The 72,089-nt window shown below is 39.3% G+C and overlaps 2 protein-coding genes and 1 pseudogene across 2 annotated transcripts; all 3 read left to right on the top strand.

The window, feature by feature from the left end:
- Window positions 1-17,413: 17,413 nt before the first annotated feature.
- LOC149006072 (high mobility group B protein 7-like) lies at window positions 17,414-19,060 on the top strand (annotated as a pseudogene).
- Window positions 19,061-38,771: 19,711 nt separating this feature from the next.
- Window positions 38,772-39,406, top strand: LOC149006071 (protein FAR1-RELATED SEQUENCE 5-like). The gene is made up of 2 exons (XM_089136036.1): window positions 38,772-38,842; window positions 38,950-39,406. The coding sequence occupies exons 1-2, from the start codon at window positions 38,772-38,774 to the stop codon at window positions 39,404-39,406; spliced, it is 528 nt and encodes a 175-aa protein (XP_088992162.1).
- A 6,762-nt stretch (window positions 39,407-46,168) lies between these two features.
- Window positions 46,169-47,948, top strand: LOC149006070 (7-deoxyloganetin glucosyltransferase-like). The gene is made up of 2 exons (XM_089168781.1): window positions 46,169-46,725; window positions 47,014-47,948. The coding sequence occupies exons 1-2, from the start codon at window positions 46,203-46,205 to the stop codon at window positions 47,946-47,948; spliced, it is 1,458 nt and encodes a 485-aa protein (XP_089024907.1). The 5' UTR covers window positions 46,169-46,202.
- Window positions 47,949-72,089: the final 24,141 nt, after the last annotated feature.

The following is a 72,089-nucleotide window of genomic DNA, read 5'->3' as shown; positions in this document are numbered from 1 at the left end:
TTTTTCATGTTGCTTTTGGATTTTATTCTGTCTATTGAATTTCTTCTCTGAAAATTTTATTTTCCTCATTTTAGGTACGTTATCAAGATTATATTTCTTTGTTTACTTTAGCTTGAATTTCATCTATTCTTTTTTTCTTGCCGTTGATTTCACATATTTCACTCTTTGTGTTATTCTTTTCATGTTTTTCAGTTTAATTCGCATCATTTAATACAAATGTTTACTCCTATATCTCTGGTTACAGTTTCTTCTTCTTCTTCTTCTTCTTCTTCTTCTTTTTTTTTTTTTAATTTAATTTTCTGTTTGTAATAATACATCTGCCTCAAAAGCTACCTCAAAATCAGCATGCGCAACCGGAGTGAGTATTAGAAACACCATAAAAAACTGGCAAACAAATCCAACTAGACACACAAATTTACACAGTTCATTTTAACAGTTTGGTGAGACAGTTTAATATAAGAAATGTATATATACACATTTTGTTATTTTTACCTGGATACCAGCATGGCTGCACATATAGAAGTCGAACTCAGTCGGGTGGCAGATCTTGGAGTCAACAACAGTTCCTTAAAACAATTGAAGGAGATATCAGATCATGAAGAAACTAATGTCCAAGTTGCCAAGACTAGACTTGATTATTGCCTAGACCCCGCAACCATTCCCTTCTTGACTAGACTTGATTATTGCGAAACTTTCTTACCAATGTTTGAGTAAATTTGAGACATTCCAATTTGTTTAAATTGAGCCGCCAAATACGTAGGTAATATTCTTCTACCAACATGGAAGAGGACTCAAGGACACAATTTTAGAGTTAGGCAGTAATTCATAACTAATGCACAGAAAAGCAAAATATCAATATACTGATATATCATGTTTCTTTTATTAAAATACATTGCATCCTTACCATGAAATCATATATGCACATATCATCTGTTCATTTCTTTACCCATATATATAGATGTAGTTATTTAGAATTTCTATCTGCATGTATGCTAAGTAAGATACATGAGTTTGATACCATTCCTGTTCTTCTTACCTTTTAGTTGGGAGCACAGAAGTTAAGTTGCAGTGACGATAATCGATGTTCCAGGTATGCAATACTTGAGATCATTAACACATCTGAGTTCAAAACAGGCACCACAGATCTGACCCGCTCAAAGTGGAAGGTGTAATGAAGGTCATCCATCAGCTAGCTTCATTTATCTTAACCTCCTTGTTGAGATTCCAGATTTTAACAAGTCCTTCTTCCGTGATAGCTTGATGACGGTACGGTCTGCCTTTTAGAACACTCCTGGCTGGCTAACACTAGACCTTGTGCTTGTGCTTCTTCATCCAGAGATTCTTCGGTGGTAGCTTCGTCTCGTCTAAAATAAACAACGGAACGGGTCATTAATTAATTCGGAGGTGTTTCTGGTTGTCCAGCCAGAGCTTGACGATTCTCCTTGCATATATGATCGATCTTTGAAATGGTGAGGGACCTAGTTGAGTTTAGTTGAGTAGTAGCATGATTGCATGAATAATAACACAACTACAGACAACACGCTAATAACGGACTAAACCAAGCCTCCCAGGAATTACTCAAACCGTATCATGCTTAATTATTTCATACTTTTTGTTTTTGATTTTGGGTAAAGGTCATTGTTATATGTTATGTATTGTATGATGGTCAATACTCTTTCGTACACTCCTGAAAAAAAGGCAAAGATTATATATATTAATTTTTTTTGGTTAAGGAAGTCTCCTTTATTAAGCAACAGGTAGAGCCGAGGAGGAAGAGCAAAGCGCTCTCAACCAAAGAGTGGAAATGGGCCAAACAATCACGTCCAAAAGTGACTGGGCCCTCCGGACTAGGAAGTCCGCAATTAAGTTGATCTTCCTAGAAATAAGAGAAAACGTACAACGAGAGAAAATGTTCTTCAAGTGCTGAATATCAGAAAAAGGCAAAATTTATTTAGAACCGCATTAAATTGAATTATTGACCTTGCTGGTTAATATCATTCATCCAATGAAGTTGGAACATATGTTTTATTGTATTCTCTTCTTTTATTATGTCGTGAGGATTTTTTAAATAAAACATGTCATTTTGACGTAACTTCTTGGATCTTCATCTATGATCAAACACCTAGGTTTGGTGTGGACTATTTTTCCTGATGACATTATAACCACAAATTATGTAGGGTTTATTTGTAAAAAATTAAAAAAATTAAAAAAATATTAAAAAATAAACTCCATCAACTTAATCCTGTGGGCCCCCTATAATTAGTGGTCAACAGCCATCGGAGAAGACGATCCCAACACGTCTGCCATGCAACTGAGAAAAAGAAAAAAAAGAATATATAAAAGACTGTAATTAGTGAACAATTGTGGTTTAATTTATTGTAATAAATAAAAAATAATAAAGAATTTAAAAAAAAATCCCATCACCCAAACCCGTGGGCCCGTAATTAGTGGTCAACAGCTATCGGAGAAGATTGTAATTTGTGGTCAACAAAGATCAGAGAAGATGATCCGGACAGGGTTTGCCATGCAATTGAGAAATAAAAGAAAAAAAAAGAATATATAAAAGCAAAGGAAAACTCCTAAATAAATTTATAGAAAAACAAGTTGTGGTTTAATTTATTATAATAAATAAAAAATTAAAAAAATAAATCCCATCACCCAAACCCTATGGGACCGTAACTTGTGGTCAACAGCCATCAAATAAGACTGTAATTAGTGAACAGTCATCGGAGAAGATTGCAATTAGTGGTCAATAGCCATCAGAGAAGATGATCATTTATTATAATAAATTCATTAATTTTCTTTTAAAAAATATTGTGACTATGATAATATTTTAATTTTGATTTTAATCATGGTTTTCGTTTATCTAATCAACCATCCACTCAATAAAGAGCAAGAGTGAAACAAAATATCGGGTTTTACCAAAAAAAAAAAAAAAAAGAAACAAAATATCGGGGAAAAAGACCCAAGAAAACTCAAATAATTTTGAAACTTGAATTCATCGATTGAAACATAAATTATATATAATAGCAATTTTGCTGAGGTCCTGCGTAATTAATGCGCAGGACCGTCAAGCGAGCCGTCCGATTAGATCGGACGGCCCGCATTGTTCTTCCATTAAAATAATCTAAACAACCTGGAAAAGCAGCTTTTTGGGAACGGGTCGGTCCAATGACGCTAAACCGGTTCGAGTTGGGCGGTTTGAGTGGTTTATGTAACTGAAGTATTGGTATTTCATACAAGTTTGGTTAATTCGTTTTAAAAACACAAAATACCCCAAGTTCGTATATACGAATTCAAAAACCAAAAGGAGCGCGGTTCAATTTTGCTTTTCAAAATGTTTTGAAAATACCCAAAACCCATGGCAATCACCTCGCCCAACTCATTTTACGATTTGGAGCTCTGAAAATCTGGAGAAGAACAGAAGGCCCTCTCGCTCTTGAGAACGAACTCGCTTTCGTTGATCGAAAACAGTTGCTCATCTTGAGAATGAACTCGCTTCGTTGATCGCATCTTGGAGAAGCATCTGTTTCATTTCAAAATCAAAAGTGTCACATCCTCCCAGCCGGTACCCTATCTGGCATACCCGAGAGTGTGATCCACAGCCCGAAGATCAGGTATCGAGTAATCAACCTCCCACATAAACAATAACATAATCATGAACAATAATAATAAAAGTGCGGAAGATAAACCATAGTTCCAATAAGGAAAGAATGAATCATATATAAATCAGAGTACTAGATATAATCAGAGTGTCAAAAACAAATAAGTAAAGTGAGGCAAAATCCCACTCTACAACCAGCGGAAAAGTAGTTCTAAAAGAGAATAAGCAAGACAAAATCTAATCCCAGTAGCAAGTACAATGGGTAACTAAATTGTTCTCCACTTTATAGACAACATCCCTATAAGTATAAATCTCATAAACGGCACAAGGGCGCTTCCACTCAATGGTCGGACTAAGCATCGTACGGAGCATAACCACTCGCGGGATCTTCAGTGTAATTGTTGTAACCGCAATCACCTTCCTAGAGATATGCCTCTTTGCCTTGCGCTTCTTCATAGGGGCCGTCATAATATTTAGTACTTGCAGAATAGTCTAACAAACATTGTACAATAAAGGAATGAGTTTCAAAGAAACTCAGTAAGGCAGTTAAATCCATAATAACATAAATGGCAGGATTTTAGAACAAACGTAAATGCAATATGGTATGAGACAAGTAATGAATGAATGAATCTAACTCTATATATGCTGGTCTCTATTGGCAGACATGCTTTAAGTCATAGCACCGTACTTCTTTAGGAAGGTCTCAATCACTCATCATCAGTTGGTAATGGGTCCGGCATCCCTCGGGACATTCCATGGCTGGGGGTATAGGTCACCACTCTCTCACATCACCATTGGTCTAAGTACCGGCGCATGTCAGGGTAAAGCCTAGCCAAATGCAAGTCTTCTACTTAGTTACATCAAGTTAGATCCAGATACGTCCATTCCTCGTCCCTGACGATCCTTTCCGGTATCCTTCACACTAGAGTCCTCATAGTCGCTGACTATGGACTCATCAACCCTATTGATCATCCACATATGGTAAACGGGAAGCTCTCACGTCCTCTCACGGGTTGGTTACCGGTCTTGAGCGCCCGTGAGCCCAAGTCTAACCATATGCAACCCTACCAATAAATGGCCCCCACAATGTGATTCCTGTCCTCTCACGGGTTGGTTACCGGTCTTGAGCGCCCATGAATCCCCATTGCTACCACGGGTCGTTCGGTCTCAATACCCCTCCGATTAGGGTCTGACATAACAGGACATCCTAGCCAAACACTACTAGACAATCCTAGATATGTCATCCAACAGTTTAGGAAGGTGTCCATAGGGCATCTCCGGAAACATCCCATAATATTCCCGTAGTAGTCCAAGGACAGAAGTGTCAAAAGGACACCTCTCCTTTCCTAACCATACTTAAGCATACACATGCATCAATTCATATCATCACATATATGGTAACTTCATATATGGAAAGAAATCAATAATTACAATCACTTTGTATATAATTGGTAAGTAAATCATACATGAGTCAATTCAATATGATTAAGTAATGCTACTGATATCAAGATAGTACCACAGTAGTATAACATTATAAGAATCTAATTAAAGAAATAAATTAACAAGATTCAAATATAGAAACTAAGATATGCAATTTATGTTGTTAAAGAAGTAACCGTCCTTACCTTTTATAACTCGCAAAGGAATCCTAAGAAATCAAGTAAGATCTTGGCAAACTTGAGAAGAAGGTCCTAAACAAGTGTATACAACATATTAGGAAAGATCCCTAATAGAAAAGATACCAAAACATCCAACACAGACCAATTCTGGAGTTGCTGTACTCATTGGTCGAGTGGATTGGTCGACTGGTCCAGTCGACCAATCAGTCGACCAATGCAGACAGTAGCCTAAAAAAAACAGAGTTTTAAGATATAAAATCCGAATTTGGTGGTTCAAAAGGGTACTAATCAAGGGGTAAACCACATCAGTAGTATCCTAACATAAAGGGGACCTCAAAACACTAATCCAATCAAGCCATCAAGATCCAAATTAGGAAACAAAAAGTTACCATAATTAGATCAACCATGGATCTTGAAGAATTCAAGATAGAAATCAAAGACAAGAACAATAGGAGAATGGATCATTGCTTCAGGTAAAGGTATCATGAAAAACATACTTAGATCTTCAAGAAAATAGACCTAAGAGCATAAATCTAAATAAGGAAACAAAACCTACCATATATGTAACTATCATGCTTCATGAAGAAAACATGGTATGGTAGAAGAGAAACAACTAGAGATTGATAGATCATGGATCATGAAAAGAAAACACAGCAATTGACTACTAACATGATCAATATAGTAGATCCAAGGAGATCAGAATTCAAATCAAAAGATAAACAAAGACTAGATCATGGTTTGATCATGATTCCTTCAAAAGCTTGCAATGATCATGGTTAAGATCATTGTTTTAGCCATTAATCCTTAGGATGATCATGAGAGACAAGTCCAGAGATGTTTGCAACAGAGAATGCAGCATCTCCTCTACTGTCTCAACTCAAAAAGGAAAGAAAAACAGAGATGGAGGAGAAGAAGAGAGTGTAGACATACCTTTGATGCAAAAGGAAGAGTTTTGACGAAGATCCGTCAAGAAAATCACCAAGGATGCAAGGGAGATGACTTGCAGAGGTCTTTGGTTCGTTCCAAAGAGTTTGGAGGCAGCAAATACGATGTAGACTCGAGATTGGACTTAAATAGAGCAAGCAAAACCTAATTGCCAAAGACAGCACTCATTGGTAGAGTGGATTGGTCGACTGGTCCAGTCGACCAATGCAGACAGCAATTCCAAAACAGGGAATTGAAGACCCAGATCAAATCCAATCCTAAAGGGGTTTTGCACACATAACAAGTGACTTACCTAATAGGTAGAAATGCCTTCAAACCATGATAGAGAGCACTCCAAGTCCATCAACTAATCCGATCTTCATCAAGATTCAGTTTCCATAAATAGAACTTCATCATCAACTCTCATGGATTCAAAGCCAGACACCAAGTCCTCCACTGGGATGGCCCAAAGCTGACTTCTTACTTTACTCCAGGTCACTGGACCTACAAATAACAAGGTTTCCGGGTCAAGGTTAGGGCTGGGTTTTACATTTTCCCCCCTTTAAAGAAATTTCGTTCTCGAAATTGAAAGCGTACCTGTGCTTCCAAAGAGGTAAGGAAACTTCTCCTTCATGTCTTCTTCCTTTTCCCAAGAAGCTTCTTCAGGGGTATGGTTCTTCCACCGAATCTTCACCAAAGGGATGGTGTGATTCCGTAGCTGCTTGTCCTTCCTATCCAAGATTTCGGCCGGTTCTTCATCGTAGGTCAAATCAGCACTAAGTCCTTCAGGTGCTTGCTGCAAAATGTGTTCCGGATTCTCTATGTATTTTCGGAGCATCGAAATATGAAACACATTGTGAACACCAGCAAGAGGCGGAGGTAATGCTAATCGATACGCAACAGGTCCAACCTTTTCCAAAATCTCGAAAGGTCCAATGAAACGAGGGCTAAGCTTTCCCTTAACATTGAATCTCATCACACCCTTCACTGGTGAAACCTTCAGAAAGACTTTCTCTCCAACTTGAAATTCCAAATCGGTCCTTCTCTTATCAAGCATAAGATTTTCTGTCTTGGTAGGCAGACTTAATCCTTTCTCTTATCATATCTACCATAGCACTTGTAGCTTCAATCATTTCAGGACCTAAGACTTTTCTTTCACCTGTCTCAGTCTAGTACAAAGGTGTCCTACAAGTACTGCCATACAAAGCCTTGAATGGAGCCATGCCTATTGTTGCTTGATAAGCTGTTGTTATAGGCAAACTCAACCAAAGCTAGGTGTTCATCCCAATTACCACCCATATCCACCACACAAGATCGAGCATGTCTTCCAATGTCTGAATTGTCCGCTCGGATTGTCCATCGGACTGTGGATGATAAGCTGTACTCAAGTTCAATTGGGTTCCCAAGGCCTTCGCAAACTATTCCAAAACCTTGAGGTGAACCTAGGATCACGATCCGAAACAATACTCAATGGCACACCATGCGGACGAACCACATTATCCACGTAAAGCCTCGCTAGCTTATCCGGAGTATGAGTGATCTTCATAGGAATGAAGTGGGCTGATTTGGTCAACCTATCAACAATCACCCACACGGTGTCATTGCCTTTACTTGTCCGAGGCAAGCTAGTCACAAAGTCCATAGAGATATCCTCCCACTTTCAACTAGGAATAGGAAGAGGTTGAAGTAATCCAGATGGGGGTTGTCGAACGGCTTTCACACGTTGGCAAGTCTCACACTTGGCAACAAAATCATCAACATCAGCCTTGAGACCAATCCACCAAAAATGTTCCTTCAAGTCCTTGTACATCTTGGTGCTTCCGGGTGTATAGTAAAAGACTGACTGGTGTGCTTCCTTTAATATTTCTTTCTTAACTTCTTCGTTTGCGAGCACGCACAGTCTTCCTCTAAACAATAAAGCACCATCCATGGATATACCAAAGTCGGGGTCCGACTCGGGATTCGAAGAAATCTTCTCAACTTTGATCAAAAGCTCTTGATCGGAACTCTGCTGAGCAACAATCTTATCTCTAAGACCAGATCTTGCCGTCATGGCGAAAGAATAAAATCAGAATTCTCGGGGACAATTTCCAAATCAAAACTCTCAATAGAAGACCACAATGGTAAACTCAAAGCATTCAAATCCAAAGTCTTCTCTCGGTTCTTCCTACTAAGAGCATCAGCAACAACGTTTGTTTTCCCAGGGGTGATCTTGAATATCACAATCATAATCGGAGACTAGTTCCAACCATCTCCTTTGTCTCATGTTCAACTCCTTTTGGGTGAAGAAGTATTTCAAACTCTTATGATCCGTGAAAATGGCAATCTTCTCACCGTAGAGGTAATGTCTCCAAATCTTCAAAGCAAAGACAACAGCGGCAAGTTCTAGATCGTGAGTGGGGTAATTTCGCTCATAATCTTTCAATTGCCGAGAAGCATAGGCTACGACCTTGCCATGTTGCATCAGTACGCAACCCAATCCAATCATTGACGCATCGGTATAAACTGTCATACCACCGGAACTATCAGGTATAGTCAACACCGGGGCACTTGTCAATCTATCTTTCAACTCTTGGAAATTCTTCTCACAGGCGTCAGACCAAACAAACTTTTCTTCTTTCCTGGTCAACTTAGTCATAGGAGCAGCCAACCGAGAAAAATTCTCAATAAACCTTCTGTAGTAACCCGCCAATCCAAGAAAACTTCTTATTTCCGTTACCGACTTCGGTCTTTCCCAATCAGCCCACAGCTTGAACCTTTTCGGGATCGACACGAATACCTTCGGCTGAAACCACATGACCAAGGAATACTACTCTCTTAAGCCAGAAATCACACTTGCTTAACTTAGCGAACAACTTCTTTTCTCGCAACCTTTGCAAAGTGAAACTTAGATGACTCGCATGCTCTTCTTCGCTCTTCGAATAGATCAAGATGTCATCGATGAAAACAATCACAAACTTATCAAGCACATCGTGAAATACTCGGTTCATGAGGTCCATGAACACCGCAGGAGCATTGGTCAATCCGAAGGGCATGACTCTAAACTCGTAGTGACCATACCGCGTTCGGAAAGCTGTCTTGAAGATATCACTAGACTTCACTTTCAATTGGTGATATCCGGATCTTAAGTCAATCTTTGAGAACACAACTGCACCCTTCAAGCGATCGAAGAGATCATCAATTCTGGGCAGCGGGTATCTATTCTTGATAGTCAGCTTATTCAACTCACGGTAGTCAATGCACAAGCGCATACTACCGTCTTTCTTCTTGACAAACAAGACCGGAGCTCCCCAAGGTGACACACTAGGCTGTACGAAACCTCTATCAATGAGCTCATTCAACTGATTTTGCAACTCTTTCAACTCAGTAGGAGCCATCCTATACGGAGCTTTAGATACCGGAGCGGCACCAGGGACGAGATCAATTGAAAACTCGACATCCCTGTCTTGAGGCACTCCCGATAGATCATCAGGGAAGACATCAACAAAGTCACAGACAACCCTGACTTCATCGACTCTTTTCTCCACTTTACCCTTGCCTTCAAATGAAGCATCATCCACTAGGGCATAGACTTGCATCAGTGCGGACAACACCTTCTTACAAACCCTTCTCTTTTCCCCCTGAAATTCTAAGACCAGACTTCCACAAATATGGAACTGAATTTTCTTTGAGGAACAAAGGAACACAGCTTTGTGGGCTGTTAACCAATCAATTCCCAAAATAATATCGAAGTCCTTCATATCAAGAATTACAAAATTGGCTTCCAAATTCTTCTCACCAATCAACACAGGACATTTAGATAACCCCTTATCTAGTTTCACAACAGGACCAGTAGGTGTACTAATCAATAAACAACTAGACAACTTCTCAGGGATTAGGTTAGTCTTCTTGATGAATGCAGATGACATGAACGAATGAGATGCACCCGTATCAAATAAGACAAATGCAGAAATAGAAGCAACTAACAATGTACATGTAATCACTTCATGGCTTGGATCCTGCTCAGCACTGGAAATACTGAAAACTCTACTAGAGGGAGGAGCAGGAGCACTCTTCACCACTGGAGCAGGCTGCTAGACAGGCCGCTTCGAACAGGCACGAGCGAAATGACCAGCTTGCTTGCGGTAGAAGCAAACGGGATTCTTTGGGTCCAACGGGGGTGGCTGACAACAGAGGACTTCGAACAAAAGGCCTAGCACTTGCACTTGCTGGTGGTCGGTTTCCGCCATCTTGTCCTAAAGCGGCCGGGCTGCTGAAAACCCGAGTTCGACCTACACTCTTAGCCCCGAAAGGTAGGAGTGGGGTAGGGTGTAGGTCTCACAAAACGCCGATCATTACGATCCACCAAACCAGGGTTCCTTGGCTGCCAGGGCTTTTGCACACGTGCACTTTCCTTCTCCGTTTCTTCCAATTTCTTCGAGTTCTGCACCACTTGAGCATAGCTCACTATAGGTTGGATTGTGAGGTAAGCTTTAATGGCAGGGCGCAGTCCTTTGAAGAACTTCTTCGCTTTGGCGAGGTCATCCTTCGAGAGAATGCGGAGCAAAGAAATAAAGCTCCTCGAACTTCTGTTGGTACTCCAACACAGACAGAGATCCTTGTGTAAGAACCATGAACTCAGCTTCCTTCGCATCTTTCACCACCTCGGGAAAGTAATTCATACAAAAAGCCTCTTTGAACAACTCCCAAGTTACAACTCCTGCATGCAAACCTTCCAAAACAGGCCGAGTGGAGATCCACCATGCATCAGCTTCTTGTTGCAACACGTTCAGCAAACAGAATCTTCCGAGCTTCCGAGCATTGCGGATGTCGGAAAGCCTTCTCCAACTCACGAAGCCACTTGTTAGGAAACAAGGGGTCCTTGGTAACTCCGGTGAAAGTGGGTACTTGCATCTTGAGAAAACTCTCCATCAAAGCGAGTATGAGGAGTTCAGCTAAACCTCCCCGCATTCGGGACTGCGGCATGAGGATTCACATTAGCACCAGCTCGAGTCTCATTATGCGAGTCATGAAACCCACCAACATCTGGTTGAACCGAGCTGCTTGTCTTTGCATCATATTGCCCATAATATTGGCAATATCTCGGAAACTTCCAACATTCGGGGCACCGGGTATCTCATGGGTACCCTGATCAACATTAGGTATCTCACCACCTCCATGAGGTATTTCACCACCTCCTTGAGGTATTTCACCACCTCCTTGACCACTGGATTCACCACGCCCACTTCTCAGAGTAACCATTCTGCAAAACTGAGAACATCAAAATACCGAATTTCGAAGTTTCAACATAAACCACAAGTCCAAATGATTTGAAAACTTAAATCATGCTCAAATATATCCATATAGTCATCAAACAATAATCCATAAGGCAAAAATCACATTTTCCAAAAATTCAACAGCAAATGAGGTCTGTGACCATTGGTCGAGTGATTGGTCGACTGACCCGATCGACCAATGAGTCGACCAATGCAGATAGAATGCGAAAATTCGCATTATAAGCCTCATTTCCACATTCCAACTTCATTCTATCTTCTTCCAAAGGTGAGAGAGCTCTAGGGAAAGTCTCCAAAGGTTCTCACAAGTGTTCTTGAGGTGTTTTGGTGCTTCAACAACAACACAACAACATACAATCATCACAAACAAGGTAAATCTCTCATTCTTTCTTCCATTTTCATCTTCTCATGCTTGCATTTCAATCAAAACCATGCTTTGCTTGTATCCAATGCTAGAAATCATGCTTAGGAATGCTTAGAAACATATTCCCTAGGTTTTAAAAACAATGCCATGCATAGACAACAAGTTCTAACATATTGGTGTTCATCTCGCAACGTTTTCATACCGAAATCGTTATCTTTAGAAAAATTTCGTTTTCTCTCAAACCGCTTGAAATTTTCGCACGAGATCAAATGCTACATGCTCAAGATGATATTGTAGATAGGTCCATAAAATTTGATTAAACCAATTTCAACTTTTCAAAAAATCCAATTTTGACCTAAATTGCAAAATCCCCAAATTTCCTTCTTGCTGAATTTTTCGCTTTAATCCAAGTTTTCGATCGATTTTCTTCAAACAAACTTCATAGACATGAAATTCCAAGTATTGCGCACATGCTAGTATGTTCAAATCAAATTTCCCCCAAATTTGAAATTTTCCGAAAAATTACGAAAATACCCTTTTGGCTCAAATCTTAAGGTAGCACTAACTAGAATTGTCTCTTGTCTCTTTCACAGATACACACTATGCAGAGGGGAGGGCGAGGACGAGGTAGAGGTCGTGGTCGCATTGTAGGGGCACTTAGGGGCAGAGGTCAGGTTCCTTCAGAGCCTAGACAGGAGGTTAGGAGACCAGACATGTTCGACACACCTCAGGCCGAGTTCCTGTACGAGGCCTACTTTAGTTACTGCAATATCGAGATGGGACGTCCACTTCACCTACGCCAGCTCAGAGTCTTTAGGATTCGGCAGAGATTCGACACGTTGCAGTGGACTCATCTCTTCACCGAGGATCTGCCGATATACCCGGAGCTAGTGAGGTTGTTCTTCAGCAACCTTACCTACACAGAGGAGGCTCGAGGCCAAGGACATCCACTTAGACTTGTCCTAAGGAGCAGGGTCTTCCGGACTCAAATTCGCTTCTCCACCCGAGCACTGGCTGAGATCTTGCAGGTTCCTTACTATCCACAGCAGTGTGTGTGGATACCTGCAGGAGCAGATCCGGACAGCCATCTGATGCCGTACGAGCTTCGCGAGATATGCTCTACGCTATGGGATAGTCGTTGATGCTTCACTCCGTGGACCAGCGGACGGATGACAGATTCTGCACGGATTATCGGTCGCATAGTCGGCCGAAACATTATGCCGAAGGCCGGACATCACCATCGGGTTACAGTGATGGAGGCCTTAGTCATCTACCGCATCTACATGGGCTTCGAGATCGATCTCTCCTACATCATTCAGCAGGTCATGCTTTGGACTTGGTTCTGCGGCCTAGCATGCGGAACCTTTGCTATGGGAGGCTACCGACCTTGATCTTCGGGCATTTCGGGGTGAGTTTCGAGGATACACCGGTGGACACCTGGTTCACGGGGATACTCAATCGGGACTCGGACCATTTGTCGGATGAGACTGCAGCGATCGAGAGATCTCCTGGTCCGGAGGGTGAGGATGATGAGGAATCGGAGGATGAGGATCAGGAGTCGGAGGATGGAGGAGAGGATATCGGTCCCGATAGTGATGATCAGGCCGGAGATGATACTGAGATATGCACGAGGCTGAGCCGGTGCATCACGAGTTTCCTTCATCACACTTCGAGGCGGTGGCCCTTCACATGCGGTTCCGGAGACTTCAGATCTTGGGGCACAGATGAGATCGATGACTTCCATGCTAGAGAGGATGGAGGTCGGACAGAGCAGATGTACGAGAGGATGGAGTCACGACGGGATAGGATAGAGCATCGGGTGACTCGGCTAGCGGAGGAGTTCGGAGCATACGAGAGATCGGAGAAGATCACCTAGATAGACTGTACCCTAGGATTTTCATTTATGCATTTCAGGTGTAATCGTTGTAAAAGCTTTTGAAATTAATGAAGTTCATTTTGTTTCACTTAATTATTGTATATTATGCACCTTTCTTTTCTTTGCATTAGTGACATTTGTTTAAGTATAATTATGGTATGTTATTCGAAATGTTCTGTTATGCTTCATAGGTTAAGTTTCTAATCCAAGTATTCTATTATTCACTTCTAAGAGTAGAAGAGTCATTTCAGATCAATGACTCAGGAATGTTCAGTTATTGTCTTTTGTGGTTACGATTTCCTCGAACCTTGGGCTCTGATACCAATCTGTCACATCCTCCCAGCCGGTACCCTATCTGGCATACCCGAGAGTGTGATCCACAGCCCGAAGATCAGGTATCGAGTAATCAACCTCCCACATAAACAATAACATAATTATGAACAATAATAATAAAAGTGCGGAAGATAAACCATAGTTCCAATAAGGAAAGAATGAATCATATATAAATCAGAGTACTAGATATAATCAGAGTGTCAAAAACAGATAAGTAAAGTGAGGCAAAATCCCACTCTACAACCAGCGAAAAAGTAGTTCTAAAAGAGAATAAGCAAGACAAAATCTAATCCCAGTAGCAAGTACAATGGGTAACTAAATTGTTCTCCACTTTATAGACAACATCCCTATAAGTATAAATCTCATAAACGGCACAAGGGCGCTTCCACTCAATGGTCGGACTAAGCATCGTACAGAGCATAACCACTCGCGGGATCTTCAGTGTAATTGTTGTAACCGCAATCACCTTCCTGGAGACATGCCTCTTCGCCTTGCGCTTCTTCATACGGGCCGTCATAATATTCAGTACCTGCAGAATAGTCTAACAAACATTGTACAATAAAGGAATGTGTTTCAAAGAAACTCAGTAAGGCAGTTAAATCCATAATAACATAAATGGCAGGATTTTAGAACAAACGTAAATGCAATATGGTATGAGACAAGCAATGAATGAATGAATTTAACTCTATATATGCTGGTCTCTATTGGCAGACATGCTTTAAGTCATAGCACCGTACTTCTTTAGGAAGGTCTCAATCACTCATCATCAGTTGGTAATGGGTCCGGCATCCCTCGGGACATTCCATGGCTGGGGGTATAGGTCACCACTCTCTCACATCACCATTGGTCTAAGTACTAGCGCATGTCAGGGTAAAGCCTAGCCAAATGCAAGTCTTCTACTTAGTTACATCAAGTCAGATCCAGATACATCCATTCCTCGTCCCTGACGATCCTTTCCGGTATCCTTCACACTAGAGTCCTCATAGTCCCTGACTACGGACTCATCAACCCTATTGATCATCCACATATGGTAAACGGGAAGCTCTCACGTCCTCTCACGGGTTGGTTACCGGTCTTGAGCGCCCGTGAGCCCAAGTCTAACCATATGCAACCCTACCAATAAATGGCCCCCACAATGTGATTCCTGTCCTCTCACGGGTTGGTTACCTGTCTTGAGCGCCCATGAATCCCCATTGCTACCACGGGTCGTTCGGTCTCAATACCCCTCCGATTAGGGTCTGACATAACAGGACATCCTAGCCAAACACTACTAGACAATCCTAGATATGTCATCCAATAGTTTAGGAAGGTGTCCATAGGGCATCTCCGGAAACATCCCATAATATTCCCATAGTAGTCCAAGGACAAAAGTGTCAAAAGGACACCTCTCCTTTCCAAACCATACTTAAGCATACACATGCATCAATTCATATCATCACATATATGGTAACTTCATATATGGAAAGAAATCAATAATTACAATCACTTTGTATATAATTGGTAAGTAAATCATACATGAGTCAATTCAATATGATTAAGTAATGCTACTGATATCAAGATAGTACCACAATAGTATAACATTATAAGAATCTAATTAAAGAAATAAATTAACAAGATTCAAATATAGAAACTAAGATATGCAATTTATGTTGTTAAAGAAGTAACCGTCCTTACCTTTTATAACTCGCAATGGAATCCTAAGAAATCAAGTAAGATCTTGGCAAACTTGAGAAGAAGGTCCTAAACAAGTGTATACAACATATTAGGAAAGATCCCTAACAGAAAAGATACCAAAACATCCAACACAGACCAATGCGGAGTTGCTTTGTACTCATTGGTCGAGTGGATTGGTCGATTGGTCCAGTCGACCAATCAGTCGACCAATGCAGACAGTAGCCTAAAAAAACAGAGTTTTAAGATATAAAATCCGAATTTGGTGGTTCAAAAGGGTACTAATCAAGGGGTAACCTACATCAGTAGTATCCTAACATAAAGGGGACCTCAAAACACTAATCCAATCAAGCCATCAAGATCCAAATTAGGAAACAAAAAGTTACCATAATTAGATCAACCATGGATCTTGAAGAATTCAAGATAGAAATCAAAGACAAGAACAATAGGAGAATGGATCATTGCTTCAGGTAAAGGTATCATGAAAAGCATACTTAGATCTTCAAAAAAATAGACCTAAGAGCATAAATCTAAATAAGGAAACAAAACCTACCATATATGTAACTATCATGCTTCATGAAGAAAACATGGTATGGTAGAAGAGAAACAACTAGAGATTGATAGATCATGGATCATGAAAAGAAAACACAGCAATTGACTACTAACATGATCAATATAGTAGATCCAAGGAGATCAGAATTCAAATCAAAAGATAAACAAAGACTAGATCATGGTTTGATCATGATTCCTTCAAAAGCTTGCAATGATCATGGTTAAGATCATTGTTTTAGCCATTAATCCTTAGGATGATCATGAGAGACAAGTCCAGAGATGTTTGCAACATAGAATGCAGCATCTCCTCTACTGTCTCAACTCAAAAAGGAAAGAAAAACAGAGATGGAGGAGAAGAAGAGAATGTAGACATACCTTTGATGCAAAAGGAAGAGTTTTGACGAAGATCCGTCAAGAAAATCACCAAGGATGCTAGGGAGATGACTTGCAGAGGTCTTTGGTTCGTTCCAAAGAGTTTGGAGGCAGAAAATACGAAGTAGACTCGAGATTGGACTTAAATAGAGCAAGTAAAACCTAATTGCCAAAGACAACACTCATTGGTCGAGTGGATTGGTCGACTGGTCCAGTCGACCAATCAGTCGACCAATGCAGACAGCAATTCCAAAACAGGGAATTGAAGACCCAGATCAAATCCAATCCTAAAGGGGTTTTGCACACATAACAAGTGACTTACCTAATAGGTAGAAATGCCTTCAAACCATGATAGAGAGCACTCCAAGTCCATCAACTAATCCGATCTTCATCAAGATTCAGTTTCCATAAATAGAACTTCATCATCAACTCTCATGGATTCAAAGCCAGACACCAAGTCCTCCACTGGGATGGCCCAAAGCTGACTTCTTACTTTACTCCGGGTCACTGGACCTACAAATAACAAGGTTTCCGGGTCAAGGTTAGGGCTGGGTTTTACAAAAAGCTTGACAACTCTAAACACGAACTTGCAGAGGAGAAATTTTGGACGAACTTGCAGAGGGAGAAGACGAAGACAAAGACGAACTTGGGGCTTGCAGCTTGACGAAGGCGAACTTGCAGAAGGAGAAGGAGAAGACGAAGACGAAGACGAAGACGAACTTGGGGGTTGCAGCTTGACGAAGGCGAACTTGGAGAGGAGAAATTTTGGACGAACTTGCAGAAGGAGAAGACGAAGACGAAGATTAACTTGGGGCTTTCAGCTCGATGAAGGCGAACTTGGAGAGGAGAAATTTTGGACGAACTTGTAGAAGGAGAAGACGAAGACGAAGACGAACTTGGGGCTTTCAGCTTGACGAAGGCGAACTTGGAGAGGAGAAATTTTGGACGAACTTGCAGAAGGAGAAGACGAAGACGAAGACGAACTTGGGGCTTTCAGCTCGACGAAGGCGAACTTGCATGTTCATAGTTTTAGAATCTCCAAGCTTTTTCTTGGTTTGAAGATATATGTAAATTTTCACCCATTCCATTGTACCACAAAGCTATTTGTCTGAAAGGATAGAAAAGCAGAAGTCTGAACAGGGATTCCAGATATTTCGTTTGTGATGATTGCAGAGAAGCAGCCGAAGAGGAGGTGTGGAAGACAAAGATGATGAGAAGACGAGAGGAGAGAGATAAAGACGGGCCCTCAAAAGCCTGCAACCAAAATGAGTGGCACTGCACCAGGAGTAATGCTCTGTATCTGCTTGTTTTTATTCTTGTGTGGCTTCGGGCTCTTCTACCTTCTGGCTTTATTAATAAATCCATCATTCTTTGGTCAGGTTCTATGGTACGGAATTACATATTAGTTGGTGGCGCTTATTGATATGAACGAATGTAGCATTGAGTCAAAAATCAAGATGACGTTTGGCATGTCTATGTTCCTATTATATGGTTGCTATGTTTATCGATGAGTACGTTGGTGTATTTGCTTTCATTTTTCTAGCATTTGATCTTTTTCTGATTGGTCTTCTCCGTTTCCTTCAGAGGTGCGTATCATAGAAAAAGCTACAGAAGTGAAGAAGCCAGCAGAAAAGAAGAGGATATCTGTGTCGTCCAAATCAAAGGGAAAGAAGACCGAATTTGTTAAGAAAGTAAAAACCTAAAAGCTCCTAAGCCTAAGCGCCATCCTGGTGTCTTCTTCGTTTTTATGTATGTCTCTATCCTTTTCCCTGCCACTGTTTCTGTCTTATTGATTTTGATGGCTTTTAATAGTATAGTTTGGTTACAAGGATGACTTAAGAGAATCATTGAAGGAAGAGAACCCAAATGGAAATAAAACGGTAATATTTATCTATTTATTACTTAATTAAAATGTTCGTTTCCTTTTTTTATGTGTTTGTCTTGTGGATTTCTGATTTTAACTTTACTGACATTTGTTGTAAATCAAATAAGAAAGGTTGCAAAAGAAGGTGGAGCTAAATGGAAATCTATGACTGATGATGTGAGTAAATAATCATATCCTCTTTGTCAAAAGTACTATATTTGTTTCTATTTATATTTTCTTGCTTGTATTCTTCAGTTAACAATTTCATGGTTCATTGGTTCTTCAGGAGAAGAAGCCTTACATTGATAGGGCACAAGAGCTGAAGGAAGATTATGAAAAGACTAAGGAAACCTTCAAGGTAGTTTTCCTTGTTGGTTCTGTTTTGTTCTGTTATCATTGTTTCAACCAGTTTTGGGATTTTATTGAGCAAAAGATTTTGAATGTTTCTTTGGTGTCTTGGTTGTTTATTTGATTGCTGTTACGGGGAAGAAGAGAAGCAAGAGGAGCAAGAGGAACAGGGGAATGCAGGTTCAGAGCAAGAAGAGTAGAAGATTTTGAGCATAATCCTGGGCACCATATGGATAGGCTTCGCTATCCTTTATAAATGCTTATGTAGGTTTGGAGTAGTGAGCTGTGTTTTGTTCATTAGACTTTAAAGTTTCAACAGTTCATGAATTGTGAAATAATCCATTTGTCCTCTACCATGTAAAGCGAAAGTCAATTTTTCTGAATCAGCAACTTAGTTTTGGCTGCAATGAGTCATTTAAGATTTCTCTAAGTCAGCATTTACAGGGCCTGGTTCATTTCAAAATCCCATCTGGTATTTTTCTGATGGTGGTTTCTCTTTATTCTTACAGGTTGTCAGGTGTTTATTGATTGAGCCATTTCCAGAATCAGCTTTGAATGCACAGGCTAGCAAGATGTTACTTGAAAATTATGAAGAGTATGCTAGGCTTGCCAGGTGAGTGGTTCCAACTTCTTTTGTTTGATGACATGTCATGATGTGTTTGGATTTATTATCTTTCGAATATGAGTTGATACAATATCCTTAATTCTGTGCCCTTGTAGATTATTGTAATTTAAGTTGTTATATGTTTGAGGTTTCAATGACTATTTGTTGCCTCTTCAATTTTCAAAGAGAAATTTATGATTTATTTGCTTTCGGGGTGACCTTGAAAAATTAGAGATTCTTGGATTAACTCTCACCAATCAGTGATGTCACGCCCTCCCAGCCGGTACCCTATATGGCATACCCGAGAGTGTGATCCACAGCCCGAAGATCAGGTATCGAGTGATCAACCTCCCACATAAACAATAACATAATCATGAACAACCATAACAAGAGTGCGGAAGATAAATCATAGATCCAATAATGAAAGAATGAATCATAAACGAAACGGAATAATAGATATAATCAGAGTGTCAAACAGATAAGTAAAGTGAAGCAAAAATCCCACTTTACATCCAGCGGAAAAGTAGCTCGAAAGAATAAACTAGATAAAAGCCACGTCAGCAAGTACATTGGGTAACTAAATTATTCTCCACTTTGTAGACGACATCCTTGGAGGTGTAGATCTCATAAATAGCACAAGGACGCTTCCACTCAATGGTCGGACTAAGCATCGTACGGAGCATAACCACCGTGGAATCTTCGAGTAATTGTGGTAACCGCAATCACCTTCCTGGAGATATGCCTCTTCGCCTTGCGCTTCTTCATAGGGACCGCATAGTATTCCGTACCGCAGGATAGTCTAACAACATTGTACAATAAAGGAATGAGTTTCAAAGAAACTCGGCAAAGCGTTAAAATCCATAATAACATAAATGGTAGAATTCCAGAACAAACATAAATGCAATATGATATGAGACAAACAATGAATGAATGATTCTAACTCTATGTATGCTGGTCTCTATTGGCGACATGCTTTAAGTCATAGCACCGACTCTTTAGGAAAGTCCACTCACACCTCAACCATTAAGATATCTTGGATCCCTCCAACCATTTAAGATATCTCGGGCGACCGATGGTAATGGGTCCTCATCCCTCGGGACAAACCGGCGGGGGTTAAGTCAACACACCTCTCACAACCATTTGGTATAAGTCGGCGCATGTCGGGGAATACCTAGCCAAATGCAAGTCTTCTACTTGGTACATCAAGTCGGATCCAGATACTTCCATTCCTCGTCCGACGATCCTTTCCGGATCCTTCACACTAGAGTCCTCACAGTCCCCGACCACGGACTCACCAACCCTATTGATCATCCACATATGGTAAACGGGAGCTCTCACGCCTCTCACGGGTTGGTACCGGCTTAAGCGCCCGTGAGCCCAAGTCTAACCAATGCAACCCTACCAAAAATGGCCCCCACAATGGATTCCGCCTCTCACGGGTTGGTACCGGCTTGAGCGCCCATGAATCCCCATTGCTACCACGGGTCGTCGGTCTCAATACCCCTCCGATAGGGTCGACATAACAGGACATCCTAGCCAAACACTACTAGACAACCATATATGTCATCCAACGGTTAGGAAGGCGCCGGAGGGCACTCCGGAAACATCCCATAATATTCCCGTAGTAGTCCAAGGACAGAAATGTCAAAAGGACACCTCTCCTTCCAAACCATACGAAGCATACACATGCATCAATTCATATCATCACAATATGGTAACCCAATATGGAAAGAAATCAATATTTACAATCATTTGTATAACATTGGTAAGTAAATCATACATGAATCAATTCAATATGAATAAGTAATGCTACGTAATCAAAGTTATGCAACAGTAGAATATCATTGTAAGAATCTAATTTAGGAAACATATTAATGATATTCAAATATAGAAACTAGATTCATGCTATCTATGTAATTAAGGAAATAACCATCCTTACCTTTATAACTCGCAAAGAATCCTAAGAAATCAAGTAAGATCTTGGCAAACTTGAGAAGAAGGTCCTAAACAAGTATATACAACATATTAGGAAAGATCCCTAACAGAAAATATAGCAAAGCATCCGAAACAGACCAACGGAGTTGCGTACCAGGCAGGCGAGTGGTCCGTCGACCAATCACGACCAATGCAGACAGTAGCTTAGAAAATCGAGTTTTGAGATATGAAATCCGAATTTGGTGGTTCAAAAGGGTACTAATCAAGGGGTAGACTACATCGTAGTATTCTAGCATATAGGGGACCTCAAAACACTAATCAAATCAAGGTACAAGATCCAAATTAGGAAACAAAAAGTTACCATAAATAAATCAAACATGGATCTTGATGAATTTTGAAATAGAAAACAAGGACAAGAACAATAGGAGGATGGATCATTGCTTTCGTAATGAAAACATGAAAACATGCATAGGTCTTCATAGAATAAGGCTTAGAAGCATAAATCTAAATAAGGAAATAAAACCTACCATATATGTACTATCATGCATCATGAAGAACACATAGTAAGGTAGAAGAGAACAACTAGAATTCTATAGATTATGGATCATGAAAGAAAACACAACCATTAACCACTAACATGATCAATGAAAGAAGATCCAAAGAGATCAATCAGATTAGGAAATTAACGAGATTAAATCATGGTTTGATCATGAATCCTTCAAAAGCTTGAATGATCATGGTTAAGATCATTGTTCTAGCCTTAAATCCTTAGGATGATCATGAGAACATGTTCGAGATGTTTGCAACAGAGGATCAGCATCTCTTCTACTGTCTCAACTCAAAAGGAAAGAAAAACAAAGATGGAGAGAAGAAAGAGAGTAGACATACCTTGATGCAAAAGAAGAGTTCACGAAGATCCCCAAGAAAACCCAAGGATGCAAGAGAGATGACGCGAGGTCGCGTCGGAGGGTTTGGAGCAGCAAATACGAAGTGACTCGAGGTTAGACTAAATAGAGCAAGAATCAACCAATGCCAAAGACGCACCCAGGTCGGCCCGCGAAACCGACCGCGGAGGGCCAAACGGAATAGGCCCGATCAAATCCAAACCAAGGGGTTGCACACAGTCAAGTGACACCTAGAGGTAAAACCTCAAACCAAGATAGAGAGCCTCCAGTCCATCAACTAATAGACTCATCGGTGTTCCATAAAAGACCTCATCATCAACCTCATGGTTCAAGGGACACCAGCCCCGGGTGGCCCAAAGCGCTTCTTACTTACTGGTCATCGGACCTACAAATAACAAGGTTTCCGGGTCAAGGTTAGGGCTGGGTTTCACAAGTGAAGAGGCTAGACAGTGGGATATCAGCAGAGCTGAAGATTAGACACTGACCAAAGGCATATCTGTCTTCGAGGTCTAGAGCTTTAGGAACAATAAGAACCTATGCTAACCAGAATAGTTTGACAATAAACCACTTGCATTTTGTTTGTGACTTACTTAACAATCTTCACTTACCGCTCCTCGCCCAAGCACCTAGAACAAGACATTCTCGTTGTGTCGGTGGTGTATTTACATCAGTGATAATCATGCAACATGCACAAATGCATTTTGGATGCATTTCCGGTTTTTTTTCTGTCTTTACACATTAATGTTTGTAGTTATTCTTGTAAATGACTTCTTTTTATAGAATGCATGTTTTATTTATCCATCGGGTGCATCTGATGGATCACCATATAATAGTTTTTTTTATCTAATATGGATGGATTTTAGGTGTTTCTGGTTTAGGTATACAGGGGGTGGTTGTTCACAAACTTCATTTCATTAAATCAGTACTTTTGACAAATACTGATGCTTGACTGATGTTTTCCTTTGCATCAGAGTCTTAAGAACCTTCTTTTTCCTTTAATTTTACATTTATTTCTTGAAACCATATATGGATAATCCCCCTATCAATCGTCATCTCAACTGATCCATCTTTTGTACTTCTGTGTTTATAAAATAGATATTGGAAGACACAAATAAATGTAAGATTAGAACCTAAATAGGTCTAATCCCATTCAGCATGAAATAAACATCTCCGGAACAAGACAGCGGTTGGTGTGATTTGAAAAATGGTAACCTTCGAAATTCATATGGTTGGTATATATATATATATATATATATATATATATATATAAAGAAAGCTCATGGTTTTATGTGTTTTAATCCGCATCGTATTCTTCTTTATAATTGTAAACTATCAATTAAACTATCAATTAATATTCATTAAGGAATCATTTAGGATTCCTTTTAAGTTTATTAATGTATTTAAATTTTAGTCTGTGCATGAATATCGACTATATTTCACATGAATTTTGCAGACATTACCCAGAAAGGAGGGAAAGTGGAATTCTGACGTGATGAAGTTTTCATCTCTGGTGAGACATAATCAATTGAAGCAAACGTTCCAACAATTGGGTCAGTGAAGTCAACGACAAACTGAAACCAAAGTCCATAATCTTCAAAGGCGAATTGTGGATTTCATTCAGGAACAGGCATTTGTCGGGCTTCAAGTCACGGTGAATAATATTGTGCTGGTGTAGTGAACATTAAGGTATCAGCAATTTGCTGAACCACAGCTTCTATATATGATGCTCTGGACATCCAATTCTTTTATTTGTCATATCAACCTTTCATATGACATTACAGTCTGATGAAACAAATAATTGAAACATGACATTCATATTGAAACATTGTTTATTCCCTTGAAATTTGTATAAAACAATGATAGACCATACACGTTATTGTAATTCTTCGTTTGGAAATTTCAGGTGTGCATAATGTTGATTGGTTGGTCAATTATGGGATGTTTTTTAGTTTTTATTTGGGGTTTCCAATACAAAAATTCTTCACGTAAAGAGTTGGTATGTACAGTTGTTATTCTAATTTACCAAAAAATTATGAAGATATGAAGGTTTTGTATGTATGATTGCGATTACGTTTAGGCAAACTTGGTAAAATTGAATGGTTCTGTTCTGAACCTATTTTAAACGGAATGATTCCGTTTCATCAGACTGATCAGATAGTGGAATCGCCCATCACCGTTATGAAGGTACTATCAAGTATATTGCTACTTCTATTGTCTGTTTCTCAAGTCTCGTGTGTCATACCAGAAGTTGGTGGATTTCAGGTTGCCACATTACATTTAGTACTTTACCAAATCGTTTTACAGTTGATGTAGTAGAGGACTTTGTCTCAGTAAACAAATGTTGGTATGATTTAATTATTCTTTTTGAAGCACGTATTTGCTTTTGAAATTATTTATTTTGAGTAGGTTGGATGTTGTTTCTTATATTTTTGGAAGTTTGAATTAGGTTGACGGGCTGGAGGTCTGAGACAGATCAATGCTGCTTGATCTGTGTATAATGGGAATAACTGGGATGACCATATTTTAGTGACAGCATGAGCGCACAAGCAAGCTGATCAGGTTGAACTTGTATGAGAGTTTGGTCAGTAGGTTTGAAACTTTCCTTCACATGACTTCAGAATACTCTATATTTTGTACCATTTGTGAAAAATTCCCATTCCTCAGTACTTTAGGTCATCAGTATAGTTCAATTCATATCAACTTCGGAAATATTAATCAATAGAAGTTGGATTTAATTCAATCATAACCGTTCTGTTCATTCTGTACTTTTGACTCTTAAAGTTCAACTGCAAAATTGCTAATCTTCGTCATCAAGTCTTTTATCCTTTAACCTTTCGTATTATTTCCATAAATCATTAATTTTTGAAACAAGTATTGGAATTCGGATTGTCAGGTTGTCATCAATTTAACGCCGATCTTGCACATAATGCCTCTTGTGGTCAGCCGCCCCAAATGTTTTGTAATCATCCAAATTCTGAGGTCAGCTGGCCCAAATCAAATCACCTCATTAATGCACCTGTCCAGCTTCGTTGACGTTATCTTCTTCTCCGTCGTTTGATCAATAAATATTATTTGCTTCCCATCGCACGATTGTAATGATCTCCTTAATCGTTTTAATTTTATCCACGTGTCTGGTCGCAATGTTTCCAAATCCACCGATAAACCCCAAGCGTCGATTACGAACAGTTATAGCCGTCGATCTGAAGCATCGCATATTTCCCTTCAGTTTTCAAGAGTCTTTTCAGTATGTCACCTCATCTTCATATTTATTTACTCACTGTCATCCGCTTCGGCACATAACCCGCAGTTTTGGTCTTCATACTCAAACTGCAAACTGCATTCCTCTGCAACTCCATTATCATAATTCCTGAACCTTCGTTGCTGCCTTTCTTGTTCTTCTTCATGGATCCCTCTATGAATTCATCAGGCCCCAGCACCTCCGAACAAGTGAATGCGCCTTAACATGTTAATGTTGATAGCCCTGCTCCGTATGCTGTGGACGAAGAAATAACTCCTTATGTTCCGTTGGACACCACCAAAGCAAAGATGGACCCCAGACTTGCTGGACCAGAATGGTATCCAACTACGGTCAAAGAATCTCACCTTTCGTCTTACCGTCAAGATTTCCATTTTCCTTCTAATGCCAAGTTATGGGTTCCTGAACATTCTGTGCGTCCATATAATGCTTGCCCCGGCGTTATTGCCGTTTACCTCCATCACCTTGATTCTGGATTTAGAGTTCCTGTGATTCCGATTGTCCAGTCTTTACTTGACTACTACCGCGTCTGCCCTTCTCAACTTACTCCCAACAGTTGGAAGTTGGTTTACTGTTTCTTTGCCTTCATCCGTCAAATGGCCCGCACCCCATCTATCGAACTTTTTAGAAATTTTCACAGACTCAAAGTTTCCCGTGAGCGTGGTTATCTCCATTTTGCTCGAAGAAATAGTATTGCTGCTGAGTTGGGTGACACAACCAAAATCTTCACAGAGCACTCTATTCCTCATGACAACAAGAAATGGAGAGAAAGGTATTTTTTTTGTTCCATCCCCATTCCCAATTACCACTCTCGATGGTGTTTCCATACAAAGGAATCCCTTCGTCCTTTGTGTCACATCCTCCCAGCCGGTACCCTAACTGGCATACCCGAGAGTGTGATCCACAGCCCAAAAGATCAAGTTTAGGAACGATCATATCCATTTAGCACAATAACAAATCAAAAGCAAGAACAAATCATTGTATTCTAATAAGTTAATAATAAAATTCGAGAAAAGATCTCAAAAGAATCACTAAGAATATCAGAGTGCGAAAACATGATACCAAATCAAAAGACAACTGTAGAGTATAGCGGAAATATACTCCACAACATATGCGGAAGGTAGATCGAAATCTAAGTAAACCTCTAAGCTAATACAAGTAAAGTAAAAGATAAGTCTAGAAGAAACAAGAGAAATCTAATCTACATCTTCAGTCTGCTCTTCTTCATCTTCAGTCTTCATCTTCTTCACTTTGCCCTTCCTTATATGGACCGTCATCATATTTCAAACCTGCAGAGAAGTCTAACAAAAGATATGGTACAAAAGGAGTGAGTTTCGAAAGAAACCCAGTAAGGTAGTTAAATCCATAATAACATAAATGGCAGGATTTCAAAACAAACATAAATGCAATATGGTATGAGACAAACAATGAATGTATGAATCTAACTCTATGTATGCTGGTCTCTATTGGCAGACATGCTTTAAGTCATAGCACCATACTTCTTTGGGAAGGTCTCATCACACAACGCCTTTTGGTAGTGGGTCAGGCATCCCTCGGGACATTCCATGGCTGGGGGCATAGGTCACCGCTCTCTCACATCACCATTGGTCTAAGTACTGGCGCATGTCAGGGTAAAGCCTAGCCAAATGCAAGTCTTCTACTTAGTTATATCAAGTCAGATCCAGATAAGTCCATTCCTCGCCCCTGGCGATCCTTTCCGGTATCCTTCACACTAGAGTCCTCATAGTCCCTGACTACGGACTCATCAACCCTACTGGTTATCCACATATGGTAAACGGGAAGCTCTCACGTCCCCTCACGGGTTGGTTACCGGTCTTGAGCGCCCGTGAGCCCAAGTCTATCCATATGCAACCCTACCAATAAATGGCCCCCACAATGTGATTCCTGTCCTCTCACGAGTTAGTTACCGGTCTTGAGCGCCCATGAATCCCCATTGCTACCACGGGTCGTTCGGTCTCAATACCCCTCCGATTAGGGTCTGACATAACGGGACATCCTAGCCAAACACTACTAGACAGTCCTAAATATGTCATCCAATAGTTTAGGAAGGTGTCCAGAGGGCATCTCCGGAAACATCCCATAATATTCCCGTAGTTGTCCAAGGACAGAAGTGTCAAAAGGACACCTCTCCTTCCCGAACCATACTTAATCAATCACAATCACAAATCAATCATATCATACACATTTACAGTATATAGAAAATATACCATAATAAGATTCATCTCATATACAGTTGACAAATAAAGACTTTCATAAACTAAAGAATGTAAGTAAATAATGCTACTGTAATTGAAGTAAATACAACAGTAATATATTCATAAAAGAATCTAATTATGTTAACAAATCCGAAAGATTCTAATATAGAAACTAAAATCACACAATCTATGCTATTATAGAAGTAACCATCCTTACCTTATATAACTTGAAGAGAATCTCCAAGGATCAAGGAGAATCTTCCCAAACTTGGCAAGAAGGTCCTAAACAAGTATATATATCATATTAGGAAAGAAACCTAGAAGGAAAGATATCAAAACATCCAAAACAGACCAAATCTGGAGTTGCTGTACTCATTGGTCGATTGGATTGGTCTACTGTCTCAGTCGACCAATGAGTCGACCAATAGAGACAGTGGCCTTCAAAATCAGAGTTTTTAGAATATAGAACCAAATTTGGTGGTTCAAAAGGGTACCAAACAAGGGGGAAACTACTATGAAAGTATCCTAGTATATAGAGGACTTCAAAACACTAATCAAATTAAGTCTTCAACTTACAAATTAGGAAACAAAAGTTACCATAATTAGATCAATCATGGTTCTTGACGAATTCATAGTAACAATCATGGACAAGAACGATAGGATGATGGATCATTGATTGTGATAAAGAAATCATGAAAAGCATGCATAGATCTTCAAGAAAAATAGACCTAAGACTGAAGAACATGAATCTAAATAAGGAAACAAAACTTACCATATATTTATTAGTCATGGTTCTTGGAGAAAGCATGGTATGATCAAGAAGAATGAACTAGAGATTGATAGGTTACAACTCTTGTAAAGAAAACACAGCGATTGACTACTAATATGATCAATAAAACAGATCTAAGAAGATCAGAATTTGAATCAAAAGATGAACAAAGACAAGATCATGATTTAGATCATGATTCCTTCAAAAGCTTGCAATGATCATGGTTAAGATCATCGCATTAGCCATTAATCCTTAGGAAGATCATGAGGGATGAGTAGAGAGATGTTTGCAACAGAGAATGCAGCATCTTCTCTACTATGTCAGCCCAAAAAGGAAAGAAAAACAGAGATGGAGAAGAAGAAGAGAGTGTAGACATACCTTTGATGCAAGAGGAAGAAGATTACTTGAGTTCTTGCGAGGGATCAACCAAGGATGCAAGGAAATTGATTAGAATGTAGTTCTAACTCGTTCCAGAGGCTTAGGAGGCAGAGGAGACGAACTAATCCCGAGATTGGACTTAAATAGAGCAACAAAGACCTAAATCTGGAAAACAGATCTCATTGGTCGATTGGATTGGTCTACTGGCCCAGTCGACCAATCAGTCGACCAATGGAGACAGCAAGGTACAGATTGCACTGTTTTGGTCATAACTTCTTCGTTTGAAGTCCGATTGATCCGAAATTCGAAAGGGAACTTCACACAAACATACTAAGACTATCTAGCATGAATTTGACATCATCCATGGTCCAAAAATCAGTACTTTATAAATTGGGAACATGAGTTTCTAAATTGGAAACAACATGGTTCTCATAGCAAACTCACCATGGATTCAAGGGAAGAATTAGAGAGAACAAGGCTTCTCTCTAATGGAATATCAAGAACATATCAGAGGCAAGAATAACTAAATAGAAAATCAAAAGAATACTAATCCTAGAATGAGAGGAATCAAAAATAGAAACTTACTAGAATGCTTATATCAATGGTCAACATAGAAGGCTAAAATGGCTAGAAAGAAAGGGGAATTGATTCAAAGAGATGAAATACATTAGAACAGCAGTAAGGCTAAGATCAAACATGTTAAACATTAATTAGAAAATAAGCTACAGTAGAATGATCATGCTGTCCAAAACTCAACCAAAATCAGTGAAGAATTGAGGAGATTCACCATGTGGTTTCAAGGAATGCATAGAGTGATTGGGAGTTCACTCTAAGAGATAAGGAGATTAGAGAATAGGTAGTTACAGTAGTGTAACACCTTCTCACAATCAAAACATCAAGATAGAACAGTAAGAAGAAGAAAAGAGAAAAGAAGGAGATATAACACTGAAATCAGGGTCCAACTTCAAGATGTAACATTAAACTAACCTTTCTTCACCCAAAATAGATAGGGTGTCCTGGCTAGGTTTGGGCTGGATTTCACACTTTGAACCAGCGTCCTACGCTCAGTGCATATGATCAGGAAACATGGAGCCTCATCCCGTCTGGAATACCCATTGATGCAACAGAACTGAAGACTGATGCTGGATTGGCAACTCACAACCTCTTACCAGGTACATAAGATAGGGTTTTTCGTCTTCTTCTTCTAATTTTTTTTTAATACTATAAATTTTGTTGCAGTTGTTCACAACTGTTTCTTTTACAGGGACTGATGTTTATCAAATCCCTAACATTTATGAACTCCAAAAGGTTGATTCAGAAGAACAAAAGCGTGATTCCAAACCTGTGAAGTCAGGTAAGAAAAGAAAACATTCTGCTGTTCGTCATCCCACCAAGAGAAAGGTTGGTAAGAAGAGTGCTGACAGAAAATGTCCATTTGGTCAGCAAAAGGTAGACCAGGTACAAGAAGAAATTGTACAAGAAAATGCTGATGAAGAAATGCCCGATATTGAGATTGTGAAAGTGATGTCAAGTAAAAACCCTCCTGTTCGAACAAGAACCTCAAGAACCTCCACAAGCCTCAGATGTAAAGTGAACTCACCAGGTCCCTCTTCAGGCCACAAGGTATCAGCTTCAAAGAAAAGAAAGGAAGAAAAGTCAACCCCTCTCTGTTTGGAAGACCCGACAGTGTAGGTGAAGAGACTCCTCCTCCCATGTCACCCATGCTACCTCGATGATGTTTTCTGTTCTCCCAAATGTCCTGGTTGAGAATGAATATCAAGGTAAGGAAGTACCTGATTATTCCATTCAAAATTTGAAGAATATGGCAGAAGAAATTCTTGCTAATGTTGCAGGTGATGTTATTGAAGAAATGGCTGATCTGGTGTTTGATGATAACACTTCCGTTTCCCGCTCCTCCCCCTGAATTTGTTTATGAAGAGAATATCCATAAGGATATTCCTGAAAATGAAAATGTTGTTGTTGATGAAGACCATGTTTTAGTTTTTGGTCGCCCTATACATGATCCTGCCCCTGTTTTGGCTCCCCCTATACATGATGATGATTTGCCGCCCTCGTTTTGGCTCCCCCTATACATGATGATGATTTGCCTGCCCCTGTTTTGGCTCCCCCTATACATGATCCTGATTTGCCTGCCCCTGTTTTTGCTCCGCCTATAAATGATCCTGCTTTGCCTGCCCCTGTTTTTGCTCCCCTTATTAATGATCCCGCTTTCCCGCCCCTCATTTGGCTCCCCCTATACATGATCCTGCTTTGGCTGCCCTTCGTTTTTGACAATATTGGTGAAGAGAATGCACAGATTGCTCGCCAAATGAAGATTTTGTTCATGCTGCTCCCCCTAAATTTGATATGCCAGTTGATCCTCTTAATGGACCTGATGATGAAGATAACATTGCGGCTGAAGTTGTTGACATGCAAGTAGATTCGAATGACGCCGCTGAAGATGTTAATCCTGATAATGTGGTTGAAGATGTGAACCCACACCCAATTGGCCCTGGCCAATTAGAAGATGCCCAAAGTGTTGCCGACTCGGTGACCATTTTCAGCCTGTTTGGGATTTGAAAGAAAATCATAGTGCCAATTGGAAATGGGAAGTTGCCCGTGAATGGGGGACCAAGGGTAGAATACCCCGTGACAAAAGAGAGAGCTGCTGCCATGTCTGCTGATGGGCTTTACACACATGCATGGGGGTAAAAAGTTAACTATTATCATTATTGTTAAGATAAATTTACTTTCATTATCCATTGTTTGCTAAGTCTTTATCACTTTTTCTGCAGATGCTTTGGTGCTGCTTTCAATGCTTTTCTTTGAGGTCTTGGAAAGACAGAATCTATGTCTTTGGAAAATGACAATTTGATAAAACGTAATTTTGAATTGAATGATCAGGTACGAGAGCTCAAGAATTGTTTCAAATCGTCATAAAGGAAATTTGAGTCTGCTTTCGGTTGAGAGAGAAAGGATTTATGTTCGAGATATATATTTTGGAAGATGATTTTAAAATTTCTTCCGATACAACCACTGTTTTTTGCAGGGAAGAAGTTTCAGGTTTAAAGGATTCGTTAATGAAATATAAGGAAGACTTCTTGCAGATTGAGACTGTGAAGAATAATGCATTGGAGAGGGCCGGACTTGCCACTTATGAAAGAGATGAAATTCAGGCTAAGTTGGCAAGGGCAATTGCTTGGTCCCAAGGTTTTGAAAGAGAAACAACAGAATGGAAAATGAAATTAGAAGAAGTGGAGAAATTGAATTTGAACTTTGAAAGAAGAAATGAATTGTTGCAACAAGCATTTGATTCTCTTTCGAAGGAGAAAGAAGATCTGGAAATCCAGAAAGACAATTTGACTTTGGGTCTGAGTCAGATGTCCTTGGAGAAGGACAATATGAGGACTTCTTACAATGAAGTATGTATGGAATTACAAAAATTATCTGTTGCCTGGAAAGAAAGTGTAAAAGAGAGGACTTCCATGGTTGCGAAGTTTGAGGAAGAGAAAAAAGAAGCAGAAGTGCAATTTGAACTTGAGAAGAAAAGAATGAAGGATGATCATGAACTTCTCCTAAGTTCTGTTACCTCTGCAGTTGAAGAAGCAGGAGACAACCCAACTTTCCTAAGGTTCTGCAAGACTGTAGTGAAAGTCTGTTCTGATAATATTTTTTCTCAGATACTCAGGATCTGTCCAAACATTGATTTTAAATCGCTTCCTCCAGAGTTTGTTCCCTCTCGTAAGTTCTTTCATCTCAATAATTTGAAGCATCCTGACTCTGAGGATTCTGCAGATGATAATGGAGAAAGTGAAGAACACAATGAAGATAATGATTCTGAAGAGGAAGAAACCGAATGTTCAAGTAAGGATGGTGATTGTAGCGATGAATCAGCATCCAAGAAAGATGATATCCACACTCCTGCGGACCCAAAACATTGATGTTTAACTTTGAATAGAAACATTGAAAGTCCTTTGTTAACTTTTTTGTTTTAGAAAAAAGTCAGTTTCAGTATTTTTCTGATATATTAATATATCTTGCCCCTTAGTTCCTTTTTCTCTATCAATTAATCTATTGTCATTTGTAATATAACATCCTTTTTGTGTTTTAATGATTGGTTGAGTAGCATCCACCATTATTATGGCCTTCTTAGCTGTTGGCCGACCCAGAGACTGCTTTATATAATGGAATTAAACCGATAATCTTAGATTTAGACCGGAGTGAATCACGTTGAACCGAGGTTGGGGTATTTTATTGACAAAGTTGGCCCCATGCTGATCAGGTTCAACTTATCTGAGAGTATGGTCAGGAGGTTTTTTCTGGAACTATTAGGTAATTCCAAAATGTTGTGCACGTCATCGTCTTGTAAATTTCGTTTTTGTTAAGAAAATATTTTCCCCACATATCAAACTTTTTAATATATCCTCCACCTCGCAGGGTTTTACTTGATCAACGCCCTGTAATTTCCATAATTAATTATATTTTAAATACTGAAACCTCAGACTTAATCGTTTTAATTAAGTCAATTTCCCAAAAAAACAAAAATAAAAAAAATCCTTATAATTAAGTCGAAAAATTGGTGATGGGGTGACCCATCACTTATTTGCATTTATGAATATAAACAGTAATTTTATCGGGAGTCGATCCATGCATCGTAACCCTAACCATAGATTACTGTGCTCAACCCACAAATCTCTGTAAGATCAGCCAAATCTTCGTATGTCAGACATTTTTGTTCTCTCTCTTCAATTTTACTTTTTGTCTTCTTTGACGTTTTCCTCCTTTGCGCCATTTGATCATAAATTAAAATTTTTGCCAACATGCGGTTATCATATCTCTCTTCTTTCGTTTGATATCATCCACGTGTCCAGAGGTAATGCTTTTAAATCAACTGATTGACTCCACGCGTCGAGTACGAATACATATATCCATTGATCTGAAACGCCTTATACTTCCCTCCAATTTTTCAAGAACCCACCTCCTCTTTCGCCTTACGTCGTCCTTCTATTTATTCATCCGCTGTGATTTGCTCTCGCTCATTTGAAAACAAATTGTAATCATCCGCCATTTTCATTGCTCTTACTGCTCTTACTTACAGTCTTCGAATCTTTACTCTTCTCTTTTATCATTTGACATGGATTCTGCAAGTAATCCTTCAGCACCCAGTACTTCAAACCGACCTGATACTCCTTCTACTGCCGATCAAACAGAGGAAACCCTAAATATTTTGTCGTCTAATCAAGTCCCCTTAGACTGGAAACCCGCTCTTTATGCTCATTATGAAGATATCGTTCCTTACACACCTGTAGACATGTCTATAGAGAAGAAAGATCCAAGATATGCTGGTCCGGAGTGGTATCCAAGTAAGCTTAAAAAATCGCACCTGTCTTCGTACTTGGAAGATTATCTCTTTCCCTCCGATGCTAAGGTATGGGTTCCTGAACCCTCTGAACGTCCATATGATGCAGAGCCTGGAGTTATTGCTGTTTACCTTGATCATCTTGAGTCTGGTTTTAGAGTTCCTTTGCTTCCCATAGTTCAGTCACTGCTTGACTACTACCATGTCTGTCCTTGTCAACTGACTCCAAACAGTTGGAGATTGGTTTACAGTTTTTTTGCTTTTATTCGTAGAATGGGGCGTCTCCCTTCTATAGAACTCTTCAAAAACTATCATACTCTGAAAGTTTCCCGTGAGAGAGGTTACATACACTTTGCGAGAAGAACATGTATTTCGAGTGAGTTGGGTCCAGAAACCCGTATTTTTATTGATTCCTCCATCCCTCGTGACAACAAACAATGGAGAGAAAAGTATTTTTTCTGTGCCATTCCCACTCCTAACTATCGTTCCCGTTGGTGTTTGCACTCTCTGAGTTCTCTTCTTCCCTTGAATAAGCGTCCTGAACTAAATGAGTATGACCAAGAGACTTGGGATTTAATTCCCTGTGGAGAACCAGTTGATGCGGCAGATCTAAGAACTGATGCAGGTCTGGCCAGCCATGGGCTTCTACCAGGTATACAATGAAATTGTTTGAGAAATTGTTGGTTTTTTTTTAATATAAATTAATATTTGTTTTGCACTTTTACATTTGGTTTTTCATTAGGAACTGATGTATACGAAGTTCCCAATGTTTCTGAACTCCGAAAGGCTGTTTCAGAAGAAAACAAATCTGAAAAGAAACCTCAATCCAAGTCAAGGAAGTCAGGGAAGAAAAGAAAGCAGGATGTTAAGAAAACTTCAAAGAAGAAAACCAAAATGCCCAAAAAAGATGTTGCTAAAGAGGAAATTCCATCTGATCGGCAGGAGCCGGATCAGGTAGAAAGAAATGAAGATGCTGATAATTCTGATATTGTGTTTGTCAAAGTTGTCCCTACTGAAACTCCGATTCAAATAGCAAGGACCTTGAGAAGTCGACTTCGCTCCATGGGTCCTTCATTTGCTGAAGAGTTACATACTGCCAAAAAAGGCAAGAGAAAAATATCCTCTGTTTCTCCCCCAATTGAAGTATCCCCTGAGACAGTACCCATTGAGAAAGAAAGTTCAATGGAAAAAGTTGTTGAAGAAGCCATTGATCCTGAAAATTCTTCTGCAGATGAGGCGTTTACTGCCCCCATGTCACCTCATCTTCCCCATGATATTACTGTTGCCCCCTCAGAAAATACAGTTGAAGCCGAAAAACCAGGTGAGGACTTTTCTAGTTACTTTATTGATCACATGAAGACAATGGCTCACGAAATTGGTACACATGTTGCAGGTAATATCATTGATCAAATGGCTGATCAATTGTTTGGTGACAATAGTTCTGTTCCCCATCATGAAGATGAAAATGAACAAAATATCCCGATGGATGTTCTCGACAATGATACAGAACTTGGTGATCATCCAGGTGTTCCAAATTTAATTTTTACTGTCCCTGTTATTGAAAATGTTATTCCAGATATCAATGTTGTGCCCGATGTTGTTGAAGAGATTGTCCCAAATGTCCCCGATAAAGATTCTGAAGATGCTGCTCCCCCTTTTTTAGTTATGCCAGTTGATCCTCCCAATGGTCAACAGGAGCAGGTAAATTTTGCGGCTGAAGTTGTTGACTTACAAGTTCCTTCTAGTGATGCCGTTGTTGATGTTAACCCCCATGAAGTAATTGAACCCGCCAATCCTCTTCCGATTGGTACAGATAATGCCCACACTGATGGTGATTCAGGGGATCACTTTAACCCAGTTTGGAAATTGAAGGAAAATCACACTGCTAATCGGAACGGGAAGTAGCACGTGAATGGGGAACAAAAGGCAGAATTCCTCGAGATAAAAGAGAGACATCCAAAGCATGACTGATCCTGTTCTGTACTCACATGCCTGGGGGTAAGGAATGAATTTCCATTTCTCTTATTCAGGTTCATTGATTCAAGAGAAAGGGTTTTTTTTTCATCTTTTATTATCTAGTTTTTGTTAACTGTTCATCACTTTGAATGCAGATGTTTTGGTGCTGCCTTTAATGCCTTTTCTGAAATGTTGGAAAGAGAGAAGGTTCTTTTTTTGGAAAATGACAGTCTCATAAAGCGGCAGTTTGAATTGATTGATGAGGTAGAAGAACTGAGAAAAAGCTTGAAATCATCAGAAAGAAATTTAGAGGCTGCTCATTTTAGAGAAATGGAACTATGTTCCGATATAGATGGTTTACATAGTGATTATGAAATCTGTTCTGATCTATGCAATGATCTGCAGGAAGAAGTGTCAAATTTAAGGGCATCAGTTCTAAATCATAAGGATGAACTTCTTCAGATTGAAATGTTGAAGAACGATGGTCTGGAAAGGGCCAGACTTGCTACGCTTGAGAGGGATGAACTGAGAGAAAAATTAGCAAGGGCCATTAGTTGGTCTAAACAGTTTGAGAAAGAAAGAAATGAGATTCTGGAAAATTTCTAGAAGATTGATAAATTTAAGTCCGATTTGGAGCAACAACATCAATGTATGCAGAAAGCCTTTGATTCAGTTTCAAAGGAAAAATCCGATTTAGACTGTCAGAAAAACCAATTGGGATTGACCCTCTGTGAGACTTCTAAGGAGAAGGATAATCTCAGAGTGTCTTTAGATTTGGTTTCTAAAGAGAAGGAAAATTTGAAATTGGAATTTGATGAGACTGTTAAGGAGAAGACTGTTATGGTTGAAGAAATACAGTCAGAGAGGAAAAATTTTGAATTAGAAAAGAAAAGAATTGAATATGAACATGAAGTTGTTCTGAGTACCGTTACATCAGCAATTGAAGAAGCCGGAGATAATCCAGCCTTTCTTGGATTCTCGCAAAAATATGGTGAAGGTTTGTTCCGATCAGATATTCTCTGAAATTCATAAAATTTGTCTAGCTGTTGACTTCAAGATGCTTCCTTCGGGGATTCTCCCCTCCCGGAAGTTCTTTGACCTTAGAAATCTCAAATATCCTGACTCTGATGAATCTGAAGGGGATAATGAAGAAAGTGAAGAAGAATATGAAGATAAAGATTCTGAAGATGGAGACACGTCAAGTTCAACCAAGGATGACGACTCTCCTGCTGACCCACATATCTGATGTCAATCATGTTTTGGAAAGAATACTTTAAGGAACTCTTATTTTTTGTTTAAGTCACTCTTTTTCTCGATGTATTGGTCAATCTATCTCCTTATTTTGAGAAAATGAACATTGAATTTTGTATCTTTTATAAGATTGTCTTCGTGTTTCTTTGATCAAAGCTTTTGTCATTTAGTAATTGGCTGACTAGCTTATCCGCAAATTTATAATCTTCAATCTGCGTAATAACTTTTGTTAATCACATTCGGAAAGCATTATTAGGCATCGGAAGCCTGGCTACTTCAGCCTGACACATGGAATGTCGGGACAACCCACGCGGAACGGATGACGCCTGGTCAGCTACGAAAAGCATGACCAGGCCTCGGAAGAGTACGGATCAGCGACCCCGACGGGGTGCACAAAGTGCTCCCCCGACGCTTCCTCACCACAAACATCCGTGGGGCACACGGTGAAAAACAATAATTCGGAAAATATGAAAAAAAAAATTTCACCACCGGGACCACTTGATCCGCACTCGTAATGAAGAAATACATAATGGAACAAAAAAGGCGCGAACCCAAAAAGGCGTGAAACCTCAAACTTTTTCGTTCTCTCGTCCCTATTCAAGCTCGATTTCTCTTGTCTCTTGAATCGATTAAATCTCTAGGTTTTTGGTTAGCCGAGTCTATTTGTGCTTCGTTGACGCAAAACAGCTTCGTTGAACCTCTCTCGGTTTCTTAGTTGTCACTCTCGATTTGGATGAAACTTCAATGCAAATAAGTCTGTGATAAATTTTCGCCTCCGACGCTTCTCCCTTACTATTCTTCAAGTACCCCTGTACAGCCGAATCTGAATATTCCATTTGCCCTCAACATTTGAAGCAGCGCAATAGTGCAACTAAGGTCCTTCAGCTGATATCCATTCAAGTGGTGCATTTGGTGAGTCCGATCCCTTTTTTTCCTTGCTTTTTCCTCTAACGAGTATCCGCATTGTGAAAACGTTTCTTTTCCGAGGCTGTTCCCTCTTTCGGTTGTTTGTGTTTAAGGTTTGGAAATTTTTTTTCTTCTATATTTTTTTTTGTAAATTGTTTTGAATCAAATGTTTATAACTCTGCTGCATTCATGTTGTAAACATGAGCGACTATACTTCACATTTGACAAGAACAAGATCAACATGAGATTTTGATTTGTTATAGAAAGCAAGAAGGAGATCATTTGAAACACGTATTTCGTATGAGTCGTATAAAAAACCCAGAACTGAGAGATTATATTGGAACAGAAAAGGCTTATTCAGTAGAATGGGATAACTTGTTTCAGTTCTTCTAAGACACGGCTGTCAAAATGTTCAGGCCTATATACTACTAGATCAATGTGTGATCGGATGCCAGGTTCCAACTTATCTCATCGATTTGATTACAAATGTGTCCGATGCGATGGGAAGTTGGTGTTAAATTTTTGACATCTCATAATGTTTGTTGGCTTCATCTTTGAATTTGAATAATGTTAACTGTTTTTCATAACTAAGTTTTGTAAATGTGTCTTTGTAGTGAACTGTCAACATTGGTGGACATGGATGCCGATGTGACACCTCGAATAGGCATGGAATTTACATCTTTTGAACAAGCATATGACTGTTATAACAAGTATGCGCGTATGATTGGGTTCAGCATTAGGAAAAATTATTTGCACATGTGCACTATAGATAAGAGTATCATCGTGCAACGGTGTTACGTGTGTAGTAAAGAAGGACATCGAAGAGAGAAACAAGTAGAAGTCAAAGGACAACGTCCTGAGACTAGAACTGGTTGTTTAGCAAGGTTGATTGTCAAAAGAGATAATGATGGACGATTACTAGTAGATAAATTTTGTGAGGAACACAACCATGCTCTTCAGATTGAAGAAGTTGCACATTTGTTGCGCTCCCAACGTGCAATATCAACTACCCAAGCCACAGAAATAGAAATGGCGTATTTAACCGGATTGGGGACCAGAGTTGACATATAATTTGATGGGTTTGCAAGCAGGGGGCAATGAAAATCTGGGTTTCACAAAGAAAGACTTGCAAAATTTTTTGAATAGCAAACGGCAACGTGATTTGGCATTTGGGGATGCCGGGAGCTTGATGTTATATCTAGACAATCAACGAAATTTAAACCCTGCATTTGTGTATTCTGTACAGATGGACAATGAGGATAAGTTGACAAATGTATTTTGGGCTGATCCACGATGCAATGTGATTATCAACTTTTTGGTGATGTAGTTGTGTTTGATACTACTTTCTGCACAAACAAAGAAAATAGACCGTTGGCTGTGTTTGTGGGATTTAATCATCATAGGACTATGGTTATCTTTGGAGCTGCCTTGCTTTATGATGAGACAACTGAGTCATTTCAATGGTTATTTCAAACTTTCTTTGGAGTTAATGGTGACAAGAAGCCAAAGACAATTTTCACCGACTCAGACGCCGCAATGTCAAGGGCACTAATCGAGGTTGCACCCAATACAGTCCATGCATTGTGCACTTGGCATCTCGGCAAAATGCAAAGAAACACCATGGATATTTGATGAGTGAGAAGTCACAATTCTCCAGAATTTTGTACAAATGCATCTACAATTATACAGAAGTTGAGGAATTTGAATTTGCATGGAGGAATTTAAGAGAAAATCATGGGGTTGTAAACACTGCTTGGCTAGATAGAACATATGAAATAAGGAATAAATGGGCTTGTTGTTACATGAAGGACTGTTTCACACTAGGTGTGAGGAGCACACAATTGGCTGAAAGTTTGAATGCTGATTTGACACAATGTCTTGGACGCAAACTAGATCTTGTAAGGTTTATGAGACATTTCAACGATGTTGTGGAGGCAAAACATGCAAATGAAATGAAAAAAGAATTTGATGCACGAAATGAGGTTCTTGGAGGTGCACATAGGTTTAAACCTATGTTGATTCAAGCTTACCAGTTATATACTCCAACTATATTCAAAAAAATTTTGATCGAGTTTGAATTGGTGGATAGTCACGGTATCAACAGCCAGAATGTGTCAAGTAATTTTGTTGAATATGTGATTTTGAAGGCAGATGTGACTGGTTCCTATTCAGGTAAGGCATACACAGTATTGCGTAATACAGTAGAAGAAAGCCTAACATGTAGTTGTAAGAAATTTGAGACTGTTGGATCCTTTGTGTCCATATCTTAAGGGTGCTCAATTTTCACCAACTCATGTGCATCCCGAACAAATATTTTTTGATGAGATGGAGAAGATCAGTCCGAGAAATAACACCAGTTGTCAGAACAGGAAGAGAAGGGGAGGCAAGGAATGACGTTGATGGGAAATTAAGTTGCTTACAGCGAAGTAGGCTGATTACTCCGACATGTTTGAAAGTCATTAAGCAAGCCTGTGAAACGGAGGTTGGATATAACATACTATGTAAGCATGTAAATGGGATTCTCAAAGAGCTTGAAGATGTAGACGTTGTGCAGCCTACTCAGCATCCCTCGGAAGAAAATGCTGAAGGCTACCGAAATTTACAGTTAAAACCAAAAGAGTCTCACAAAAGGGGATCAGGAAAAAGAATGAAGCCCTGGCATGAAAAAACACAAAAGAAGAGGTCTGTCAGGCTAGTGGAAGGACAGGGCTCCATTGACATAACCTTGCCAGAGTCTGATTATTTGTCAACGTTTGAGGGTTTTAATACATTGTCGACTCAGGTGAATGCATTTACACACCTTTTTGTATTGTACATCTTTTTTACCTCATTTCACAATTGATCTTAGGCATGTTTGTTGTTGAATTATACAGCATGTACATTCCTCCCAAAATTCAGTACAAAATGGTGTAACTACTGATCAATCCTCAACCAAGGTAAATGAAAGTAGGGATCTCTTTTTGTATTGCTCATTTATTTATATTTCAAAGTTATTCTTATGTATTTGTTGTTGGATTATACATCATGTACCTTCCTCCCAAAATTCAGTGCATATTGGTTAGGGTGCTGATCATTGATTAACTAAGCTAAATGTATGTACGGATCTCTTTCTGTATTGCTCATATATTTTTATTTAAGAGTGATTCTTACATATTTGTTGTTTGGTTATATAGGAAGTAGGTGGCTTACAAGGCCCACCACTCATGATTGGAATAGAATGTTGTCAGCGTTCCGAGCATGTGCGGTTGGTCAGGAATAGAATGTTGCGCTCATACATGAGGGACTATACTTCACATTTTTTTAATGGCACATTGAATTTGTATATGGATGGTGGTACTAGTTTGAATAAAACAATGAGGGACATATGTTTCCTTCGTCACAATGAATGTAAGTCTTCATTTTAAAATGTCAGTGAGCATTATAGTGGTTGGTTGCTCAAATTGACTGAGCATATGAGTGAATAGTAAATGTGTACACTATAGGTCTCATGAAAGGATTGCCATCTTCCTAAACTCATCTTCCTCAAACAGTTATCTGTCTATGTCATGGATAATTTTTTCTATTTTAATTCTTTTCTTGTTGGGGGTTATGGGTGGGTTAGGAGTTCCATGGACAGAGCAGGACCACAGGACTTTTCTTGCTGGGGTACAGAAGCATGGTAAAGGTGACTGCAGAGGGATCTCAAAGAATTCTTCTCACCACAAGAAAGCAAAATAACCCAAACACATAACAATACTAGATTATGCGATAAGACCTTCCAAGAATGAGATTGCCTAAGCTCCTAAAGTCACCTGAACTACAGCTCACTCTTGCTGTCACAAGGTCGATCGAACAAAATAAATCATCTCGCAACCTCACTATCGTTGGACCCATTAGTGTGATATGATGACTATCATTAGCCATTAGCCTGTATCCTCTCAATGTTCATAAGCTTCCATACCGTAAGGAACAGCCAAAATAAAGGAATCAACAAACAAACAAAATGAGCCAAATGACACTAAAATTGGATACACTACATAACAATAAATATGTAATACCCAACCACTTGACCATTGTCCTCTTGCAATTGGTCCTCTTGTCTAGCTTACAGTATTGACAAAAAAGTACGGCATTTACATGTTTGCTGAATAAAGTACATAACAAGAAACTAAAAAAACCCAAACACATAAGAACAATACTATATGATACAACATTGTGATTCGGGCCAACACTGTCTGATTGTGCAGTTGATGAGTAGGGGCTCGGCATGCAGCACCCAAATTCAGCTGATTGCCTAGTGGGTCGTCATAAATTATTGGGGACCTCACTTCCTTCTTACTATTCACACTGTCATACGAAGTTGAAGCTCTAGAATGTACGTACGTTGCTGCTGCTTCACTACCACACATCTTATCTACCCAAATAAAAGAATGTGGATGCTTTTCACCATTTGGGCACCTATAAAATCTGCGACCAGGATTTTTTGTTGTGTTTGAAGTCAGCAGCAACATCCTGCCTTGCCCGCAATAGCATAATGGAGTGGGTTGCTCCATTAACATGGAAGACTGCTCTTCACAATTGCATCCGCCCATGATTTAAACAAGGATAACACAACCGCCCCCGAAAGAACAACTCATCAAGCACAACGGTGACTCAAATATGGACATCTACAATACTAACCCCTTTCTTTAACTCAAAGTTTGATGATCAACTATGTCAAAACAAAACAAAACAAATATGATCAAACAATACAAACTGCCAAACATCATCGAAAGTCTTCAACCAATACCCTTAAATCAGTGCAATGACACAGCTAATATAATGCCTCCGTTCCCCACCACAAGTCACAAAATACTAATCCTTACATGCTTATAGGAAATTATATATTTAATTCAAAAATCATTCCCCACCACAAGTCTGTACAAACCATAGAATCAAATTATATATATCATATTGAATGGCCCCTACAACCACATAGGCCGACCAGCACTTTGGATTTAACATAAAGCTCCTATTATTATAACAACATTATCTCCTGACTGTGCACGAAACCATTTAATTTAAACATGGACGAAATGTTTTAATAAGCCAATGCTAAAACAACACCATATTAAATGCAAAAAAACATGTCATAGGAAACCAACAAATTAAAACCGATAAATATTTCAATTATAAAAAGAGTGAAGCTTCTGTCAGATAATACTGCACGCATGATAAAGCAAATAGCCACAAGAACACAAGTATTATCCCACTATTCTCCAACATATTTTATCTCGAAAGTAGAAATCAAATTCCAATTTCAAAGTACAATGTCGAGCTTATAATCCGAGAGCGCATTTCAACTTTTCATTCACATGACTCGAGCCCTTGGAGCTTACAAAAGACACCAAAATAATGTAAGGTTTCAAAGAGGGACTGCTCAACCATAGTTTTGAACACTACTACCAAAATATCACACTACTTGGAACTACTTTACTAAAATCCAAATTATAGGATAGAACAAGAGAACTAGTGGCACAAATAATATTCCATCTACTTGATTCTCTAATCTCTTCCTCAATCGATATCTTCTCAGCCTCTTAGCCTCTTCCTCTAACAAAACTTGCATTTCAGATTTTAATACATATCTAGGAGGAAGAGCATGTCTGTAATTACACTCTTTACCCCCAGTAGGACAAACCTACAACCAACCATATTGTTTCTTGTCCACTACTTCCAGAAAGTTTATACAAACTATGCATATAACCATGACATTGAGAATAGAGATAATGCTTTCTACTTACAACCAACTACTATCACCATTGAAAGAACTACTAATGATGGGGAAAAAATAAAATATCAAAAACCTGAAATGTTGAACAACTATATGGCACTAGGTTAGCATGCTTTAGGAGGCTATAGGCTCAACTAAAAAGAAGGAAACAGCGAATGATGTATAACATATTAATAAACAAACAATGGTGCTAATTACTCACCTATTATTGTTGTACAATGGAACCCGCTTCAAACAAATTTTCTTCTCACTTATGTTTTGGTTGTTTAACAATATCATAGAAATCCAACTGAGAGCACAAGTCTGACAGATGAAATCAAAATGGACTATGCCATAGAATTTCAGCAACATACGAAATTCAAATAAGGCAAGCAGGGGTTGGTTTTTTTTTTTTTTTTTTCAATCAAGGAGATCATGAAATGCAAAGTTTGTCTTTGAAGATGCATAGGTTTAGGAAAAGTGGAAACGTCATTAATTTCCAAAAATATGAAACATCGTATTCTCTATTAGTAAAATAAAAAAGCCCGAGTGAAGCTATTGTGTTCAACAAAACCAACCTGTACAACAGACTTTGGGAACAAATCCAATCACCTTTGCCAAAAAATCTGTACCCAAGCTAATCAGAAACCGAATGGAAAGCTATAAATTCAACACTTAAGCAAATAATAAAATAATGATTTCAACAGAAATATTATAAATCAGATGTCATTATAGAAAACCCACCGGTAAATCTTACTTTCAGAGAGTCCAAAAGCAGAAGCTCCCCACTCAGTGAAAACTCAACCGCGTACGGCTCGATTCCAACCTTACTCCCATCGTTGTCTTCCTTTTCTTCTTCACCTTCACAGCGTCTCCTGAAATTAGGGTAAATGACAAAATTAGCAACAAGTGATGTGAATAATGTAAACCAAGAGCATTTTAGGACATAATAATTGCACCATTTCGTGTTTCTTCTTTAAGAGCAAAACGCTGGAACGAGAACTCAATCTATGGCTTCTTCTTCTTCAACCCACTACTTCAACCTACTTCTTCTTCTGCTGAAGCTTTAAGGTTTGCTTCTTCTTCTTCAAGAACGCTATAACCTATCAAACTGGGAAATGCTCCTCCGCAACTTGTTCTTCAACAACGCTGGAACCTCTGAAACTGGGAAATGCTCCCTCGCAACTTCTTCTTCAACAACGCCGTAACCATGAAAATTCGTCTTCGTCTTCTAATTCTCCTCTGCAACATGAAAAATGGATTTGGGGCTTTTGATTTTGAAATGAAACACGAGATGTAGAAAACAAACGCTTTTGTGATTCAAAATATTTTGAAATTCAAAATTTACCCGCGCATGGGTTTGAAATCATTTCGTATCGTATACAAATGTATTTTGTTAAAGGTATAAAACAATTGTATGTACGTTGTGTTTTATAAAACGTATTTATAACATATAGTACAACTCAAAAGTGATAACCCAAACCGCCCAACTCGAACCGGTTTAGCGTCATTGGACCGACCCGTTCCCAAAAAGCTGCTTTTACAGGTTGTTTAGATTATTTTAATGGAAGAACAATGCGGGCCGTCCGATCTAATCGGACGGCTCGCTTGACGGTCCTGCGCATTAATTACGCAGGACCTCAGCAAAATTGATATAATAGAGCCTCTACATATAAAAAAAAAAAAAAGGAAAAGGGGGGGGTGGGTAGAAAAAAAAAAAAAAAAAAAAAAAAAAAAAAAGAGATATTATATTGTGTTTGGAGATGGGGCCAGAGCCACAGAAAAAATAAACCGGTAAAACAAAAAAAAAAAAAAACCTCCCTCTTTAAAAAAAAAAAAAAAAAAAAAAAAAAAAAAAAAAAAAAAAAAAAAAAAAAAAATTTTTTGGGGGAGTTGGGGTAGGAAGAAAAAGGAAAGAAGTTGAGAATGGGAATTAATGTCATATTAATAAATGAATTAATTATTAGTTTCACCTTAGTTAATGAACTAATTAATGTTTTACCAAAAAGGTAATTGACAAATATGACGTGATTACCACTAAGAAGTCGTTTATATTTATAAATTCTCTGCTAAGAGTGAACAATGGAATGAAGCCACGACACTTGATGCAATAGCCATTCAAGCATAGACACAAAAATGGCTTTGGTTGCAGTGAAAGAAGAGAAGAAACCGAAACCTCATGCAGTTTGCGTCCCAGTTCCAACGCAGGGTCACATAAACGCTATGTTGAGCTTAGCAAAGCTTCTCCATCAGGTAGGCTTCCACATCAGTTTTGTGAACACCGAAATCAATCACAAACGCTTTCTCAAGGTAGCAGGTCCAGATTCTCTCGATGGCTTACTTGACTTCCAATTCCATGCAATCCCAGATGGTCTTTTTGATGATATAGATGCCACCCCAAATATCCCTGCCCTCTGTGAATCTATCCCGGCCACTTGTTTACCTCCCTTCCGCAATCTCCTTTCCAAACTCAACACTACACCTGACATCCCTCCTGTGACTTGCATAGTCTCTAATGGTCTCATGACCAGCTTCACCCTTCAAGCTGCTGAAGAAATTGGAGTTCCTGTAGCTCTGTTATGGACGACCAACGCCTGTGCTTCCATAGCCATGATGCACTTCTCCCATCTCATCGAAAGAGGCCTTACACCTCTCAAAGGTTTGGTAACAGTACGTAGTTATGATATTATATTAATTCTATGAGTTTGGATCTCCTCATAATATTCTTCCACCACATAATAGCGGTGGGACTCACTCTGAGGGCTGACAAAATGAATCAGAGGTGAGGTGAGACCCCAGTTGAGCCCACATGGGCGTCCCTCTTAATATATGTGGTGGAGAGATATAAGACAAGCAACGATGAGTCTGGATCAACTTCTCTTTCTCCTCTCTCTCCCCCTCAATATTGTTTTGTTAATTTTCTGAACATGTGCTTAATGGATGACAGATGAAAGCTGCTTGACAAATGGTTATTTAGACACCCCGATTGATTGGTTACCTGGAATGAAAGATATTCGTTTGAGAGATATCCCTAGCTTGATTCGAACCACAAATCCAAACGATGTCATGCTCAATTTCACCATGACAGAAGCTGGCAGAGCTCCAAAAGCTGCCGCAATCATCTTCAACACCTTCTATGCCTTAGAGCAGGATGTATTAAATGCACTCTCGGAAATGTTTCCACACGTTTACAGCATTGGTCCTCTCCATATGCGGCAGAACCAGATTCAAGACAGCAATTTGAAATCTCTCGGGTGTAATATGTGGAGAGAAGAACCGGAATGTCTCGATTGGCTCAATACCAAAGAGCCTAGTTCAGTTGTTTACGTGAACTTTGGAAGCATCACGGTAGTGATGCCTGAGCAACTGGTGGAGTTCGCATGGGGACTTGCTAATAGCAAACAAACGTTCTTGTGGGCCATAAGGCCTGATTTGGTGGTGGGTGACTCGGCCATTTTACCTCCCGAGTTTGTGACTAAAACCAAGGAGAGAAGCATGATGGTGAGTTGGTGTCCGCAAGAGCAAGTTCTCAACCACCCAGTAATGGGTGGTTTCTTGACTCACAGTGGTTGGAACTCCATGCTAGAGAGTATATGCAGTGGAGTGCCGATGGTGTGTTGGCCCTTCTTTGCAGATCAGCAAACGAATTGCCGGTATTCATGTGTTCACTGGGGGATTGCCAACGAGATAGATAACGACGTCAAGAGGGAAAAGGTTGCGAGGCTTGTGAGGGATTTGATGGAGGGAGAAAGGGGAAAGGAGAAGAAGGCGAAGGTGATGAAATGGAAGAAAAAAGCAGAGGAGGCCATTGCTCCTGGTGGGTCTTCTTGTGTCAATTTTGACAACATGGTTCGTGAGGTGCTTCTCTCCAGCCCACGTTAGATTTGTATCTAATTTTCAGTCTGAGAATAACTGAATCCAAAACCAAATCAACAGGTGAGGATTCAGTTTTAGTTTTAGTTTGAATTTGATTCTCTTCTCTCATCCGTTTGTGATCATTCCAACAGTACTGTCTCGATCGATCCTATCTGGGTCTGAATGTTGCTCTCCTACTAGGCTTCTCATCCGTGCCTATAATCAGATCAAGGTCACACCATGAGAGACAATATTGAGATAACAAAAAGAGTACAAACTAGAAAGGGAGAGGACATTTTTATAAGGCTCGAACTTGTCATGTAATCCTGAAGTAATTAAAAATTTTAAGCCGAAACCCAATCAACCCACCCAAAATTTTCAGCAAATGAGAAGTGAGATTATTTTACATGACCTTCCTTTTGTAGAGATGATCAATACATGCATTGAACGGCTGTGAACCAATAAGATATTTCCATTTCCAAGCTCTATCTTCTTCAAATAATAGGTGTAGAATCTGGAGGTGGAGCGCAACAAAGAAAATTGATTCATCTAGAACCTGCAGAGAGCTCCATTGCTTCAACCACAGGTGAAGATTCTTCTATAAAGTCAGAATATCTTTGAGGTGAGATTCTCAGATGACCGGAATCTTGAGTTCCTAGATTTTAGGATCTTAAGTTTTAATTTTGAAACAGGACTGCTTCAAGATGTCACCGTTAGATCAAGTTCTTTGCTATAACCTGTTTGTTATACAAGGTAATAACTCACTCAAAAGGTTCCATGATAACATATATCTGCCCTGTTTTCTCAAGTATCGATCATTCATGCTATGGGTTCTATATATAACCTGGGTTCTGATCCAAATCAGTTGATTCAGCCATCCAATCCCAAAATTTAAGACTGGAGTATGGGAATCGCTTTCATGCACAGCCATTGTGAAACCTTTTTAAGAGATTGCCCCTTCCTTAATTGGGTCTAGACGTACAAGAAGATAAAACCACAGCTTAGTAGCTTAACTCCTAGTTAATGCGTGCCTTGGTGAGACTATACCTATAGTAGAAAAACAGTTACTGCAATGCAATCTTTTATTCAGCCCGGAAATTGTAAATTTGATCTCCGATTGTCGGCAGCACATGCCACAACATTGAAGTTCAGGTCGAGGTTAAATCTCGACCGTCCATTTTGGTTTACAATATAACCAAAATGGACAGTTGATATCGTATCTCGGTAGAGATCAAATCTTGACCATGGGCAGCACATGCCACAGCATTGAAGTTCTGGCGCAAGGATGGAACAGATGGCATGCCCAATTCTTTTCGACCCGGCCCCACTTGGTCATGGGTCGGGTCATATGGCCCACGCACTATTTACAAATAGCCGACTTCTCTTCTAAACCGTTCACACTTCTCGAGTTTCTGTTCTGTTTCATCTTCATAGTTCCTAGTTTTCTCTATTTCTACTCGAGCCGAAAGAATGGCAACTCATAGGTTGGTCGAAGAGATAGTAAACAACAGATTTGGTGTTTATAAGTTCGGGAATTCGTATTTTTAGTGTTGCATTTGTGCAACAATCATGAACAAGAAGAAGTATCTTCGAACTCATCTCCTTAAGCACCATAGGACTGAGAGTGCATAACAATAAATCATGTGTGCTATACTCTTCACACTATCTTCATGTGAGCTTGAGACCACTAGACCACCACCCCTGGTGGTATAAACAAATAAGACAAAAGAATGAAAAGAAGAGAGAGACAGAAGTACATCATATTACCTAGAGCTATTCTCACTCTCTCGTCCAATCCTTCCTTTTCCTTCCCTTCCCTTCTCTTCGTTGTACACTTTCAGTTAATACTTTCTACATTTTCCCCTGCTCAATGTATACACACACCTAAGCTTAACGCGCTTGATTCAATATATCATTATCTAATTTAAGAAAATTAAATTATGGGTAATTTTCATCTGGACCCCCTGAGGTTTAGTCCAGGTTACTTTTAGTCCAGTTTAAGTTTCATTTTGCATATGACTCCCCTGTGGTTTCAAAAAATATTAAATAAGGACAAGTTAAATAAAAACGATTAGTATAATAAATTTTGTGACGAAAATGCCCTTCTGTCTTTTGAAAATTTTTACTATTTTAATTTTAATATACTAAAATATGTATTATAAAATAAATATTCATCGGATTCGTAATCCGATTGAATTACGTTCACCGTCGACGAGGTGGATTTGGAGATCTCCATACCTGTCTTCTTCTTCATCAACAGGAATGAAGGAACGGCTATCTGGATCGTGCTTGGACATGAGGCGGAGTTCACAGAGAGCTGAGATTCGTTTCCTCTGAAGCCGAAGTTAGTCTCTTCACCAGAGATTGAGCTGTTCTTTGCTTCACTTCCATTAAAGATCCTTCACAGATTCAATTCTTATGAAGAACCAGAGGTTTGAAGCTGAGAAAATTGAGATTCTATGTTCAAACTTCGAAAACAACCTGAAAACAGCAAAACCATCTATCTACGGAATCTCTCTGCAATCCCTAATTGGAGCTTTTGAGGGAGGAGGAGACACCAAGACTATTGAATTCAAACTGCAGAAGAGATGACGACGACAAGCCTCCGGTTGTGATTTGCGTGTAGGCTAAAATAAATCCGATCAAACTTTTTGAACAATAATTGGAAGTGTGAAACAAGAAAGAGCTAAGAAAGTAGAAGACAAAGGAGAGATGATTTAGAAAACGGATTTTGCCATGAGATTTGACAAATGGAAGATCTACTCATCTATCAGCAATAAAAAGATCTACCTCTTCTAGAGGTGGTGTTGCTGAAGAAGAAGCTTGAAGAAGCAAAAAGTATTAACAGGTACGGTGATCTCCAAATCCACCTCGTCGACGTCAAACGTATTTCGATCGGATTACGAATCCAATGAATATTTATTATCTATTTATTTTATAATATCTATTTTAGTATATTAAAATTAAAATAAAAAATCCAAAAGACATAAGGGTATTTTCGTCAAAAAATTTATTAAACTAATAGTTTTTATTTAACTTGTCCTTATTTAATATTTTTTGAAACCACAGGGGAGCCATATGCAAAAAGAAACTTAAACTAGACTAAAAGTGGCCCTGAACCAAACCTTAGGGGGTCGATGAATTATTTACAGCCGATCGATTGATCTAATAGTTTATGATCGAATTCCAAACATAATTTGCATGGAAGGTTTTTTCTTTAACACACGTACTCTCAGCCGCAACCCTTCAAATAATCTCATACCCTCTCTAGTGTTTTCCTCTTTTTATTTCTTTTTTCTTCTTATTTTTTTCTTTTTAAAAAATAATAAAATAAAATAAACCAAACCCTCTCTAGTCAGGGTTTAAATTAAAATCACCAATTCCATGAAACCATGGTCAGTAAGATTTCAGTTTTTAAATGACCATACATCCTTATAAATACAATATGATAATATATATATATATACATTAATTTTAGGTCTTGCATGGGTAGTATGCAGCGGCTTAGAGGCGGAGCTACATGGAAGCCAAGAGGGGCCATGCACCCCAACCCTTAGGGTTAGGATGATGTGGTTTATTTTAAAATGTTTATTATTTTTTACTTGTAGGTCTTATATAATTTGTGGTTGTAATGTCGTGGGTCTGTGCTCCAAATATCACTATTTGGCACCCCAATACTAAAAATAAAATTTGAATGTATAGATAACGAATATAAATGTCATTCTCAATAATTTTCTAAGAAATACCATTTAAACCCTATTTTTAAGGAAAGAAAAGTTAAATTATGAAGTAACTTATAATTCCCAAAAAACTTCCTATTTAATCTCTCGTCTTTTCATTCTTATTTATTCTCTTTACTTTACTTTCTTTTCCTATTTTATCCTCACACACGACTGAGAGAAGAGAAAGGGGCAAACACCGCCTTATTCCTTCTTTGTTTAGTTCTTTTACCGCTTCTAATATGCCATGATTTTGTTCAAGAATTGAAGATGGCTGAAGATTTACTCTCTCCTCTCATACTTGAAAAGATGATTTGGTTGGAAAACTGTAGACTATGGATAAGAACATAATATTAATTTTATTATTTTTATTCTTTTTTTCAATTAATGTAGATTTGCACCTTAATAATGATCTATTTTGGTTAAGTATATGAATGAATTTCTTTTGAGAAAAAAAAGTATATAAGCAATTTCACTGCCATACAAGGCAAGCACCCAATTCAACCATAGAACTGAAGACATAACTTACAAAGCCACTTGATACTCCATAAATAGAAAAAGTTAACAAAGTAACAACCTAAGCATAAAAAAATTACAAAATAGAAAAACCACTTGAATACATAAATTAGATACTGCATGTATTGGTTTCAATAGCAGGACTAAACCCCTCCTCTTCCTCCTCTACCCCTCAAACAAGAACTTGGTGTGAACCAAACAGCTGGATATAGAGAAGCATTCAGAACACTTGGTAAAAAAGGTTCAATGTGGTTATCTTTTAAGTGAAAGAAACCAGTACCCTGTACTGTTTTATCTACCTCTGGTCCTAGCCAACCAAAATCTTCATTATATGTGAAATACATACAGTTTTCTCTAAATTGAGGATAGTCACGTGTCGATGCAGATGACAAAGTACTCTTACCAATAAATAACATACGATCACCTAAGTCCTCCACTTGGATCCATCTCAGATTTTTTAAATCTAATTTGAATATCTTGAATGTGAGACTTCCATAATATCGTCTATCCTCAGCTTGACAACTTCTTGCGACCAACAACAAGTCACCAAAACTTTCTACCAAGTAATATGTCTTTCGCTTGTAATTTTGATCACGGTTTCACTCAAATCCTGGACCACGGCTGATATCCAATGCAGTTGGAGGAGATATGTTACAGCTCGTTGTTTTCGGACGAGGAGCCAACTCCACAAGTCTAAGATCACAATCAGTAATGGCATACAATTTCCCATTATAAAGAATAACATCTTTATAATATGCTCCCAAAGAAGTCCACCGTTTGTCTAGTGGAGTACAGAAGGCTAATGCAACGCTAGAATAAAGAGCAATTACTACACAATTATCCTTCTTAGCTGCTACTGAAGACATGAAATTCTTATTATCCAAGTCATAATTATTTGCAGCAGGAGCAAGTAACAATATAACCTTATTAATGAAGTTTTCTCTCCAGCGATAGCAAAGAATGTAACCTGCAGTGATAATGGGAAGGGTATTTAACCGCGGGAGTTGAATTACAACTTGGGTTAATGGATTCAGAAGAAAAATTGGTCCCTTCTTATGCACCATTATCAGCCATCCTCCTTTAGAACCAACACATTGAGAGCCATAGACGATTTTAGGAAATTTTAGCCTCAATATTTCGAGATTCAGCATGATAAACCTAGGAATATTATCAAAAGATGGATTTTTTTCCTTTTTTTTTGGTAAACCAAAAGATGGATAAAACATTAACCACGGCAGCTGAGATTGTTGGTGCTGTTGATACGGAATCTCGCTCGTCCTTCCCAGTCAATAACCTGCAAGATACGAGCTCGACCTTGGAGGGTCGAGGTACGTCTCCGACGAACAAGTCAGTACCAATAATATGATCTCAACTACTCAATAGAGAATTCAAGTAATTGATCACAAGAAGTATGATTACCTGCCTTCTAGTGTTTACCAGAGGTCTTTATATAGTGTATGGTGATAGAGTTATATTCGAAATAACCCTGCTTTGAGTTATTGTAGGAGAGTAACTCTTTAGAAGAGTCCTTTTACCTAACTAACTCTCTTCTCCAGTTGTTGGGTGGTAGGAGTCTACCTTCATAAGACCATCTCATACTGCTATTCGGATGGATTTATTAGTGTGGTCGGTCCTACCATGAACCTCCTGGTCGGACCCTGTTGTGTTGCGAACCTGGTCGGATCGTGCAACCGCCGGTTCAGACCGGGGATATAGAATGACCATTTTAGTCATTAACATAAGCCCCCTAGTCCATTGTGGTCGAGAACTATATGCTCGGCTCAAGGGATTATTTTTCATTTAGAGGGTGTATGGTCAGATCGACCAACACATTTTCCTCGAAATTTGTAACGTTCCACTCCTGCATAGCCGTCTTTTACGCACACATATCGACGCACGACCTTCGAAGTTTGTACGTGTGTGACACGTGTCATAGCTGTCGTTTCACAATTAATGTTCATCATTATGATGAAGAGACTCTTCATCTTCTACCGTCCATTTGAACGTTCTCTTTAGCCGTTAGATAAGAATTTTTAGTCTTTTGAAATTCATATCATAGCTGATAGACTTATCGTATTCGTTAGATTAGAATCTACGAATTTTGATAAGTACTATTACTTCTAGCCTTCTTCCTTCCTTCATTTCATTACTTGTCTCTGTTTTTTGCTTCTCTGCGTACTCGTCTGCATCTTCTTTTTCTCTGCAACTGTTTGGAGTTTGAGAACTGTGTTTGAGATACGAGAGTTGGGTTAAAAGCTTCTAGCCTTCTTTCCTCCATCTCCTCGTTCGTTTGCTTGAAACAAGTAAGTGTCTTCCCTCAGCTTTATTTTTGTTTCTTTCTATCTCTGCATTTCGAAAGCATGCTTCGTTTTTGGCAGAGTCTTATATGCTTCTTTGTGGTGTTCTTTCTCTGTTCTCTGTCTATGTCTTTTCTCCTTTTTTCTTCATACTCCCTTTAAAGAATCATGGTAATAGTGAAGAGGAGTTCTGCCACTTTGAAACATAGGAGAGACTTAGACGAAGGACCCTCTTGTTTTGAAACTCCCAAACACCCTGTATATCCCGACCTTAGCCATGATGGTAGGTCCGAAGATGTACCCGAGGCCTCTGTTGGTCGAGAGAATCTTAATAGGGATGGTGAGGAGGCAGTGGAGTCCCGTCCCGTTATAATCGGTCAAAGTGCTCGAGCTCGTTTCAAGGCTGAGCGACAACGGTGGAAAGATAGTTTGACCCTTGAGGAGTATAATTAAGCTCGAACAGATCAAGGAGTTGACTCCTGATCACATTGACTATGACCCCTATTCGTCTGGTCCCGACTTCATACCTTCCCAAATGACAGAGGAACGTCTAGAGTACCTTAGAGTAAAATATGAAATTCCTTCAGATCATAGAATACGCGTGCCGACCATATATGAGCGTGCCAACTCTCCTTCCCCGGGTGAATTTGCCCTTTACGAGGATGCTCTGAAGAGTGGTTTTCGTCTTCCCGTACACCCCCTGTTTGTAGGCATAATGGTACATTTTAAAATGTGTCCGGGAATGTTTGTGCCGAACAGTTGGCGAAATTTCATTTGCTTTTGGGGTTTTTGCCAAAGGGTAGGAGTTCGACCATCCCTGGCTTTGTTCCTCCATTTCTTTATGGCGAAGAGGCAGGAGCAGGATGGTTGGTTTTACCTTTCTAAACGTACCTTCTCCCAATGTGGTTGGGAGGGTAACTTTGTCGGGACGGGGACTCTGCCCTCCAATACCAAAGGTTGGCGTCCCAAATATTTCTTTGTTCGGCCGCCGTCCAAACCTTCGTTTCCCATTTTCTGGGTTCGTGGACCGACTACAGGTTCCAATGACATCCCTACTTTATCTGGAGCCGAGCAACTTGCTAGGGAGAAGATTCTTCGGCTTCCTTCCGAAGATAAGAACATGTATGCCGTTCACGGCCATTGTCCGGAATATCCCAATATACTACGTTATTGGGGATTCCTTCCTGGTGAGTATTACTCTTGGTTGTTGGTATCTTTATTTTTGCGACTATCTTTTTGTATTCGATAGTAATTCTTCTATCCTTTTTTCAGTGATGCTTAATCGGGCAAATGTTTCCCGGGCAGCTGATGAGGATATGGAAGAAGCTGAAGCTCGGATCCCTACCAAACCTGAGCGAACTCGGTCAGATAGAAGAAAACAAGTTCAATTAGGGCCGAAGAGATCGGCTGATGTGCCAGACATTCCTCCTAGGCCGACCAAAAAGAAAGCTCTTTCATCCTTTATTGCAGGCTCGGGAGAAGATGTGGACGCCTCCCCTTCTGTACCTCCTCGGGATATTCCGAGTACTCAATCTGTAGATGCTTCATCCAGTGGATCACTTAAAGCTGGATCTTACGTTTTAAACAACACTACTGATGGTACTGAAGTTGCCAAGGCATGGTTGCCGGGAGCTTTGCTCCCTACCGATTAGCAGTTTCTTCGGAAAATTGGACCCACCCGTACTGAAGATATAATGACAAGGTATGTGGTTTCTGCACCAGATTGCTTTTCTCGTACAGTCCTCCTTTTTTATTATTTTTGCTTTTTCTTCTTGGTAGGTTGGTTTGTGCTTTAACCCAAGCTTGGGGAGGCAACTTGGAAGCTGCTCGGAAGGATCAATCCACTATTTATCATCTGGACGATAAAGTCAAGGATTTAAGTGGTCGGTTAGAGAATGTAATCAGTGAAAACGCTGCTTTGAAGGATGAGAAGGCGATCACTGATGCTCGTGCTTTGTCTGCCGAAAAGCGCATTTCCGTTCTTGAGCATGAAGTTGCCAGTTTGAAGATTTCTTTGGAAGACATAGATGTTGCCCTTACGCAGCTCGAGCAGGAAAAGGATCAATTTATAAGAGATTTGACCGACCAACTCGCTCGAGCTTGCCCGGCCTCTTTTGAGAATCTTTCCGAGGAACTACGTCGGGATGTGATTCAGAGGTGGGTACGTACTAAGGGTTGTATTGGATTTGTTTCCAAAGTTGCAGCCCCGGGTTTTAAGTATGGTCGGAAGGATGCCTTTACTAAAGTCATTGAAAATTATCCGGAAATCGACCTTGGATTGTGCCAAAAATATGTCGACCCAGGTATCTTCGATGAGCTAAGGCTTCCCCGACCATCATGGGCAGTTGATAAGGACGTTTTTCCTTTACCGAAGAGGGTGGGCGTGCAGGATTTTTTAGACTCCGACTGGGAACCGGCCCCTGAGGAGGAAGATGAAGCCGGCCCCTCAACGAGTACCGACCCAGTCGATCAGGAAGATGAACCCGGACTCTCAACGAGTACCGATCCAGTCGATCTTTTGCCGTCCACCAATCCAACCGATGAGGTAATTGCTGAATAGACTTTCTTTTTGCTTTGGGCAATCTTTTGTTTATTGTTTAGGAACAACATTTTGACAATGATGAACTTGTAGTGGATGTGTTATTTTGCCAATGTAAACGATCAATTATTCACTATGGTATTTTTCCCTCTTTTTGTACAAGTATACTTGGTCGGTAGGATAACCTTGTTTGGCATATTCCCCCTTTGTATCAAGTTTACTTGGTCGGTTTAATACCATTGTTCGTTTGTGGCTTGTCTTTGTATCATCTCAAGCCATGCTGTTCGGTACAGTAAGGTTTTGTTCGGTCATGAACTGAGTAGCTGTTCGTCAACATCTGCTCGTTCATAACCCCTTCCTCCTGGGCACGTTAACTTGGTATGATTCTGGAGTTTTTATGCCTAAGAAATATTAGGTCTTTATTGCCTATTGAGTGTAGGTCTTTTGTTTTGCCTGAGAGTTTGAGGGTTTTTTCATCTCGAGATTTTCGGGTCTTTTTTCACCTCGAGATTTTCGGTCTTTGTCTTTTACTCGAGATTTTCAGGTCTTTTCTGCCTGAGATTTTCAGGTCTTTTCTCTTGAGCGTCATGTTGAAGTTGAGTAATAATTTGTACGAATGTCTTTATTTATATATAAAAACTAATATGACTTCTTGGGATTATAAATTTCCCATGTTGTCTACACACTGGAATAAATAGCAAAACTGAAATAAAACGCTCAAAATTTGTCGTGTTTACGACTTTCTCAGATACTATTTTTATTGATAGTATTTCCTGAGATTGTTTGAATTCCAGGATCGAGGGATCCTGTTGCTCGTTTCCGAATCTTGTAAATGATATGCTCCGGGAGCGACTTGTCGTATGACTATGTATGGTCCTTCCCAATTTGGGGATAATTTTCCTTGATTGGTTGGATCGGAAGCAGCTGTTCGGCGAAGTACCGGTCGCTGGCAAGTATTGTTCATTTCGAACCTTGGCATTATAATATGTCGCTATTCTTCTTTGATATTCTTCAAGGCGGAATTGGGCTTTGTCCCTTACTTCATCAATCAGATCTAGATTGGTTCGCATTCCTTCGATGTTTGCCTCTTCTTCAAATTCTATTTCTCGAAGGGATCCAATTTGGATTTCAACTGGGACTCTGGCCTCTGCTCCGTATGCTAGTCGGAATGGAGATTCTCCTGTGGTCGTCCTTGGAGTTGTTCGGTACGACCACAGTACACTAGGTAGTTCGTCTACCCATCTCCCTTTCAGCTGGTCGAGCCTCTTCTTGAGCCCATCGAGCATGGTTCTATTAGTAACCTCAACCTGGCCGTTACTTTGGGGATAAGCTACTGAAGAGAATCTATGCTCGATCCCTTGTTCTTTGCAGAATGTTGAGAATGCTGCATTTTCGAATTGTTTTCCATGGTCGGTTACTAATATTTTTGGAACTCCAAATCTGTATGATATGTTATGCTTGAGAAAACGCTTCATCTGCTCGGTACTGATAGTTGCAAGGGGTTCAGCTTCTACCCACTTTGTAAAGTAGTCTATTGCCACTACCAAGTATTCTCTTCCTCCCGATGCTTTAGGTAACTTCCCTACCAGGTCTATTCCCCATCTTGCAAAAGGTATTGGGGATAGAGTTGATGTTAAAGGGACTGCGGGGATATGGGAGATCTTTGCATGTGCCTGGCACTTATCACACTTCTTGATGAAGTTTTTGGCATCTTCTTCTAAGGTCGGCCAATAGAATCCTTGGCGTATAATTGTATTAGAGAGTGTTCGGGATCCTACGTGAGATCCGCAGGTTCCTTCATGAACTTCTCTTAACACATTTGTAGCTTCTACTGGTCCCAAACATCTTAGAAGTGGTCGAGTGAATGATCTTTTGTATAACAGTCCGTCCCTGATGGTGAACCTGGCTGCTCTTTGTCTTATTGCCCGAGCAATTTTTTGGTCTTCTGGGAGCTGGTCGTTGTCAAGATAATGTATGATCGGCTCCATCCACCCCAGGTCGGTTGAAATTTGCATGTGGTCAACCTTGTTTATGCTAGGGCTATCCAGTTCTTCAAGGTAGATCACTGGTGCTTGGACATTCATTCCTTCCGTAGCCAAGCGAGATAATGAATCAGCCTGGTCGTTTTCAACCCTTGGTACTTGAGTTATTTCTAGCTCTTTAAAGTACTGTTTGTAGTTGTTGACCAGGTTCAAGTATTTCTCCATCCTTCTTTCTTTGGCTCCATAAACTCCCTTTACCTGATTTACAATCAGCTGTGAATCACTTTTGATCTCCAGCTGTTGAATGCTTAGAGCTTTGGCCATCCTGAGTCCTGCTAACATAGCTTCATATTCAGCCTCATTGTTGGATGCTTTGAACTTGAAGCGAAGGGCATATTTTATTTCAAATCCCCCAGGGCTTTTCATTAATAGGCCTGCTCCACTTCCTTGCAAGTTGCTCGATCCGTCCACGAACAGAGTCCATCTTTTGATTGATTCTACCCCTTGCTCGTCCTCCTCTTGACTTGTTTCTTGTTTTTCAACAATGAAATATGCCAGGGATTGAGCTTTGATGCTTGGTCGGGGTTTGAATTCTATTTGATGTTCGCTCAATTCCACGGCCCATGTCACCATCCTTCCGGCCAGGTCTGGTCGGTGAAGAATTTTTTTGAGTGGTAAATTCATCATCACTGTAATGGGATGAGATTGGATATATGGACGGAGTTTTCTGGCCGCTATAACCAGTGCCAGGGCCTGTTTCTCTACTTCCGGGTAGCGAGTCTCAGCATCATTCAGGACATGACTGACATAGTAGACAGGTTGTTGTATGTTACCCTCTTCTTGCACGAGAACTGCACTAACCGCTACCGACAAAGCGGCTAAATATAGTTGTAGCTCCTTCTTTCTGGTCGGCATAACAAGCAAGGGTGGTCTGGATAGTTTGTCTTTTAGATCCTTAAATGCTCCCTAGCATTCATCATTCCAGATGTTTCCTTTCTGACCTGCTACCTGCTTTAAAATTTTGAAAAATGGCAGGCATTTCTCCCCCGATTTAGAAATAAATCTATTCAAAGGTCGCCACCCGACCGTTAGGCATTGGACTTCTCTGATGGTTTTGGGTGCTTTCATATCCAAAATTGCCCTGATTTTCTCAAGATTGGCTTCGATTCCTCTTTGGGATACCATGAACCCGAGGAATTTGCCCGAAGATACCCCGAAAGCACACTTTTCAGGATTGAGCTTCATCTTGTATTTTCGGAGTACTTTGAATACTTCTGCCAGGTCAGTTAGATGATTTTCTTTTGAGATGCTTTTCACCAGCATGTCGTCCACATACACTTCCATATTCCGACCAATTTGATGTTTGAAAATTTTATTTACCGCTCTTTGGTATGTCGCTCCCGCATTTTTTAGACCGAAAGGCATTACTTTATAGTAATAGCTGTCCCTATCAGTCATGAATGCCGTATGCTTTTCGTCATCAGGATGCATAAGGATCTGATTGTATCCTGAATATGCATCCATGAAACTAAGCATTTCGTGTCCTGCCGTTGCATCTATAAGAAGGTCGATTCTTGGTAATGGATAGTGGTCCTTTGGGTAGGCTTTGTTGAGATCTGTGTAATCAGTACACATCCGCCATTTCTCGTTTGCTTTTTTGACCATCACCACATTAGCTAGCCATTGCGGGTGGTCTGTGCGTTTTATAAAGCCAGATTGTTTTTGCTTTTGCACTTCATTTCGAATGGCTTCATGTTTTTCAATGGCGAAGTTTCTTCTTTTCTGAACAACTGGAATTGCCTGTGGATCAATACGAGTTTATGCTCAGCCACCTCCCTGTCGATCCCTGGCATGTCTTCAGCCGACCAAGCGAAAACATCAGAATTCTTTTTTAGAAACTCAGTGAGCTCTGATTTGAATTCTGTTTTTGCTCAGAACCGATCATGGTACCTTGCTCATTCTGGTCGGGATTGAAGTGGATTCTTTCTAGTTTTTCCACTGGTTCAGCTCTTTGCAAGGTTTCTTCATCGCGGTCGTCCCTAACTTCAATGGTCATGGTTGACTTCGTCCTTTTCTTTTTCCGCATGTAGTCGTTGTAACTTTGCCGGCTACTTTTCTGGTCGGCTACACATTCTCCAATTCCCTCAGTGGTCGGGAATTTCATCTTCATGTGTAGCGAGGAGACCACTGCTTCAAGTGCACAGAGGGTTGGTCGTCCTATGATTGCATTGTATGCTGATAAATCTCGTACGACCATAAAATTAGTCTGTATGATTCTATCTCGTGGGTGTTCTCCAATTCGTAGCTCTAATCGGATCGTTCCTTCTGCTCGGGTTGATGATCCCGTGAAACCATAAAGCTGGGTTTCGCATGGGACGAGCATGTTTTCTTTTAGCTCCATCTTTTTGAACGCATCTAAAGATAATATGTCCGCTGACGATCCAGTATCCACCAGCACTCTATGAATTTCAGTTTCTTCCAGGAGAATTTTGACTACCAAGGCATCATCATGAGGGATTGCGATATCCCGTAGATCCTCGGAAGAGAAAATTATTGGCTCAGTAGATATTTTTTTATGGGTTTCAGTATACCCAATATATCGTACTTTTCTTTTTGCTTGTCGATTTGATTCTTCTGTTGGACCACCAAATACAGTATAGACTGGAGATCTTTTTCTTTGTTTTTCATCCGCCTCAGGTCGGCGTTTGGCCGGACTTCTTCTTTCTTCTCTGTGGCTCGACCTTTCTCTCTTCGGGATAGGGTTGTCCTGTGGTCGGCCATCTTCTTTAGATTGGATATACTTCTTTAAGTGTCCTCGGGAGATTAAGTTTTCTATCTCCATCTTTAGATTTTTGCAATCGTCCGTCCAATGGCCGTGATCTTTGTGATATTCACAATACTTTCGTTTATCACGTTTTCCTGGCAGTGCTCGGATTTTATCCGGCCACTTCATATGTCCTTGATTTTTGATTTGCATCAAGAATCGGATATTCTTGTATTCAGTGGTGGAAGATTACTAATCTCATGCTTTTTTGGAGATTCTGCTCGACCTTTCTTGGTCGAGCTTATCCCTAACATCCTGGTCGGTTGAGCCCTTTCTCGACTGCTTCTTCTTTTGGCCCTTGGTTCTCTTTTTCGAGATTCTATGGTTTCCGAAATCTCTGCTTGTTTGTGACATCTTTCATTCAGTTCCGCATATGTTTTTGGCATATCTTGGAGCAGTCGCTCTAGCAATCCTTCATGAGTAATTCCTTGGTATAACGCATGAAAGGCAATTTTCTCGTCCATGCTTTCAATTTGCATGGTAAGATTATTGAATCTCTGAAGGAAACTTCGGATAGATTCCGTTCTACCTTGTTTTATAGAAAACAAAGTATCTTCTCTTTTCTTCAATCCGACTCCTCCCTGGAAGCGCAGCACAAACACTCATCCTAGTTGATCGAAACTCATAATCGAACCGCTTGGCAGTGCCAAGAACCAGTCCAATGCGGAACCGGTTAAAGAGGCTGCAAAACTTTGGCACATGGCTGCCTCATTATGCTTATAAATTGACATGGTCGATCTGTAGCGAGTGATGTGATGTTTTGGACATTGTGATCCATCAAACAGTATGAAAGTTGGGCATTTGAAACTCTTTGGTATTTCCGCCTCAGAGATAACTTGGATGAAAGGATCCTCTTTTAGAAAAGCATATAGCTCTTCTTTCTTTGGATCGTTTAACTTGTTTACCTTCTCGTCTAACTCTTTGATTTGTTTGCTCAAACGATCTTCCCGCTTGTTCGGTCCGGACTCAGCCCTCTTGTTTTTTGGTTCTTTGAGAGGATCGTTGCTACTTCCTCGATCATGATCTTCATTGAACAGAGGATCTTTATTTGGAATTTCTTTCTCAGATGGCCGGGATTTTTCGCCTACCTTCTCTTTTGACTTCTGTCCGTCTTCTAGAGATGGTCGAGGCGTTCGATCAGGAAGGACCAAGTGGTTATTCTTGCTTCCCTCAAATATTTTTTGAGTATTTTTAGGATCTGCATTAGGGGCAATTATATGACCCACGGCCATCCTGAGTAGTTCATTCATGGAGGATAATTCCTCCCGAAGCTTTGTTTGTTCCTTCTGGAGTGTCTCAACTTGATTTGCTAATGCTCCATGATTCGGGTGTTCGGGGTTTTTCTCCCCTTGATCGGTATTTTTCTCCACCTGGTCGGAATTAATTTCCACTTGGTCGGGAATTACCGATTTTTCAGGTTGAGGAATTCCCTTCGAAGCATCATCCTCTACCTCCTTTTGATTTACAGCCTTCACTTTCGATCGCACCATGACTTTTTGATGCAATTCCCACAGACGGCGCCAATTGTTGATACGGAATCTCGCTCGTCCTTCCCTGTCAAGAACCTGCAAGATACGAGCTCGACCTTGGAGGGTCGAGGTACGTCTCCGACGAACAAGTCAGTATCAATAATATGATCTCAACTACTCAATAGAGAATTCAAGTAATTGATCACAAGAAGTATGATTACTTGCCCTCTAGTGTTTACCAGAGGTCTTTATATAGTGTATGGTGATAGAGTTATATTCGAAATAACCCTGCTTTGAGTTATTGTAGGAGAGTAACTCTTTAGAAGAGTCCTTTTACCTAACTAACTCTCTTCTCCAGTTGTTGGGTGGTAGGAGTCTACCTTCATAAGACCATCTCATACTGCTATTCGGATGGATTTATTAGTGTGGTCGGTCCTACCATGAACCTCCTGGTCGGTCCTACCATGAACCTCCTGGTCGGACCCTGTTGTGTTGCGAACCTGGTCGGATCGTGCAACCGCCGGTTCAGACCGGGGATATAGAATGACCATTTTAGTCACTGCCACCACCCCCCCTCCCTTAACAGGGGCAAGGGCAAAATTTCTTTAGAAGTTTTTTTTTTTGGCGGCCCGCCCCCCACCAAACCAAAAAAAAAAAAAGCCCCCCCCCCTTTTTTTTTTTTTTTAAAAAAAAACCCCCCCCCCCCCTTCTTTATTTTTTTTTTTTTCTCCCCCCTTTTTTTTTTTTTTCTTCCTCTTCCAAACCCTTTTTTTAAAAAAAAACCCTTTCTAAAAAAAAAAAATTTTTTTTCCTTTTAAACAATACACAAACCAGAACAACTTCAGAAAATATTCAGACGCTATGCACAGTTGATGTAAGAAAAAACTACTTGAAGAAACAGGAACTATCAAGAAGAAATAGAAACTAGAAAATATATATCTCTACGGGAAGACTTAAAGAATGAAAAGAAGAAAAAAAAAAAAAAAAAAAAAAAAAAAAGGAGGAGAGAGAGAGAGAGAGGCGTATATCAGATTACCTAGAGCGGTTCTCACTTTTCTGCTAGATCATTTCTTTTCCTTCCCTTCGTTATACGCTTTGAATTTCTAGGTTTTCTCCTATCCTATATATACACTCACAGCAGACTCTTCACACAGATATCAGAATTGCCAGTTAAAATTTGATTGATAATATATTACTTTCTAATTTCAAAGAAGAGATCGATTGACCTAATAGTGTAGGTATGGATTCCACACAGGATCGGATTCTAAAAGTAATTGATTGCAAACACAAGTTGTATAACAGGTTTTTCTTTTAACGGTGAAACTCTTAGAAAAAAATACTGGTTGCGCTCTTTAAATTATAAAATCATGAGATAACTACTGTTGCCTTACTGTACTATAGTTTAATTACTAAAAGGACCTTACTTTTTAAGAAATAACTGTTGTCCTACTCAATTCTAACAGCGTTAAGAAACCACTACAATTGAATGTTTAATGTCTATTTTACCTTTTTAAAATTAAAGTCAAAATACAATACTATCCTCATTTAAAAAAAATCATATCAAGTACTAATTTAAAATTGTAATCTTATTATTTTGATTTAGAAAAAAAAGATTACCGGCTAAGAAAAGAAACTTCCAAAAATTGATAACGTCAAATTAGATAGTAAATAAATGAAAATATAATGAAAATGAGAACTTCTTAAAATTGATATCATGAAATTGGAAAATGAATAACATATGCTGAAAAGCAACACCAAATTGAAAAGTAAATATAAAAAAAAAGCTACCCAATTAGGGTTAATTTTTTCTTAATTACTAATGTAATAATATAATTTAGTATAAAGTATAAATAAGTAGAATAAAACCTTAGGGTTATTTTGTATAATTTTTAAATAAATAAAAATTGTCACATCATCGTTCAGGGCGAACTGAAACCAGGGGCGAAACTCGAAATGAGATATCGGCAATTTCTCCACGATATCTCGCCATTTCTTACAATATATCGGAAAAATCGATATTTTCACTTTGTTATTTTATTTTTATGTTATTTCTTGCAATTTTTAGGCTATTTCTCTCACTATTTTACAGCAAAATCTATAGAATTAATGGACAATCTTACCAATTCTATCCCAATGATTCAAGACTCAAAAGGTAATGTGCTAAATTTAATTAAAAAGAGAATCTACATAGAATAATTTATGAAAATAATTCAAATTAAGAAGACATTTTATAGGAAAATCTTCAAAATTAATGAACAATCTTACCAATTATATTCTAGTGATTTAGGCCTCAAAAGTCAATATGCCAATTGTAGTTAGAGAAGAGTATATACATGAAATAATTTATAGGAAATAATTCAAATTTATCACATACTGACATCAAATTAGGGTAAGCATTAAATTTGGACTCAAAATGTCCAAAAATACCCTTGAAATTGGGGAAGAAACTTACAGAACTGGGATTTTGTTACGGGTTCTTGTTTAATTTTAAATCACAACATTTACCGACTTTACTATCTAATGGAAGCAAGAAGAAGAATAACCCCATCGAAAACTTTGTAGCATCTGCCATTTTAAGTAACACTAAAGAAAGTCAAGACAAGCCAAGAACTCCCTCAACAGTAACAATGAGATTGATTGTTACTTTTGCTTAGATGTTTCTAAGATGATTTATGTAAAAAGTTTTATACCTTCTTGGTTGTGTCTTTTGAAGATGCGGCACAAAGGCATTCCTATCATCAATTTGGTGTAGGTGTCTAGAACAACAATATGTACAAAACATATCTAGGAAGGATATTCGTACAACCCTGATCCTTGATAAACTCCTTCCTCACCCGCGACCACCAACGATAAATCTTTGTGCTTAATGTCCTAATGGTCCAACATTATTGGTGGAAGTCATCAGTCCAATATAAGAGAAAAAAGATCAAACTAAAGAAGATAACTCACAAAAGGCAGGATATGTGAACAGAAGAAGCAAAATTAGTAGCTAATCGTATGAGTGAATCCTTTATACGTCCAGGAAACTAAGGTAGAGACATGATTGTCCATGTTTTTGTCAGTAATTGGAAATGACTATTTTGACTCCGAAAATTTTCGAACTCGCATATGCAAATCAGCAATGGGGTCGATGCAAATATGCAATTGGCTGGTTGATGCAAATATACAAAATTTTCACTCTTTTCTTTTTTTTCTTTTTTTTCCTTATTTATTTATTTATTTATAAATAGCGACTCCTAGTGATTCTCACTCACTCACTCTCTAACACTGTCTCACATTTCTCAAACAATGGCGCCTCTCAATTATCAGAATCTGCCTGAAGATAAAGTGACAAACGGCTTTGGACTCTACAAACACGGTTTGTCGTACTTCCAATGCTCGATGTGTCTGAGAGTGTGTAGGCTGAAGAAAAATCTGCGCCGTCATCTCAATAAGAACCAAAGAGCTGCAATCCAGAAAGAGGTGGATGCCATCGGCTTCAAAAGCTCCTACCAAGTGAGTTTGCTCCTACATTGTTTCTTCTTCCGCTCCCTTCCGCTCCCTTTCGCTCGGGTTCAATCCGTGTTTCTTCAGCTCCTTCCTTATACATTTAGTAGATTCCGTATACATTTTTAGAGTCTTCCGTATACATTTTTAGGAGATGTAGCATTCTCCTCATATTTTGTGAGATGTAGTTTTAACACGTATCACCTATTTGATCGAATGGTTAAGAACAAGGTTAGTTAGGTAATTAAGTTATTTAAATCAAAAGAACTTCTCATATTTATAAGTTGAACCCCTCAATTTATCTAATTTAGTCGCAGAAACCCTATTTCACGATTTGGGGAAGAAAATATTGTTTTTTGGTGAATCACAAAAGGAGTTGCATACCAACTGAGGTAATCGGTAGAATCTTAAATAAAACTACCCTAACACGCACTCTCTGAATGCTTGAGCAATCCATGGCAGCGAATGAAACCGTTTGAGTAGAAAATGAGGGTGCTAAAAAAGATGGAATAAATCTATTTGGTTGCCGGAGATAAGGGTAACAAGAACAGGGGCTGAGGCTAGGGCTCCGTTTCAAAACAAAGAATCTTGATTTTTGGTCACTGGGCATTATTTTGTGAAATTTACTCTTTCAAGGAGTTTCCATGAAAATAAATAGTGTTCTCTAGAGTATGTAATTGCAATTATGAAACTTTTAAAACCCGGTAAGAAAAAAAAATAAAATCTCATTCTATCAAAACCGTCAAATTTTTCATGCAACACGTGTCGTCACATGATATCCGCACAGGCACGAACAAAAATCCCTGGTAGAGCCTCATCTGACTATCAATGTCTATCATACTTTAACCTATGAAACTACCCCCTTCCACATACCAAATCAGTCTTCAAAAATGGTTTTCTAGTCGTTGCAACTTAACTAGGTTATCGAGTTAGATTAAATCTTTAGAACTTACTTATTAGTGGTGTTTTTTTGGTAATCATTTATAGTGTTCAATCTTTTATCTAATCATTATAGAAATTAATATGGAAATTAGATAAATATTTGCTTTGTTACTCCTAAAACTCAAACACAATGTTGGTTGAAGTTAAAAGATAACACAAAGAGACAAGGGGCAGAGAAAGAGAAAGAGAGCTAGAAAGAGAGGGAGACCAAGACTCATTTATCATTTGCATAGAGACTTAAGATGAGGTTTGAGAACTCCTAAGTTTGAGAACAGCCCTGACAAGAGGGAGATTTTGTTTGGTTGAAATGAAACATGACAATTCTATTTTACTTTTGTTGATGTGAAGTTAGCAAGAATTAGGAATGAAGAATCTTCTTCTTGTCATATGTAAATGCAAACTTAAATTAAAGGAGAATAGGTAAAATAAGAGACTGTTTATTGAATGACATTAAAACTTAAATTAAAGGAGAATAGGTAAAATAAGAGACCGATTATTGAATGACATGAAATGCTATTATGAGACTCTACAAGGATAAGTAACCAAGTAATTAAAAATAAGATGGATTGAAGTTTGCTTTACCCATTTAATTTTCTCCAATAGCCCAAGTTGCAACCAACCAACTATAAAATATTTTTTCTGCTTCAGTTCCATTTTCGTTTGTTCATTTTGCCAAACATGAAACTTAAATGAGAGTGCATAACAATAAATCATGTGTGCTAAACTCTTCACACTATCTTCATGATGATAATAAGTTAAAAGAAGCATGAAAGTGGCTTTTCTATTGCACCTTCTAACAATTTGAATTATTTGTAACCTTAATTTTTTTTATTTTTTTTATTTTTTTCTCCCAGTCATACTATCTTTTTCTTTTCCAACTTCACCCTCAATCAGCATTGCCTTAACAGTTATGGTTGATAGGGATTTCATATATAACCACAATGGTTGTCATCATCAATCATTTGTATATAACTTCTCCACGTCAGTAATCCCTTGTATCCTTATAATCTATGTACATTCTATGACGTCCACTATTCTCATTTTGTACCACTACTAAAAATTCTATTAAATTTAGGGGTTCAATTTTGATCCTAATGGCTTGAATTCGCCATGATCTCATATAGAGTTTGAGGTTAAAATTCTTTGCCTGAGGGGTAGATTGTGTTGGGGCCAAGTTGGGCCTAATTAGGGTTAAGATGGAGTTAGGGTAGAGTGTTTGACTACGGCTAGTCTGCCTGGCTCAGCCTGACCCTATCTCCTTGTAGGTCATTTTGTTAAAAGTAAGGTAATTATATATTAATTTTATTGTTGGGTGGTTAGGGCTAGTGTTAGGACTGAGAATTTGGTTGAAGATACATAATGGGTTGTGGAGAGAAGGCAAGGGAGTTGACAGGGTTGAGGTGTAGAGGATTTTGCTGAGCAACTGTGAAGGTAACAGGGAAACAAGGCCGCCTAATTGTTTGGGTGTGGACTTGTTTGAGTTGCTGGAGGGGTGTTGGAGGGAGGACTTGATCAGGTCAGTGATTTACCAAGAAGATGATGATGCTATCCTAAATATACCGTTAAGTGTGTTCCCTAAAGAGGATAGTCAGATTTGGGGAGAGACAAAAAATGGGGTGTTTACTTCTAAATCAACATACCATATGATCAAGAATCGTATGGATACTACTCCAGTGGGTAGGATAGATGAGGTATGCAAAGAAACCTGAAAAAACATTTGGAGCTATGATTTAGAACCAAGGGTGAGAAGTTTTCTGTGGAGAGCATGTGCAGGTGGTGTCTCATCTGCTAAAACTTTGGTTCGTAGACAGATTATTATTGACCCCAGTTGCCAACGTTTTGGTGGAGACCTTGAATCTATTGATCATATTTTGTTTGAATATGATTTTTCTAGAGCAGCGTGGCATGCCTCCCCTCACAGGTACCATCACCCAAAGAACCAAAGCTTCATCATTTTATTGAAAGCTGGAGGTCTCTTAGTAAGGAGAAAAAGAGATCTAAAGAGTTAGCGGGTTTGGCATCATACCTGTGCTAGAATATCTGAAAGGACAGAGACAGGTTCATGTTCGATGGGTCATCAGTGCAGCCTAATGTGACGGCACTTAGAGCAATGAAGGAATGGGAGACTTTCCTATAGGCCAAACAACTCAGCCTCACTTCAAGCCCAAGTGAAGTGGTCCAGAAGAGAAAAGTGGATCAGAGACCCAAGTGGAGGACCCCAGTGGAACCTTACTTCAAGCTAAACTCATATGCGAGTTTTTACTCTAATGGTTCCGGTCTAGGGTTCATCATTAGAGCCCATACGGAAGAGGTTCGTCTTGCAGCTTTTGACCGAGTCCGTTTTGGTGATGTCTTTTTGGGGGAGTCCTACGCAATGAGAGAGGGTCTTATCTTGGCCATTGGTGAAGGGATTGACTACATTTTTGTTGAAGGGATTGACTACATTGCTGTTGAGTCTAATAACTTGGAACTCATAAATTCCATTAATGTAGGTGTGTTGGCGGCCGTATTAGCAAAAGAGATTGCATCAGACATTACCCAATTGGGTATGTCCTTTCTGGACTGTTGTCACGCCCTCCCAGCCGGTACCCTATCTGGCATACCCGAGAGTGTGATCCACAGCCCGAAGATCAGGTATCGAGTGATCAACCTCCCACATAAACAATAACATAATCATGAACAACCATAACAAGAGTGCGGAAGATAAATCATAGATCCAATACTGAAAGAATGAATCATAAACGAAACGGAATAATTGATATAATCAGAGTGTCAAACAGATAAGTAAAGTGAATCAAAAATCCCACTTTACATCCAGCGGAAAAGTAGCTCGAAAGAATAAACTAGATAAAAGCTAATCCCAGTAGCAAGTACATTGGGTAACTAAATTATTCTCCACTTTGTAGACGACATCCTTGTAGGTGTAGATCTCATAGATAGCACAAGGACGCTTCCACTCAATGGTCGGACTAAGCATCGTACGGAGCATAACCACCCGTGGAATCTTCAGAGTAATTGTGGTAACCGCAATCACCTTCCTGGAGATATGTCTCTTCGCCTTGCGCTTCCTCATAGGGACCGTCATAGTATTCCGTACCTGCAGGATAGTCTAACAACATTGTACAATAAAGGAATGAGTTTCAAAGAAACTCGGTAAGGCGATTAAAATCCATAATAACATAAATGGCGAGGATTCAGAACAATCATAAATGCAATATGATATGAGACAAACAATGAATGAATGATTCTAACTCTATGTATGCTGGTCTCTATTGGCAGACATGCTTTAAGTCATAGCACCGTACTTCTTTAGGAAAGTCCACTCACATCCTCAACCATTTAAGATATCTTGGATTCTCTCACGGATCATTTCACCGGTCTTGAGCAGCCGATTGGTAATGGGTCCTTCATCCCTCGGGACAAACCTTGGCAGGGGGTTAAGTCAACACACTCTCTCACAACCATTTGGTATAAGTGCTGGCGCATGTCGGGGTAATACCTAGCCAAATGCAAGTCTTCTACTTGGTTACATCAAGTCGGATCCAGATACTTCCATTCCTCGTCCACGACGATCCTTTCCGGTATCCTTCACACTAGAGTCGGCGTATCCTATGGCACCAACCAACTCGGACTACGGACTCATCAACCCTATTGATCATCCACATATGGTAAACGGGAAGCTCTCACGTCCTCTCACGGGTTGGTTACCGGTCTTAAGCGCCCGTGAGCCCAAGTCTAACCATATGCAACCCTACCAATAAATGGCCCCCACAATGTGATTCCTGTCCTCTCACGGGTTGGTTACCGGTCTTGAGCGCCCATGAATCCCCATTGCTACCACGGGTCGTTCGGTCTCAATACCCCTCCGATTAGGGTCCGACATAACAGGACATCCTAGCCAAACACTACTAGACAATCCTATATATGTCATCCAACGGTTTAGGAAGGTGTCCAGAGGGCATCTCCGGAAACATCCCATAATATTCCCGTAGTAGTCCAAGGACAGAAATGTCAAAAGGACACCTCTCCTTTCCAAACCATACGTAAGCATACACATGCATCAATTCATATCATCACATATATGGTAACTCCATATATGGAAAGAAATCAATATTTACAATCATTTGTATAACATTGGTAAGTAAATCATACATGAATCAATTCAATATGAATAAGTAATGCTACTGTAATCAAGGTTAAGCAACAGTAGTATATCATTGTAGGAATCTAATTTAAGAAACATATTAATGATATTCAAATATAGAAACTAGATTCATGCTATCTATGTAATTAAGGAAATAACCATCCTTACCTTTTATAACTCGCAAAGAATCCTAAGAAATCAAGTAAGATCTTGGCAAACTTGAGAAGAAGGTCCTAAACAAGTATATACA

This window comes from Hakea prostrata, chromosome 9, assembly GCF_041222555.1.
Source record: "Hakea prostrata isolate BN-2017 chromosome 9, UWA_Hpros_2, whole genome shotgun sequence".
In the NCBI taxonomy this organism is placed as follows: domain Eukaryota; kingdom Viridiplantae; phylum Streptophyta; class Magnoliopsida; order Proteales; family Proteaceae; genus Hakea; species Hakea prostrata.
The sequence above is the reverse complement of the archived record's forward strand: the minus strand, read 5'-3'. Positions and strand labels throughout refer to the sequence as shown.

What these genes read in the sequence shown, in the direction of transcription:
- LOC149006071 (XM_089136036.1), top strand. Translation starts at nt 38,772, where the DNA reads ATGTGTGATCGGATGCCAGGTTCCAACTTATCTCATCGATTTGATTAC. An exon ending in TGTGTCCGATGCGATGGGAA is followed by an intron (nt 38,843 to 38,949) that starts GTTGGTGTTAAA and finishes GTGTCTTTGTAG; the next exon opens with TGAACTGTCAACATTGGTGG.
- LOC149006070 (XM_089168781.1), top strand. Translation starts at nt 46,203, where the DNA reads ATGGCTTTGGTTGCAGTGAAAGAAGAGAAGAAACCGAAACCTCATGCA. An exon ending in AGGCCTTACACCTCTCAAAG is followed by an intron (nt 46,726 to 47,013) that starts GTTTGGTAACAG and finishes AATGGATGACAG; the next exon opens with ATGAAAGCTGCTTGACAAAT.